The sequence below is a fragment of the Thermobia domestica genome, chromosome 9 (genome assembly GCF_964235325.1).
Source record: "Thermobia domestica chromosome 9, izTheDome1.hap1.1, whole genome shotgun sequence".
Classification (NCBI taxonomy): Eukaryota; Metazoa; Arthropoda; class Insecta; order Zygentoma; family Lepismatidae; genus Thermobia; species Thermobia domestica.
This window is the reverse complement of record NC_137462.1, coordinates 257,423,923-257,496,011: the sequence shown is the minus strand read 5'-3', so window position 1 is coordinate 257,496,011 and position 72,089 is coordinate 257,423,923.

Sequence of the window (72,089 nt, the reverse complement as noted above, 5' to 3'; positions counted from 1 at the left end):
CATGCTGCGGATTAGTCACGAACGTACAGGACATTTCGGCGTGGCGGAACATGAAAGAACACGTGCAGAGATTCATACAAGATTGCGTAGAGTGTATGAGAAACAAAGTAGATAGACACCCTCCTGCACAACCTCTTAAGGTATTTCAAGCTTCTAGACCTCGGCAAGTACTATGTATTGATTACTTTGGCGCATGGCCAGCTTCAATTCATGGCTATAGATACGTATTGACAGCTACGGATGCTTTCAGTAACTACATTGTAGTATATCCCAGCAACAAGGCCTCAACCAGCCATGTGATCATGGGCGACCCGACGTGGTAGTGTGCGATAATTCCACCATATTTAGAAGTGGACGCCTCTCCGACTTCCTGGCAGCACAACACATTCAGTTGAGTTTCACTACTGCGTATCATCCTTCCAGCAATAGAGCAGAGAGGAACCATTCAGAGCTTATCAGACTATTGAGGCATATTTGCCACGAGAACCATGAGAAGTGGTATTCGCATTTGCAGGAATGTATCATGCTCATGAACAATTCTTTTTCCAGCTCCTTAGCAGTGACACCAGCTGGATTAATGTTGAATCATTCTCCACACTACTATGTGCAAACGTATTTAGGACTAACCCAGACAAATCTCGATCCGGAAGACATAAAAGCGGAATGGGACAGACGACTACTGCAAGCCTATACGAATAAGTTAACCAAACGACAAAGAAGAAATGAAGCCCATAACGAGAGACAAGCCTCCCGAAAGGAGATCAAGGCACGAGATTGGGTGTTCTTACGAACTCATTATCTCAGCAATTTTGCACAAAGAAAAATAATCAAGTTCTTCCAAGTATACCAAGGTCCCTTCTGGTGCGAGAAGGTGATCGACGACGAAGTGTTGATCTTGAAGGACCCGTTGACAGGAAAAAATCTTCGACCCCAATCCGTCGACAATTGTAGGAAATGGAATCCTACACCTAAAACTGAGCAACAGTGGATAGAGATCCTAAACAAGAATTCGAGAAGTAACTTAGACACGACAGGTGAAAACCGATCGACTTATTAGTAGTGTTGCTAAACTGCGGAACTAGCTCACACAAACATGAACATACAGGTGATACCATCATGGGTTCTGGAGCTTAGTGCTCAGTAGGACTGACCTAATTAAGCTCGCCCACGCTGGGAAGCCATATTGTGACCAACCTTGGTCCCACTGCTCATCCCACAAAGAGATCTCCGAGTTAGCAACACTGTAAACAGTGAATAGTCTGTGTATGGTGGAAAGAGAAAAAAACGTACTGCTTGCAGAAACTTTATGTGCGAAGATGAAATAATTGGTCATCTGTACCAATCCGTCTTAGCCAGTGCTTATACAAGCGTGATATATTATTCTTTCAGTGACAAAGGTTATTAACATGTATTTTTACCATATTACTATACATTAGCAGTTTTAATTCTTGATGTATTCACGAAAACATATGATGCCGTGAGTTGGTTCTCAGTGTAGCGCTGTATTTATCTGCTATTTATCTGCTGTATTTATCGTCGGGTGTAATAAGTGATAATCCAAGACGCAAATGTGAATATATTGTGCCTAATAGTTTATATTACACAAGTGATCTTATATATTACTTGGAATTGCAGTAGTACAAGCGGATGGCTTACAGTATGTGTGATTGGCGAAAGGTTCCATTGTCATAGACCAAGATACAAGTCATCCTGTAATCTAATTGTTCTTATGTTATATTGCATAGTCTAAATATATTTAAATACGTTCCAGTATATATCCTATGTTCCTTTATTAGCACTTATAATCTGTGTGCATGATTACGCTTATATGCGCGTTATCGCTACCAGAGCTCGTTTACTAAGTTTCTGTTGTGTACGATTACTAATCCTCACACACCACGTATACTGTTAAACGATCCACCTCTACAAGGTGAAATAATTACCGTCACAACATTCTCGTACGTTTAAACGTAAAACAAATAGAAGGAACACTAAAGATATATTTTCATAATGGCTTTATTTAATTCAAATAGCCATGAGTGTTGCACTTCGAAACTTCACTTATTTTCTGTTCCAATGATACAAACATCTATAGAAGCAACTTTTCATGTGGAATATCGTCCTATCTCTACAATTGTTTCACAAAGACCTATTGAATTTGTTACTCCTGTTGAAACAGGTGAATTTATTAATCCTGCTTATCTTTATCTTTATGTACGATTTAAAATTACAAAATCAAAAGGTAATACTTTAGATGAAAACGATGTAGTTGCATCAGTAAATAATTTTCTACATTCATTATTTAGTCAAGTTGATATTTCATTAAATGATAAATTAATTAGTTCATCATCTGGATCTTATCCTTATTGCCTATATATTGAAACCTTGTTAAATTATCCAAACGATGCTTCGCAAATACATCTTACATCCTTTTTATGGTAAAAAGATACCGCAAAAGAATTTAATATATTAGATAAAACATATACAGAATTTAATAAACGTGCTGCTTTTGTTAACAATAGTGCACCATTTGAAATGTATGGACGCATTCATTTTGATATTGCAAGTTTGGGTCGAGTGCTTCCAAACAAAGTTGGCCTTCGTATTAAATTGCATCATACAAACGATATGTTTTGTTTAATGCACGTTCCAAATAAATCTTATAAAGTAGTGTATGAAGAAGTTACGATATGTGTACAACGTGCTGACACATCTGCGCATGTTGGTATGGAAATAAATTCTGGTATGGTGCATGAAACGGCCAAATTATCTCTTACTAGAGCTTAAACTCAATTATATACAATACCTCAACAAGTAAATTCATACAAGCTTGATAATCTGTTCCTTGGAAATGTACCTAAAGCGATCGTTATCGGATTTGTCTCTAACGCAGCCTTTAATGGGAAATCAGAATCTAATTCTTTTGAATTCCAAAACTTTAACGTTAACAAGTTGCAACTACAAGTTGGTTCAAAATCAATTTCCTCTTAATTCCCTAAACCCTGATTTTTTAAATAATATATACGTTCTAAGTTAACAAACTCTGTCCTCTGTACAGGAATATTTTACAAAGATGATGGCCATACCGTTACCTATGATGAAACCAACATTGATACACTCTTTATGCATTTATTTTATCACCTACTGCTACATTGGATGACACTACATGGGATTTGTACTCGATGCTCCCGTTAATTTAAAACAATCATCTAATGAATCAATATCAAAACCAATCACTTGTATTGTATATGCTCAATTTGATTCTCTCATACAAATAGATAAAGGTAGAAATGTATATAGTGATAAATTAATTTAAATTTTAATCAGTTGAGTAGCATGAGGGTTGTTGTTCACTTCTCCGCTTATCGTGGGGAGGAAGACGATGAACTTATTGTTAAAGAGTTAGCAATAGCTAATCCAGATATACCATTCATACAAAGCTGGATATTTAAATCTCCGTGCGCTACTACTGAACTGTGTGAAACAACAATACATGCAAATAAATACTTGTGTGATAATATTTATGGAATCCAATGGCACGAAGGAGATGTCGAATACTCGCAACTTAAAGAAACTCTTCGCAAATATTGTACAATTATTTCATGTGTTAACACTTTCGATAAAGTTCGCCAGGACTTTCTGCAGGAAATTCTTCAACGCGACAATATCAATCTCGAGGATTTGGACTGTCCATGTTTTGGTTTAGTTCTAAATGACAGAAGTCATTATATAAAAAATGTGGACAGTATTTAAATGATGTTACACATTAGCTTTAATTTTACACAAAAATTGGTTCAGTGCCACCACAAGTCCACCTTCGTGGCCTTGCACACCGTCATCGAACACACACACTCTCTCTCCTTTCTTTTCAGTGTTACCAGATCTTATGTTCTAAAAATAGCTAACTTACACTAAAATTACTAAAATATATAAAACCCAACAGTCCACGGTACTCATCTCTAGGATTTCATGTGTCAAAGTGTGCACACTATAATCATCGCTTTACACATTACAAGTGTAGTGTGCATTAAGCCCTATACAGTGAATAGTGTTGTAAAAAACAGTTTTTTCTGTGAACTTTTTTCAATAAAAAAATTTTTTCATGTTTTTTCCCAAATGTCTGTTTTTTTTTCGGGCAACCATTATTTAATGATTTATGTTGCAGATGACTGAAATAATCAGCAGAACTTGAGTCGACGCTCTCGTAAGTTACAAATCGTTTGTTTCTTTTTATCTCTAAGAGTGAAAGTGTATGATTATGCATTGCGGACCTAGGTCATTTTTGGCGTTTTCCTACATTTTCAGTTAATGGCTTATTGTTCTAAAACCATTTATCTGATTAATATGGTTGCCTTATTTTTTTTTTTTTTTTTTTTAGAAAATGGATGTGGCTATTTTTTGGTGTATGTTGCATTGCAGTGTCGCCAATGGGTGGAAATTATTGAGGGGTGAAAATTGTCAAAAAATCCCTAATCGAATTTCAAAATTTTCTCTATCTAGAACCATTGCTGACACATGGGTTCAAGTCAACTAAAACATTCTTTGATGTGCTGACAAAGTACAGTGAAATCCTTAAATCACTGTGTTCCATTAAAGAGGAAAAGAACAATTCTCTGTCATCATACACATGAAATTTATACACTTTTTACGCCTGAGAAGCAAAAATCAACAGATATGCCGTGGCTACAACTTCTATTATTATCCTATTGAAACTTTTTATGGTGCGTTCTATAGGCCAAAGAGAAAGCTTTCAGGTAGTCGTACGTTTGTAGCCAGCAAGACGTTAAAATAGAGAGTAAAAGGGAAATTTTCCGAATTTTTCACTTGAAATCGGGAATTAATTGTTTTTGCTGGATATACTGCTACGAAACAAACGGAAACTATCTGAAATTAATCCTTGGTTTACCAAGAGTAGATTTTGCAAGTATCATGGTGATATCTAACAACGTAAGCATGAAATTTAAACAAAATCTCATTCTACCTCAGAAATTCTGCATTTTCTTAGCATTTACAGAACATTGCTTATTATAAACTTCAACTATACTTTCCTTAATTATTCTACTGAAACTTTTTATGGTGCGCTGTGTAGGGAAACGAAGAGGTTTTAGCCACTGGTACGGTTGTTCGAATGTAGCCAACAAGAGGGAAATAATAGAAACCAATTGGAATTGTTCCAAAATTTCCCATGAAATCTGGAATTAAAATTTTCTGTTGCTGGCAACACTGCTATCAAATACACACAAACTATCTTAAAATAAGCTTTGTTATCCCTCTAATATATCCTACAAGTATTTTGACGGTATCTAATAAAGTAAGCATGTCAATAAAAGATATCTCATTCTACTTTAAAAGATCACAGTTATCTTTCCAATTACAGACCATGGTCTACTGTAAACCTCAACTGTACTTCCCCTAATTATCCTATTGAAACATTCTATAGATCATTGTGTAAAGACAAAAATTTCTGATACTGGTACATTTATTCCGATGTAGCCAAAAAGAGAGAAATAATAGAAAGAAAAGAGATAATTTTCCCAATTTCCGTCTAAAGTCTAGAATTAAAATTTTCTGTAGCTTAAATTAAACATTGGTAAGCCACTAATATATTCTACAAGTACTATGGCTATATTTAAGGAACAAATATTCCAATTACCAAAAATATATCACAGTAAACAGTATGAAAAAACTGGAAAAAGAATCAAGGGTTAGTACCTAAATACGAATTTTTCGTGCGCCAACAATTACTCCATTGTAACGATCCGTACCCGAATTGGTTCAGTCAGAACAAATATTCGATTGGCGTAAGTTGACTTGCACTCGGACGTATAGGTACGGATTCATAAAAAAATTCGAATTGTTTGCCCAAATTTAGGGAAATTTTGATTTCCCCAATTGGTGGCACGTCCAATTGATGTCAACAATTAGACGTCCATGCGGCGTATCTACCTGCAAGGCTTAAGGAAGTTTCTGTACAACGAGGAAAGCTACAGGGGAAAAACGAGTAAATTCGAAATTCAAAAATTCTCGAATTTTTGACTAGGGTGAAATTTGAGAAGGAAATTCGACACCAGAAGAAAAAGAAATTAATAAGATAAACTATGGTCCAACCATATTTTGCAAAAATATATCCCGATATCTTATTTAGTGTCCACACAGGAGCGGATTAAAAAGTGACACACCCGTGTGTGCCACTTTGGCCACCTGGGTCCGAAAGGATTAAGAGTGTTTATTTGAGTACATTTTTTGACTACTAACCCGTGTTGTTGTTGTAGTTATAGTCTCAACTAATAATAATATCATTGTTGTAAACAATAACTTTATAAGGAAAATTTTATCTCCTTTTTACATCTTAGTTCAAACACTGTTGGTGAGAAATGTAGGGTATTTCATAATGAATATTGGGGTTTTAAGTCTTCGTAGTACTTATTACATTTTACGTACAATTATAAACAATCCATCAAGTAAAAGAGCATCTCATACAGCCTTTGCTACAAGTGTTCGATATGAGATTCATTCGTCACACGACACACATCTAGTCGATAGGCGAGAAGGACCCATAAACGTTCCGCCATATGGCACAAAACACACTCAATTTAGGGGAGTCTCGTTTCAACTGTACCATCTCCTGAGGATTTGCTGACCGCCAGATGCAAACATTATGAGTACTCACATTAGCCCCCTGGGTCCGAAGGGATTACGAGTGTACATTTGAATAAATTTTTTGATTACTAACACGTGTTGTTGTTGTAGTTATAGTCTCAACTAATAATAATATCGTTTTTGTAAACAATAAGTTTATAAGGAAAATTTTCTCTTCTTTTTACATCTTTGATCCAACACTGCTGGTGAGAAATGCACGGTCTTTCAAAATGAATATCATGGTTTAAGTCTTCGTAGTACTTATTTCATTTTACATACAATTATAAACAATCCATTAAGTAAAAGAGCATTTCAAACAGTCTTTGCTACAAGTGTTCGATATGAGATTCATTCGTCACACGGCAAACATCTAGTCGATGGGCGAGAAAGTCCCATAAACTTTCCGCCATATGGCACAAAGCACATTCAATTTAAGGGAGTCTCGTTTCAACTGTACCATCTCCTGAGGATTTGCTGACCGCCAGATTCAAACATTATGAGTGTTCACATTAGCTCTTAGGTGAAATGTCGATTTATCACTGAAGACGACACGAACCAGAGAATCTTCATTCGAATGCAGCAATATTTCACTTGCGAAGTTGGCACGTAAACCGTAATCTGTAGGCTTTAGATCATGTAGCAAAAGCAAACGATAAGGACGTAGTAGCAAGCGTCTCCTTAATATTCTTCAGACAGATGGTTGCACTGTATCTACAGATTCAGTCTTTATTAAAACACAAAAAGCTTTCTGCTCTCTAGTCTCCATCTTTGCTACTTGCTTTTTCTAATGTCAGACAATTGTGCATGCATGTGTACAAAACTGTTTGAGTTTCTCTTTCATTTCATGTAACATTTATAATTGTAAGTTAATTGTAATAGATACTACAAAGTTTTCAGATCTTAGTGTTAATTTTGAAACACCCTGCATTACTTCAAATTTTTATCCTATATTCATGTCTTGTATATACATATCATCAGGGCCGACCCTAGGCAATTTGTCGCCCCGTGCAATGGTATAATTTTCCGCCTATCCCCTTCTCCAGAAACAACAAATCTTAAAAGTCATTATTTTAAGTATCCAACTCCAGCATGAACAACGAAGGTAAAGGTAAGTGCATTCGGCCTCAGAAAGGCTTAGATACTTACTAAAAATACAATTCCATTGTGTTTGTTTTTTCTTTAAATATTAATTTGTTATGTTAATAAAATATAAAGGGATCACACCTACAGAGAAAAGATGGCAATATTTTTTACAGATTTCGATATCGAGCTTCAATCTTAATGTATCAGGTTGCAATTCCAGAGAAACTAGCCCTTTATCTTTATTTCTTAATTTTTCTTCTACATCTGTTAATATTTTAAAAAGACTTGTTTCTATCTTCTATGATAAGGAACTTGATTCTGACAAAAACAAGACTAGTTTTCATATCAAAACTGTGATACCTAAGTAAATGGAACAGATATTCGATACTATTCGAGAATTGAGTTTTTGCATTTGACAACAATCAAGAAATTAGTGTTATTCCCGGCGGGAGCTCATGTGGTTCGGATTCCACGTTAATCAGTAGGTCCACGTCTCATATAGCTGCTGAAAGGGACGTTAAACTCAAAATCAACTCAGCTCAAGAAATTTGTGCTGGGATTAATTTGACATTTGGTTTAGAATTGTCCATGTGACCTTAAACTAATGGACCTAAACATGATTTATGAATATGGTATTCAAAGAGAAGGTCAGCTTTGTAAATTTAACTACCATCATTATGAAGTTTGTTTCCAACAAAAATATTAAATTTAAATAACATACTTATAACAAATTTTGTCGGACCCTCCAAACTTGATGCTCCATGTAAATGCACGTGTTGCACATATGGCAGAGCCGGCACTACATATCATATATCTAGTCGACAAATTATTTATATATGATATTTAGAAAAATACAATTGGGCAAATTAGTATTAGTTTTTACCTTTATACAAGTTATTTGCATTTTATATTATTGTACGTGAGATTATTTTCGTACTTATAGAAGGAATGCTTTCACGAAAAAACAAAATATCATTTCTACTTTTATTTCTTAGTTGATATTGATGAAACACTGGTGAAACTCGAATTGTTAGTAGGTATGCTATTCATATAAATTGTAGAATATTTGTAGTATATCAGTATCTAGTGTTTAATTTATGTTGCATTTTACGGTGATTACACCTACATAAAAAATATTTCATTCTTGAATAGACGTAAGATGCATTACAAATGAGTATTTGAAAAAAAACGAAATTTAGAAATAAAAAGAGAAGCAATATTTTTCTAAAAAAACTACATTTCTGAAAAAAATACGAACGTTTTTTTTCTATTTACAACACAAACAGTGAATATGTAAAAATGTATTAGTATGATTTGTTTGTATACAATACCCGTGATAAACATGTTCCTACATCATATTCTCTAGGATGTCATTGGGTTGGACTATAAATAAACAAAAATCATGAAGGATTTTATTTCGATAATTTAGAAATGGCAGTGCCAAAAGGAAATTCATTCATTCTTATGTAAAAATACTAAAGTTTATTATGTAAATAGTCAAACATACCAACACGATGAATCGGTGTTATGTGGATGTTTTGTATTATTTATCATGTATCATATGGTACGCAATAATTCATTTGAAAAAACTTTAGGTTTATTTCAATGATAAAATTGTATATAACCATGTAAATAAATTTCTAGAAAGAAAACAAATATTTATCTGAAATAATAAGTTTATTATTTGTATATATTTTGTAGATAAATATATAAATCAAAAAAAATTTTAAATAAAAATTTTAAATTTTACTTCATATGTTTCATTTCGCAAAGATAAAAATGAAAAAAAATAAAATTACATCATTGAAAATGTGTAAGTTAATGGTGTTGATCGTTCAAACTTCCACCAATAATTAAGTTGTGGTGATTTCGATATTCAGAACCTAATTTTTTCTCAAGTTGTATACTTTGATCATGAAAAGAATAATGTTCATTCATAACTTTTGCACATAATTCATTTAATGGTGCATATTGTTTTGATTCAAGATCAATAACATCATCTAACAAAAATAGTTTTTCAATCCAAATGACTTTCTCCGCACCTTTACAATAAAAGGTGTCTTGCAAACATACTTGATATACAACGTTACATATATGTGTTACAGCATATTCGTTTTTATTATTCCAAGTTAGTCCATGTAAGTTTGATGTTAACCAATCAATTTGTTTTTCACATCCTAAAGATAATTGATTGTATTCAATCGGAGATTTCACTAAATAATGGGAATTTAGTGTATCATCACATGCAATTAAACAAAATTCACGAATAATAAATTCATTATTTGAAATTTTAAAACCTTCTATGTCGATAATGTATTTATAAACAATGGTGAAATTTCATCTTTACGATTCAACAAAAACGGAATTATTTGTTGGACAAATTCTATTTTGTTTAAACATTCTCGCATTTTTCGTATAAAGTTTATACTTGAGATTTCACTATGATATTCTTCAAACACTTCAAACAAATTAATAAGAGCTATTTCGTTGGATAAATGCTGTACAGCAAAAGTTCCAGTATCATGAACAAGGAAACACTTGTGTTGAAGATTCAACGAGCATTGTTCACAAGAAATAATATCTAAACGTAAGTATACATTTGTAGTTTTTAAAACACACAGTGCACTAATATTCTCATCACTACAAGATGCACGAGTATAATCACCACCACCACTGATATGTGGATACATCATTTTTTAAACACGCTTATTTCAGTTTGCACACAATGTTTCACTGTTTACATGCACACAATGTTTCTATTTACAGTCAGTTTGCAAACCATTTTTTTGTCTTTACTTTCAAAACTTTTATCTATGTAACTCAATAAATCAGTGTCCTTTTCTTCGGTTAAATCAAAAAAGGCTTCATAAAAGAGCTCTTGCGTAATTATACTAATAATATGCGTTCTTTCATATACATAAAATAAGTCCTCCACTTCGACGTCAAGCAAAGATTTCAATGCGCGATCTTCTAATTCCTCTGCACTCATAAACAAGCAATTATGTCAAATTTGATTAGCCAATGTTTCTGCACACTTGCCGCAAATTAATATTTTGCCACTCTCCCAATTTAGAATTGCATCAATTACACATTCACGATTCACTTTTTGACTAGAACATGAACAGTTTAAACTCCAGAATCTCTAACTTGATCGCCTTGATAACGATGGTGATGCAGGCGGCATTGGCGAGACCGTTGGAGATGGTGTTGAGAATAAATTTCATCATCCGAAGATGATATGTATACTACTTTGATAGAGTCCGGGGAATCCGGCCTGTTGTCGGTCTTTATCTTCTTCGTTCTCGCAGGTGGCGATAATAACGTCTCCTGGTCATCAAGTTCGCTAAAAACTAACTTTCGTACGGGACCATAGCGAAATACATAAAACACTGTTCTCAAACTCTGTTTTTAAGCGTTTACGTCACAACAAAATGACGTCCTAAAAACAACTAGTTCATATCCTCCCTATCACGTGATCATTAAAAAAATCTTTGAATTTTTCCGTTGCGTACGTGATAATCAAGACAACCGACATTTCTGTCAATAATAAAAGAAAATAACGCACAACTGGGTTCTACCTCTCCCTCAAACAAACATAAGCTTTTCCTAGAAATTCCAAACGTACACTTATATACTCAAGGTTAAGCGACATTCCTGTCAACAATAAAAACTTTAAACGCACACTTGGTTTCTACCTCTCCCCAAAACAAACTTATGCATACGTGACCAATCAAAGTCAAGCGAGATTCATGTCAAGAATACAAAATAATATAAACAACCAAACAAATGCGAGTCAAAGTTAATGACATTCCAATCAACAGTAGAGCTATTGTGAACAATTCAATACACAGGTGCAAAGACTGCTACGATGTGGTTGGAAATCCCCTACTGAGGAGTGGACACTTACATTTTCTATGGGGGCGACCTAATTTTTTTTTTTTGGGAAAAACTAAGTACACAACCAACGCCTATTTTTGTGTTCAACATAAATCCAAGTTTGCAAGTATGACTATTACACACACACACACACACACACACACACACATATATATATATATATATATATATATATATATATATATATATATATATCAGGGCATTGTCATGGCTCAATATTTGTATTTTACATTTATTATTGCAACCGCAACAATACTGAAAACGTAACTGAAAACGTAACTCTATACAAAAACAGTTAATGGTTGTGAACTCGGAAAGCCTGGTGCTTCTCCTTGTCAAGGTCAAATACTGAGAGAAGAAAGCACGTGTAGAATGTGAAAAGGGTGCAACAGTGACTGATACTTGTAAGAAACAAGTAAGGCCGCGGTGGCTCAGTGGTAGAGCGTTCACCTCTGGTGCTTGGGGTCCCGGGTTCGATCCCAGCCCCCGCCAAATGAACTTTGTGGTGGACAAACACCGTGTGCCTGGGTTTTCTTGAGGTTCTCCCATTTCCTCCCACGCTCTACATTTCACCATTTCATTCATCACTCATCACCACCGTCTCTTTAGCCTAACCGGCATAACCATGGGACGTAAAACTCAAAGATTTTTGTAAGAAACATATTCATTTGTAGTTCGTGCACATTCCGGCTGTGGCGCTACTGTGGCACAACGTATATTGTAACTGTATAACTCTTGTCCGCCGCTTCTAGATCTATTGGCGTAAGTGACGACCGAAACTATGTTGTCAGCTCTGACTGCGATAAGGAAATGCTGTGCTGGTTTTGCATTTTTTTTTATCCTTTGAGATTTGTGAGACGCCAAACATGTTTTTTCTTGTTGCTTGCGCTGAGCGGATTCCTGCGGAAGTATTTAAGAAGTTGACTACATATTTTTGTTTACGATATAAATATGATAAGTACTTTGAATTAGTAGTGAGGGAATATTTATTCTGCAGACAAATTCAATATTAGCCCATTTTAACTATATGTCACCCTATCATCTCTAATAACTTCTAATCTACCCCTAATAATTTCTAGCGCACTATCTAACGCAAATAACTTCTATTACATCTCAAATAACTTCTATCTTACTCATAATAACTTCTAATGCATTCTATCACTAAATCCAGTTACAAAAAATCATTAAATCTGATTATAACCGGTTTTGACTTTAAAAATCATTAAATCTGGTTACAAAAAATCACTCAATCTTGTTACAAAAACAAAAAATCACTATATCTGGTTCAAAAATCTGGTTATAACCGGTTTTGACTTCAAAAATCACTAAATCTGGTTACAAATAGTCACAAATCAATTTACAGAAATAAAAAAAATCACTAAATCTAGCTACAAAAGTCACTAAATTTAGTAAAATAAAATTACAAGACACTTTTATGATTTTACCATAAAAGTTAACTAAACTCTACATAATTACATAATAGTTACAAATTAGTATATTGATAGCTACAAATTAGGATATTGATAGTTACAATTGAGGATATTGATAGTGAAATCTTCTGCTAACTTCATTCTCAATAGGAAACAATGACTTCTTAAACTCCGTCCACTGATCATAATTCAAGCTGAATAGGCAACCGTTAATATCAAAAACTACTTGAACTTCGGTTTGCACATTTTTCACAAATACATTGAAATTATTAGTAAGTATAAATTTCTTTTGAGGATCCATTCTATTCACTCCATTTTTTTACTTCTGACGACATATTTTTGATCATTTTTATTATTTTTTGGATTTACATACAGAACTCAACAGTTGGATAATTATCTTTTAAACCAATGTATTTGATTTTCATTCCATCTTTAACGATCTCATCAATCATTTTATCTGTTAAGTGTTTTGTAAATCTAGGTGGTAGAAAGACCTTAAACTCCTCAAGCTCAACTAAAATGCTCTTTCCATACTTAGTTTTAATTTTTTCCATTTTTACAATCTTATATTCTGTATTTAATTCTAATTCTCTTAATCCAATAACCTGTTTTTGTTCAAGACTTCCAAGTTTATTTAAAAGTTCAATATGACTCGCCATCGTATTTATTATATTAAACTTTTTAAAAATCAGTTTCTAATAGTCACGAATTTCATTAAGTATGTCATTGATTCTGTTAACAATATGTCTTACATTTTAATCTGTTAATTCACCATTCATGAGCTTAATTACATTAAGCTCATCTTTAAACAACCCAATTCGATTTACCATATTTTTATAATATTCTTTCTTTGAAGCTATATTAAACCGTGTTGATAGACCAGTGATAACAGCAGAAGCCGAAGCAAATGCAGTTGTAATAATTGAATACACTGTAACACGAATAAACACATTGATGAACCCTGTAGAAGCTGATAATAGAATTGATAACGTAATAAGAGTAGTATAAACACATTTTATTCTCTTGAACTTCCTTTTGTTTTTCGTTAATAACTTCTCAAGATTTAATATAGTATCTTCAATTAACGCAATTAAATTCTCACGTGGAATGTTATCTGGAATAGTCATTTTATTAAATAAGTTTTTTTATGATATTGTCATAAAAAACACTTACAAACTAAAAAAATCTAATAATCATATAATTGATTTATATCTTCTCAATTATTTTTTCTTTCTCAACATCATACTCTAAATTTTTCTTACCAATCATAACAACATAGCAAATTGTTTTATCTGGTACATCGCTTTCAAAATTAACAGTCAGTTTCAAATTAGTTCTATCACTTACAGTTACTGATTTATGCTTGCTTGTGTTAATTACGAACATCGGACTATTTTCTAAAAATTCTTTAGGATAATAAAACATCTCAGTATTTCCAATTGTAGCTCGCTTATATACCGTATACATTTCATAAACCTTCAAATACTTTTGTTTTGCAAAATCTAAGTTTAAAGATTCCAATGGAAAAGATTCATTTCTAGAATTACGAAAATGGATATTCTGAACTTTACAATGATCAAAATAGCTTGAATCTTTTTCTTGATTATCATTTCTATCAGTTTGGAAAAAGGCAATCACGAAATTAGGTATATCAAATTCACTTGAGTTAAATTGTGTGGTTAAATCGAATTCTAAATATTTGCCACTAACTGATTTCTGTAAACATTGATATGTGTTGAATGAAATAGGAATCTTAACTTCTTTTAACATATTAGATCTTAACAAGGTGGTATAGTTAGGTTCATAACTAACAATAGGCATTCTTAACTCCATATTTGTAATCTTAACTTTACCTGGATGCGGTTGATTGTCTTCATATGTTCCATCCTGCTTTTTTGTTTTCCAAATAGCAAATGCATCAGAACCACTTCTTTTAAATGTATATTTCCAACCTCCTTTCCACATAATATCTTTAAAATGTGAACAAAATCCTGGCAAAAGTCTGAGCAAAAATATTATTTCTTTATCTGTTCTTGCCCACGTAATTCCTTCCCATCCACATTCATCATAGTGATTTGCCTCTGGTTTTGAAATCGTACATGTGTTTACAGCTGTTGAAGTTAAACCAGGATAATCTATAATATCTAATATCTGTCCATGCTTACTAATTTGAATTTGAGAAAACAAATGTGGGAAGAAATTATTAATATTTTGACCAGTAGTATATTCTCCATCAGCATCTCTACCTCTAATTTCAAAAGTTACATAAATATCAGCATAATAAGGATGTATGAAGCCATCACTTACGTCAATATCAAATTCAATAGACCTGTTTGGCTTATTTAAATTCTCGATTGTTTTTTGATTAGGTTTAAAGGATTGTAATTCATATGATTCTATCTTATCCATATTTATTATAAAAATATTTGTAATCGTTTTATGAATTAAGTCCATAAAATAAACCCATAAACACTTAAATATAACTTCTCCAAATATCCTTATTCCTATTCACCTGACTAATGATTTCTGAAAAACTATACCCATCTGTAAACATTTTTAACACTGTAATGCATAAATGTCCACAGATTACCTCGTTAAAACGTTGTATACGACTGCTACTGTACTCTATATTATGACCAAGATATTTTACGATTGTTTTTGGTAGATTACCTCCAAATGAATCAAACATGTACTTTCTATTTCCTTTTTTCCAATAACAAATCCAATGTGTTCCTATATTTTTAGACGTATCAAAATTAAAAATACCACACTCACTCTTCCTTGGTTGTTTAGGCAATTCATCACTCATAAATACACCTCTAAAATTTCTTCTCTTAAGTTTTTTAACAAGTTGTATTAGGTCTAAATTACTTAAAGGTTTAATTTCTTCTTTTTCTTTACTGTTTTGGAGTTTACGTTTTTTGAAAGCTTACCACCTTGTTTTTCTTCCATTGCTAAGTTATGTCGCTTTTGTTCCTCTAATTCCATTTTATTCTTTTTTGCATCATCTACAGTTTTAGCAATAGCAGCCACACCTCCAGCAACAGAACCTAGAGCACCTATTAAAGCTAAAATCGTTAGAATAGTAAATATAAAACCACCATAATGAACTTTATTATCATTTGCCTTCATTTCTTTGTTTATTTTCTTAAGTTGTGGTATAGAAAGAGATAGAGACATACATTGTCCTTTACTTAGTTTTACTTCGTTTTGTTTGAGTTATTTGTTAGCTAAAATGTGATCTATATTTAATTGTTTAAGTTCCTGATTAGGAATCGTAAATGTAAAACCTTTTAACTGCATATTTATTATATAATTAAAAGTTTTTTATGAAAAATTTCCATAAAAATATACATAAACCTAAAACTTAAAAGTACTTATAAACCTAAACCAAATCTTACTTTTGTTACTTATAAACCTAAACCAAATCTTACTTTTGTATTCATCACTAAAGCAGTTCCAAGAGCAGGTAGTTTTTCAGTTTTTAAATTAGCATCTTTAGCAAAAACTCTTTCCCAAGCTTTATTTTCTAATTCCTTATCTGCAATATGTCTTGATTCTGTATCTTTATTATCCCTATAGTATATATCATGTTCTTTACAAGCCTCATCTAACGGGTTAATACCTTTATCACCTCTTTCTAATCTTTCTTGTAACTTAGTAAAAGGTCCGCAAAATTCATAACCTGGTATATGTAACTCTGGAATTCCTTTCATGTTTAAAATCCTATTCATTAGTCCTTTCCCAAGCTTTTCATCATTCCAGAATCGTGGTGGTAATGTATTTAAGATCTTAATCAAATAACCTATACCCTTTGGATCATTAGGTATAAATTGTGAAAGTTTAGAATTAATCATATCCTATAGTACCTACTTTCTCATTATAAGTGTTATCATTTCCAGATTTTTCTTCCCCATCAATAACAATCAAGCGATCAATCAGTTTTCTCACATCATCCATCCATATGTATTCTTTTGATAATTCGTTATATACCTTTATTCCTTCTCCAGATTTTGGTGTCTTTTTTGAAGGTGTTGTTGGTTTTATATATTCATCCCAAATAGGTTTGATAATTTCTTTATATTTTTTACCTTTACTAGATTTTTGTTTTCTTGTATTTGGATCATTATTATGAAATGCAACACTAGAATCAATTACTATTTGTTTATATTTTTCTAGATCATCATCATTATAATTTGTTGGATTATGTTTTGTCAATAATTCCCATAAACCTTCTGTTCCTGTATAATGTCGATTATTAATAACTAAATCATCACCATGAATTTTAACTTCCGCATTTCCTATCATATGTATAATTTTCCCATCTTCATCATATGGTTGTATTCCAAAACTTTTATCATCTCTAGTTGCATACTATCTTGAGGCAATCTTACCAAAATGAGTTGTTGCTAAAGATTCTATTCCTTCTACTTTATATTTAATTTGTTTTTTCAAGTGTTTTATTTCTTCTGTTATAGGCGTATCACTTTCATTTATAGAACTATCATACATAGGCGGTGTTTGTAATAAGCTTGAATCCACTCTAGCACTTTTATGTACAACTGGAACTAACTCTTGAATTAGATTTTTATTTTCTTCTGCTAGGTTTGATATATCTTGCCCTAAATCTTTAATTCCATCAATAACAGGCTGATTTTGTTCTTTAAATTTCTCATACTTATTTCGATTACTTTGTTTAGTTTCCTAAAATCTTTTAATAAGTTCTTCTTTTAACTTAATATACTTCAAGCTTTATTAACATCCATTTATTATATAAAGAAAAATAAAAACATAACATAACATAACATAACATAACATAACATATACGTTTAGTTTACACTTTTAGAAATTCTTTAATTTTATTTCTATATTTACCATTATTCACCTTCCTAGTCATATCTATTGTTAAGAAACCATGTTCTTCACTCCAATACTTATTACATAATGATTGTAATTTTTCAAACGACATATCAGATGCAACAAATTCATCATATATATGTTTTAAATTTACATTGTCCTGTCTAAATATACAAAGAAAGTTTAACTTGTCCCTAATTAATTGTTTTGGCACTTTAGAATATGTTTGTCCAAGATAGAAACAGTTCAAACCCTTATGACGACCTCGAGTAAAATATTCTCTAACGTGATTTTGTTCTTCTAATATGAAATCATCAAATACTACCACAGAATAGTCCTCACATTCATCTAATGGAATAATCTCTTCATTGTTTCCTTTTATTATTGCTACTGTATCTTTAATATTACGTTCTATATCTCGAAAAAGTTGTATTAAGTGTTGGTATTTAGGTTGATTTAAACTTTTAGAATAGATATAAACATTTGCATATTTTAACCATTTAGGTGCCAACAAAAAATTATCAATCATTAACGTTGTTTTACCACATCCACTAGACCCAACTATTAAACATCTTATATCATCAGGTAACTACTCACCATTCCTCTTCGCTGTTTCTTCTGCTAACCTTACTTTAATATCCCAATTATCCATTTTAATTATTTATTATATAATAAATGAAGATATTTAATTTAAATGGTTATTCATCTGTATTAAACATGTATTTGCACTACCCATTTGAAAACGATTTAGAAGTAGCAGGATTTTACACAACATACTTAACTCCAAACATTACAGAAAAGAACAACAAATTAACATTTTGCAGTGAAGAACCTGAAGTTACAAGACAAGCCATAGTTCAACCTGGTCAATATAGTTTAAAAGAATTAGAAGAATATATTAAATCAAACCTTCCATTCTACACTGATGAATTCAAAGATACTTTTGAAATTACAGAAGACAGGAAAAGAAATAGAGTTAAAATATTTAGTGAGGTTTGTGATATAACCTTAGATACCATTAATACTGTATTAGGTTTTGTGAGAAAAAGTTAACTAATAATATAGAACATGTTGGAGATAAGCCACCAAAGTTTCACCCATTTGATACTATAAATATTCATTGTGATTTAGCAGAAGGTATGATTTTAAAACACAATGACATAACACACAACGAAACAGACTTAATTGCAACATTTACAACAAATGCAGAGTTTAGAGAACCAATTATATATGAACCTAATGAAAAGATATTTTTCCCAATACATCACAACAAATTGAATATTTTCAAAGTTTCAATTAAAGATGAGAATTGTGATTTGATTGATTTTGGTGGAGCTCGTATAACTGTTTTACTTGCTGTTAAATAATTCAAATTATGTAATAAATATGGACATCCTTGGTAATACTAAAAGGAGGACTACAAACCTCAATCATGTAAGTGAACTTTTTACATCAAATAATATAACATGGGTTGATTTCAAAAACAAAAGAGTTGTTAATGTAGGTGATGCAATTCGCCAACATGATGTAGTAACTTTACAACAGCTAAATTTAATAATTAGTAATGTTAATAGTCAATTGGAAGGTGATAGAAACAAATTTGAAGATGTATTAAAAACATTACAAGACACATATATAAAGAAAGAAGATTTTCAAAAGGTTAGGATGGATACTACTAAATTGATTATGCAGAAGGAAACCATACCTCTACTATATCGATTAAGAGCTAAAAATGTTAAGGAACCAATCTTTAGAATATTTAATCTCTCTAATGGTTACAAATTTCTCTATAATGGGAAAATAATGCACATGGAATTAAGTTTGGATAAATACTTTCTAGAGATATATTTGGGTGATACTTTGATTGAAAATTTACCTTTTAACTTTAACAAGAACGATATAATTACAATTAAATCAAATAAAAATTCAGCTATGGAAGAAGGACAATTATTGTTTGTTGTAATGTACATAGAAAGAGAGCTTTCATAAAACCATTTGCTATATTCAATCTATATAACAACATTCTAACTCAATCTATATAACAACATTTTAATTCAATCTATATAACAACATTCTAAATTGAATTATACAGATGAATTATAAATTGTTATATAGATTGAATTATTGTTCGAATTATAGACTAAGTTATAGAATGTTATATTGATTAAATTATATAGATGAACAGTGTTTGAATTGTAGAAGTTATTATATAGATTGTATTATACAGATGAATTTTAAATTGTTATATAGATTGAATTATTGTTTGAATTATAGTATTAATCAACAACAGCATTAATTATAGTATTAATCAACAACAGCATTAATTATAGTATTACTCATCAAATATCGACACCCGTTAATTATAGTATTAATCATCAAATATCGACAACAGCATCAAACAAACAATGCTTGAATTATAGTTTGAGTTAGGCCGATCTTTAGAATGATGTTGTTAGTTGAATTATAGTTTGAATTAGGCTTATATTTAGAATGATGTTGTTAGTTGATATAGTGTTTGAATTATAGATTGAGGTTAAACATTTTCCATATAATAAATAGTATGATGTATTGTGTTAAGTGTAAGAAATCAACGGATACAAAAATAGATAACATTAGAATAAAACAAACAGAGAATGGAAGATATATCAAGAAAGGAATATGTGTTGTATGTGGTACTAATAAATCCCAATTCATTAAAAAGCTCGATTGACTATATGAAGGTAAAGGTATTAGAGAAGACATTATAGAAGAAATTCATAAACCATCTAGAAAGAATTATCCTAGATTAAGTGTTATTGTTAAAGGTATAGATGATTTATGGCAAGCAGATCTTGTGGAAGTGGATAGTGGTGTGTTAAAAGGTGTTTCAAAATTAAATAAAGGTTTTAAGTATTTGCTAACGATTATAGATGTTTTCTCAATATATGCGTTTGCTGTTCCTGTTAAAGATAAGAGTGGGAAGAATGTTACAGAAGCATTTGAATCAGTGTTAAAAGTAAGAAAACCCAACAATTGACAAACTGATCAAGGTAAAGAGTTTTGCAATAAAGAATTTGAAGATTTGATGAGAAAAAACAATATTAATCATTACTCAACATATAGCGGTAAAAAAGCTTCTGTTGTTGAAAGATTTAACAAAACACTTAAACAAAATATGTGGAAGAAATTTACTGTTCAAGGTAATTATAAGTGGTTAAAAATATTGCAAGGTTTGGTTGATGAATATAATAACAAAGTACATAGAACAATTGGTATGAAACCTGTAGAAGTGAATAAGAAAAATGAGTATGTGATATTGAAAAAAGTGTATAAGAAAGAATATAAGTCTGTTAAGTTAAAGTATAAGATTGGTGATTATGTTCATATAAGTAAAATTAAAGGATTATTTGAAAAAGGTTATACACCAAATTGGTCAGCAGAAGTGTTTGTTATTAATGAGGTTATACCATCTAATCCACCAACATATAAAATTAAGGATTTAAACAATGAAGAAGTTAGAGGAAGATTTTATGAACCAGAATTATTGAAAACTAAATATAAGGATGAGTATTTGGTTGAAAAAGAATTGAGGAAGAAAGGTAATAAAGTGTTTGTTAAATGGTTAGGGTTTGATGATTCACATAATAGTTGGATAGATAAAAATAATGTAGTGTTGTAAATGTTATATTTTTTGGTTATTTCATAAAAGGTATAAAGTGTTTATTAAATGGTTAGGGTTTAATAATTTGCATAATAATTAAATAAATAAAAGTAATATAATATTATAAATGTTATTTCATAAAAGGTAATAAAGTGTTTGTTAAATAATTAGGGTTTATTAAATGGTTAGGGTTTAATAATTTGCATAATAATTAAATAAATAATAAAAGTAATTATAATATTATAAATGTCATCTTTTATGGTTATTTCATTAAAGGTAAATAGGATAAGAAGGTGAATGATAAGTATGATGATGAGTGAGTTTATGAAAATGATTCAGTTTTTATCATATTAATAATGACTTTGATGGGGTGATCCCATAAAAGCCCTATACTAACACAACACACTAATATATGTAGACAATGGCAGGAGTGTACAAGTATTAGCAGTTGTGTTAGGAAAAATAAGTATGCTAATGTAGGTATATATAACATGAAAAATATTATAAAAATGAACTAAAAAATTCGATAAATATATAAATAAACGATACAAGTATTTTTTCATATAAGATGAGTATAAATAATGTTAATTTTACTGGTGAGGAGATGAAGGAGATGTCGATTACAAAACTAAAACTAATATGTAAAGTCAAGAAAATCCGTAACTATAGTTCTTTAAATAAGAGTGAATTAATCAAAAAAATCGAACAATATCAAAATGAAGCAGATGAATTGAAAGTTATATACACAATGAAAGTTGATGAACTAAAAAACATTGTAAAAGGAAAGGAATAAAAGGTTATTCTAAATTAAGAAAGGCTGAAATTATTGACCGTATTAAAAATATGAAGATGAACAAAACAGATCACAAATTAAAAACATATTTCCATTTAAACAAGATGCTTTTGAAGAATCGAAACCACAACGAATACCAATTAAAGTAGAAACAAAGGAAACAGCAATACAAAGATGAACCTAAAAAGTATTTAGCTTATCTAGATGCAAATAATTTATATGGGTGGGCTATGAGTCAATACATGCCTTACAAAGACCTTAAATGGGTTCAACCTTACATGAACATAATGAATATTCCAGATGATTCAGAAACTGGCTACATATTAGAAGTTGATTTAGAATATCCAGAATACTTACATGATAAACATACAGATCTACCATTAGCTCCAGAAAATATGTGTCCACCAGGATCGAAACATTAAAAATTATTAACAACGCTTTACAATAAAGAAAGATATGTTATTCACTACAGAAACTTAAAATTGTATATGTCGCTTGGGATGATATTAAAGAAAATTCATAGAGTATTAGAGTTCAAGCAATCAAACTGGTTAAAGGAATATATTGATCTAAATACAAATATGAGAACAAAAGCTAAGAATGATTTCGAGAAAAATTTTTACAAGTTAATGAACAATAGTGTATTTGGTAAAACAATGGAAAACATTAGAAAGAGGCCATCTATTACCTTAGAATGTGATCCAGCCAGGGTGGAGAAGTTAATAGTGAAACTGAACTTCGATTTTAGAACAATATTTACTGAAGATTTGTGTGCGATACATATGAAAAAACAAAAATTGACCTTCAACAAACCAATATATGTTTGTATGAGTGTGCTAGATTTGTCAAAACTATTAATGTATGACTTCCATTACAACATTATGAAACCTAAATATGATATCTATATAGACTTATGTTACAAGGATACTGATAGTTTTATATATGAAATTAATACAGATGACTTCTACAAAGACTTAAAGGAAATGGTTGATTTATTTGACACAAGTGATTATGGAAAGGATAATCAATATGGAATACCACTAGTAAACAAAAAAGTATTAGAAAAGATGAAGGATGAAAACAAAGGTAAAATAATGACAGAGTTGATTGGGTTAAGATCAATGATGTGTATACCTTTAAAGTTGAAAATAAAGAGGAGAAAAAAGCAAAAGGAATAACAAAATGTGTAGTACCAAAAGAGTTACAATTTGATGATTATAAGCAAACCCTATTCAATGATTTGAAAATATACAAAAATATAAATCTAATTCGAAGTTGTATGCATGATGTGTATACCATAGCTGTAAATAAGTTAGCATTAGATTCAAATGATGATATAAGATATATACTAGAGGGTGGTGGAAGTACATTAGCTTGGGGGCACTATAAGAGATAGTTAAAATGTATGTGTAGTTTAGTTTTAAGTCATATTTAATTAACTTTTATGTATAGTTTAGTTTTAGGTAAAATTTAATTAACCTTTATGTGTGGTGTAATTGTTAGGTGTTAGTGAGTAACTATGTATTGTTTAGTTTTAAGGAAAATTTATATTTTTAAGTCATAAAAGTCGTTTTTATAATTTTATCCTTATACATAGGCAACCAGTAACGTGTTAGAAAAAAAATTATAAGAAAATAGAAACTATTTACCGCTTGAATTTTGAAAATCGGTTAATATTTGATGAAGTTACAGCAAACTCGAAATTTCGGGAATTTTTTATGGGTTTATTTTTGAGTTTTCGGGAAAATGTTATTCTTTAAAAAAGTCTTAGAATTTTATTTAACTTATGGTAGTATTTTCTATTTTTCGATTTGTTGAAATTTTGTAGAGATATTGAAAAAGGGAAACATATCCTGTGGGTTATGCAACCATCTATTCATTTTGAAACATTAGTTATGTTATTAGTATTCATTTGCCGTTTGAATTTTGAAAATCGGTTAATTAGGGGCCGAGGTATTAAATATTAACTTTACTTGGGGTGGGACTATCAGTGTTGCCAACTCATTTTTAACAAGTATTATATTTATTAGTAATGGGGTGAATTCATCCCTATATGTTTTAAAGCGATATCTTGAAAAATTAAAATCCTGGAACGTTCCGAAAAAATATATTGAGTTGGATACACTGACTTTTTTCTTTTTTTGAACATTAATGTATTAGCTATATTTGCTAGCTAGGTGGGCATTTTAAGAAGTTACTAACCTACTCAATAGATTGTGTTGAATATCATGTAGTTTATCACTGAGTGTTGATGGGAAGGAAAGAGAGAAAGAGGCTCGAGAGATATTTTGTTGTGGATTCAGTGACGTAGTCTAACAGCTATTATACAACGTCATCGGTACAGCGCCACCTGCCAAAGTGGAAAGAGTGCTTGAATATGTACGTATGACGTAGTCTAACAGCTATTATACAACGTCATCGGTATACTGCTCCATCTCCTGTACGCATATTTGCGGATCCCAAACGTTTCAGCATATCCTCTGATCTGATTGGTCGATACAGATGCGATATCACAAGACATGATCTACATATAGCACAAAGTAAACGAGAATTGTTGTCGTCTCTGGTAGCCGAGTGGTCTAGCGTAACATGCTAGTAACGGAAATGTTTTTGGGGAGGGTTCGAATCCTGCCTACGGACAGTTTTTTTACTACTTTTCAAAATGTTTATAACACTTCTTTCGTTAAAATAAGATTAAAAGTAATATTCAAAAAGTGATTTAACGATCATTGTTTTAAAATTTTCATTAAACTTCTTTCATTAAAATAAGTTTGCCCTTGTACTATATAGATCCACAGCAAATGTAGTAGTAGTAGTAGTACGTTTGCCCTTGTACTACGAGTATATAGATCCACAGCTAAGGTAGTAGTTGTAGTAATAGTAGGAACGGGTTAGAAGCCCCGCAGGGGTTGTTTGGATTATGTTCTCGACATCAAATTGGCAAGAATGCTGAAACGTTTGGGATCGGCAAAAATGCCTCCTGTACTGGACGGTCCTGTGCTGGTACTGGAATCGTTCAAAATGAATCAGTGACAGATCACCTGTTCCGAAGCTATATGTATTCCTTCTTATTGAGTTTTTAAAGCTAATTATTAACGGATTTTCATGATTCAAGTGTCAAATAAAAGCTTATAAACTGGAGATTAAGATGCAGTAAATATATTTTGTGTAAGATTCCATTGTAATATTTTAGATATAAGTTTTTATGATTTTTCAAGTCAAAACCGGTTATAACCAGATTTTTGTAACTAGATTTAGTGATTTTTTGAAGTCAAAACCGGTTATAACCAGATTTTGTAACTAGATTTAGTGATTTTTTGTAACCAGATTTAATGATTTTTTGTAACTGGATTTAGTGATAGAATGCATTAGAAGTTATTATGAGTAAGATAGAAGTTATTTGAGATGTAATAGAAGTTATTTGGGATAGATAGTGCGCTAGAAATTATTAGGGGTAGATTAGAAGTTATTAGAGATGATAGGGTGACATATAGTTAAAATGGGCTAATATTGAGTTTGTCCGCAGAATCCCCATTCGCTCACTACTTGTATTATAATAAAGTTTTAAATTGGTTAACTGTTGAAAGGAATACGAAAATAAAGCTGTACTTGAAAATGTATATTAGTCGAGGACGTACCTACTGACAGTGCTGCTGACAGATTTTCGGGTGGAAGAAATTCATTACACTAGAGGCAAAAAACAGACATCCAATTAGTCACCCCCCCCACCATTTCAAAGTCAATCGGTACTGATATCAATCGTTGTACAGAAATGTGCAGGCCGAATTTTCGTTTGTACACAATTAGAGACGTCGCCAGAACGAAAAAAAGTGGGGGGGGGCTGTGTAAATGGTAGCCCCCCACCATGTCCAATTCAATTACAAATTGTCGCAATCGTTTGTACAGTCCGCGGCAAAAAATTTGTTACAAAAATTCTAAGTCCAAATGAATAACAAACTCTTGCCCAGTTTTCTTATGCATTCCCGCAATACATGTATCAATCGATTAGTTGCTTCTAGTATTTATTCCAACTCCTGCCCGTCTTCCACCTCACCTTCTCTAAAACAGTGTGTGTGACATAGTACACTCTTTTCATTCAGCTGAAAGAGAAACAGGAATCAAGTTTACAACGTTATAGCAATGGAACAGTCTTTTCCATTCGTTGATTCTGAAATATTTTTAAGAGCCTAAATTAAAGGAAAGTCACACAATCTTCCCAGTGCTTCATAAATATCTTTAGTTTCATTCTTTTCTTTCTTTAAAGAGTGCAAGCTAGTAAGATGCTCCCTAAGAAATCTATGGAAATTGCCAAGAGCTCTAAAATATCTACGGACAGAAACGAGTTTTATTCAATGATTCATTGATTTTCTTTTCAGTAACTGCAAGCAGATGTTACGGGGGCGTCATTTGGGCAGGACAGGAGGGTGTAATTCCCCCTCCCCCTCTCTTGAGCATCATAAATAAGTATTTTTTGATAAAATGTATAGTAATACACTAATAAAAAGTGAAAAATCTTATGTCGTCGGAGAATCTCTTCCCCCCACCCGGAATAAAGTCTAAAAGACGCTGGTTTTAACAACAAACCTATAGAGCTACGATAGCACATTGCTAAACAGCTTACATTTGGTTACAAAAGTCGATGTTTTGTTCTCAAGCCATATGACTTCCTGGGTGACATTGAGAGAGAGAGAGATAGAGAGAGGGATTCAAGTATGGAGACAGAGAGGGATGATTTGTATACACAGATTTAGAATTAGGGAAAAAAATGATCGGACAGCTTTCGTATTATGACGGAAATTCTGATTTTGTGAAAGATAAGAAGGGAAGTTTTCGAACTGCGAGGATCACATTAGGCAGTTGTCGTATTAATGTGGAGAACTCTTTTTAGAGCATCAGATGATTACGAAAGGAGAGAAAGATTTTCAGAACTGAGGAATTAAGATTTTAAAAAATCTGATATCGGCGACGGGTTGTGAACCACCAACCTTGTGGTTATCGGACCTGTCTTTATCCATTCGGCTACGGAGAATTCTATTACTGGTTCACATACGTTTCCCTTAGCTGCGTTGAAAGTTATTTTAAGGGGATATTCCAAAAGTTGACTCGTTGGATGCGCCGTTCAGATAGCACGTAAACCTCTTGTAACTTAGTTACAATGTGCAAAATGAACTTCCCATTCTCCAGGACACTTTTAAAGCTTTACAATTTGTTACTATTGTTTTAATTAAGTTACATTTGATAGAACCATCTGTTCAAGTAATGTCAAGCAATGTGCGTCATTGTCTGTTAGCTGAATGGTTAATGTAAGTTACTCCTACGTGGATGGTCAGAGCTTCCAATCAAGACCATTCTTATTGATTATTTTATTTGAGCTACGCTCATACTGTACATTCCACAAGTTCAATTTTGAAGTAATGTAGTCACAGCTAGTTTAATTCGAAATAATTTTCCAATATGATATTTGTTACTAAATTTACATGGCACTCCTCACTGTTTGTAGCCCTGCATAAATGCAAAATTGTTTTAAAAGTATATCTTACTTTCAAGTTTTATTATTTTTTTAATTGTCCTTCAACTTTATTTTATAATTGTTTTCTATTTCTTAATTGTAACATAGTTTCTATTTATATTGTATTCTATGTTACACGTTTATTATTTACATTTCATATCTTACCTTTGAAGAGGAGCTTTTGACAATTCAGAGCAGCAGGGACATACACAGAATGCAGGCCTTGGCAATCCAGAGCTTTTGCCCCCACGAAATCACTACTTTTTTGTTTGTATATATATCTAATTTTATAGATGGTGATAGCAGGGGCGGATCCAGGGGAGTGTGTTTGGGGTGATCGCATCCCCCAGAATAGGGAACTTTTTATACTTTTTATTTTAAAAGTAAAACATATCCTAAGTATTTTTCATCTTTGTATTATAAACGTAGATTAAAACCTAAAGTAGATAAGCCTTACTTTATTAAGAAAGTTAATTCTACAGAAGAGCTCTTTCTCATTTTCTATTTTTTCTTTTCTTTCTTTTCTTTTCTTTCTTTTCTTTTCTTTCGTTCTTTCTTTTTTCTTTTCTTTTTTGCAATCCGCTCTTACCTTGATTTGACTTCGAACGACCGCCCCTCCCAAACAATCATCCTGGATCCGCCCCTGGATGATAGACATTTTAGTAAAATATGCTCTCAATCGCTGAAATAAAATCCTGTCAAGCTTTCGATCGCTGAAATAAATTTCTGTCTACGGCCCGGCAAAACAGTGACGATTTTAGGGAGTAATCAGTTAGTAATGCCTCCCTGGAGCAACGACACTTCCCCAGAAGTTATATCTCCGATAATTCAGAATGTGATTTGTGCATTATCACTTTTCACTCTCAGTGTCTTGAAACGCACCAAAAAGGAACTGTTCTGAAGTATTTACTGGTTCTCCCTATGACCCCATTTCAATATGGCCAACCTTGGACATATACACATCTGAAATATCACCTTTTATATCAGTAATCCCGAAAACTATAAATTCGACACAAATATAGAATATTTTCGATTCTTTATTCCTGTCACCCTCCCATTGTCAAATCGAAGCCAACCAAGGCTTATTTTGGACTTACGCAGCATCCACAGTGTCACTTTTCATCTTTGCATATGAATTCGACACTAATTTCGTTCGTATTTGACTACTTTTATATGTCACCTTCACCTCTTGGTAGAGAATTTTTCAGTATCTCGCCCCCACAACTATGGAGAAATTTCAACCAACTAAGTATAATTATAAATTATCATCTGAAACACAAAAGTACGGGTGATCTTTTTCGCAGAGGAATTCGTTAACTACTGTTTCAATATCAATGTATTGGCTTTTTTTGCTCTGCATGCTGGAGATTGCTAAAGATCTAAACTTCATTCTGTGCTACGAATATAGTGGTTTAATTCACTGAATACTCGCTTAGATGATGCTCTTGTCACATGAAAAGTGAGATACAGTTATAAAAGAAAAACGAAAGAAATATTTAAGTTTTACGTCCCACGATATGCCGACTACGCTAATGGAGACAGTGATGGAGAGAAACGAATGAAATCGTTTAATGAAGAAAGTGGGAGGAAATTGGATAAACCCGAGAAAACTCATGCACACGGTGTTTGTCCATAATAAGGTTCATTCAGCGCGAGCTGAGATCTAACCAACAACTCCATGCACTATAGGTAAAGTTATAAAAGAATAGGCGTCTAAACAAATATGGAACACTACTATCAATGAGAGTTCTATAAGATTAGATTTTTATTTATTTCATTCTAAGTTGAAATTTCAATCAATCTTGATCTTTATTACTGTTCAAAATCCGGACCAACCAGTATTCCCTACTAGGGTAAAGATTAATTGATCACCAACAGAAATCCAAAATCCTCTGTATAACCCCACGTTCCATTATTCCATATACACAATTAAGAGTCCAGCGTAACCTACCAGTTGATAAGTTTTCTTCTTATTCTTATTATTTTTAACACCTCAAAAATATAGGCTCATAATTGAACCACTGATTGGAAAAAGGGAATAAGTACATGAAAATATTTTTTCCACTTTTAAGCTTTTCTCACCAATTGGTGTGCTACAATACAAGATTCTTCTTCTTGTCTTAGAGCTTGTCAGTTCTTTTGCCACAATTAATCAGGTATACACGTTTTGGAACAAATACAAATACGCCTCTGGAAGGTTTTTTAGCGTTTCTGAAAACTTAGGCCTGATGTATTTATTCCCTTTTGCTGGAAATAGTTGCGGCAAATAGTTGCTGCAAGGACGTGATAAATCTTTTCGGTAGACTTCACAGTCTATAGCTCCTTCACAGCTTCTTTTTCATCTAAGGCTAAGTAGTTACATTTTAGACATTGAGGAAAAGGTGTGAAATTAATTAAAACCCTTCAAAGTGGAGTTACGAATCTTGAATGGGCCACATTTTGTTGTTGGCCTCGCTCAACGCACTCCCGTCACTGTTCAGGGTGCACGATGGAGTTTCTCCCTTTTAGGAAAACTTTCTAAGACAGTACTAGTTTTATTTATTTATTTTTTTTACAGCTGTTTCAAATGAGTTGTATTTGCTAGAACTGTCGGTTAAAGGAAACAAAAGATCCTATACTCAAACACAAATTATCTCTTTAGAAGCTCTAATGGTAAACGAAACGAATCGTCGTAAACATGTTACGTTCTTCACAATACTCAACTTTGATATAAACTCTTGCAGCCTTCATTTAACTCATTTCTTGACGTGTTTTCTTATAAAACTCATGAATCGTGGCGAACAAAATTGCTTTACCAGATAATGGTGACTACTTTGAAACCAAATGGCAAGTATGAGAATTAACGTATCATATCTGTAGTTTGGTGTGGAGAAGAATCCAAATAGCGAACGAAAGGCTTAAGAACAACCACGTTATTAATGTAAACTATGCCAAAGATTATTGACTTATATGATTTTAAAAAATCGAAAGAAATTTTGAAAGAACGAGCAATACTAACTTAGAATTTTGTAACTGGAGTAGAACTTAGTAACTGGAGGCAAGGAAATTAAACATACTAAAACATACAATTTAGCGCATATAGAGCGTGGATCTGTGCTCAAGGCACTGGCTAATAATCTGGAAGTTCTCAAGTCGGAACCATGTGTGAATATTTTGTTTGAATTTAGAATGTTTGGTGATAATTAGTCGGCGATGACACACGTTTAATTGTCTTAAGGTATTTGAATATTTTGATCTTTCAATATTTGAATGATCAAATCTTCAATACTACTACTACTACTACTACTACTACTACTACTACTAATAATAATAATAATAGTTATTACTATTATTATTATTATTATTATTATTATTATTATTATTATTATTATTATTATTATTATTATTATTACCAAAGTAATTCAACAACACGTTAATATCTTTAATTATTTCTCGTTAACTACTCGAACTTAAGACGTCCTCGAATCTAAGTCGCACCCCGATTTCGCTGGGCTAAATTAAAGAAAAATAGTAACATGTTATGGTTTTACTATTACTAAAGCACTCTTTGATATTGGTCATTTTCGATGATTTTTTGTATCCCTCTCCCCTCTCCATGTTGGGGGCACGTTATGACAAAAATTATCCCAGGCCCGAATGTCATGTACGTTGAAAATTTGATCGAAATCTGTTGGATGGTTCAAGAGTTGTTCTATTTATTTTTATATATTAATGTCCCCTTCTCTTATCCTCTCCTATGTTCTACCGTCAAAGGGAAAAGTAAAATTAGATCGAAATCGGTCAGGTGGTTCAAGAGTTGTTAAGTTTTATTCATTTTTATAGATATCTCCTTTCCCCTCCTCCTACCCTACGTTCTACCATCAAATGGATATTATAAAAAACACTCCAGGTCCGAACCTCATCCATGTTGATAATTTGATTAAGATCAGTTCGGTGGTTTAAGCGTGATGAAGTCACCAAGACAGCATTTTTATTTTTATTTTTTTACATAGTCCCCCCTTCCCCTCCCCTACATTGTGCCATCAAGGCAAAACACGAAAACAACCCAGGTCCGAACCTTATCTTTATTGAACGTTTGATTGGGATCAGTCGGATTGTTCAAGAGTTATTAAGTTTTATTCATTTTCATATATTTACCCTCCCCTCCTCTTCCGCAAGTTCTAATATCAAACTGAAATAACAAAAAGCTTACCAGGTTCAATTTCATCTATGTTCAAAATGTGATTGAGAACTATCGGGTAGTTCAAGAGTTATTCACCACCGAACATTGTCACTTTTATTTTTATATTTATAGCTGTTATGTATCTTCCCCCTCCTCTCCATCCTCTACGTTATTCCGTCAAAGTGAAATGGTAAAATCCATCCCTCGCGTTAATCAAGACGGGGACATATAGCCTCATTGCTGACGTCCCCATTAATCCCCTTACTCATACCCTTTAGTGTGTTTAACTTAGTTTGTTTTTGTCTTCAGTTGCAAATTTCTAAGTTATTTTTCTTTGTTTCAAAATTCTCGCATTTCTTGTATGGTAATACAAGTTAATAATCTTTGACTTGTTTTATATTAATAATCTGAGTTGTTCTTAAACCTTTGGTTTCCAATTTTGTTTTGTCTCTACACCAAACTACAGGTATGACAAATTTAATTCTCATACTTTACATTTGATTTCAAAGCGGTCGCCATGAACTGCTTAAAAGCACTTTTTCCGTCACGAAACGCCCAGCACAGGGCGTACGATATCGTCTACAGCAATGAGAGGAAACTCCGCCTTGTTACATGACGTCACATGAAGCACGTTCCGTTCAAACACCTAAGCAAAGCTATCATTTTGCTTCTGGTGTGAAAATGGCTCACTACGAAGCTTCTGTTAAAAGCAGCGTGATTGCTTTAATTGAGCATGCGGGCATGTACTATAGCGAGGCAGGCGCGAGATATGGCGTTAACCGTGCTACAGCACGGAGGTGGTGGAAGAGATATGAGGAAACAGGAGATGTAAGACGTAAAAGAGGAAGTGGGCGACAAAGAGTTTCCTCTGCCGAAGAAGACCAGAGTGTAATTGCCCAATGCCGTGAGCACCCTTTCATGTCTGCCCGACAGTTACGAGAGGAAACCAATATCCCAGGCGATGTTAAGGAGCGACTAACAGATGACCACATGGTTGACCGTCGGGCGTTTGCACAGTTAAATATTGCACGTGTGTGGGACGAGGTCGTTTTTACAGACGAAAAAATATTTTCCAGTGCAAACTTCGGGCCGAAGCGTGTTTACAGCCGCCCTGGAAAAAGGTATGCCTCTTAATACGTTTCCCGTTCATGTCGAATGGGACATGTAACTGTCCACTGTTGGGCATAGATATACAAGGCTGCAAATTTCGGAGGAATCTACAGGATTCCTGGTCGCCTAAACGCCCACAAGTATGTGGAACATCTGGATGAAACGCTTCCGGAAACAAAAGCTCATGTAGGTGAGGGAATATTATATTTGCAACAGGACAATAGCTCGATACATAATTCAAATGTGGTTCATACATGGTTGCAGAGGGAACCTAATGTCGAAATAGTTGACTGGGTTCCTCATGGAGCAGATCTCAACCCTATTGAAAATATGTGGGCCCCTGTTGCAAGAACATTGCGGGAAACTTGGTCGAACAATCCTCCACTAACATTTAATGATTTTGGGAGCGTGTTGAAGATGCGTGGTCGATCTGTTGCACCCAACGCTATATCTCTCGCCTGGTGGATTCAATGCCACGGCGTATGGCAGCTGTAATCGAGTCCCAAGGGGACTATACACACTATTAATAAATGCTCGCCCACAACACCATCAGCCCTCTCGAGGGCTACCTAATTCGACCCACTTATTAACAAAATTTTATGAAATACATTACTCGACACCAGTGAATGTAAGTGTCTCAGTATGTTCTGCATTATTAAAGAGGCTAACGTGCGAGACTTGGTGGCCGAGTGGTATTATGCTTGCTATGTAAACCAAACCCGCCTGTAACAGTGGTTCGAATCTAGTGAAGAAGACCCCTACTTTTTATCACCAGGGATATTTGCAATACGCCTTCTGCTATGTCCGCCTTCGTACGGTCTACTATACGACACATAATGTGGACCGCCATAAGTTTTTACTTAGTAAACAATTTATAAATATATGAACAAATACCTAGGTATATTAGAGTAACAATGGAATATAGTCCTTTCGTCCGACTGACGTCGCTCTGCAAATGTTCGTTGTATTAGACCGGAAGATGAATTAAATAAAGACTGGAAAATTTGATATAAAAATTGTCATGTAATAAGTTAAAGACAAAATATGTAATTATAATCTCATATTTGAAACTAATGTCGGCTACAATTAATTCTCTACCTGCTTTCATAAATAATCCAAAACAAACTTCGAGGTTTGGAAAGCACAAACTAAGTGTAGCTAAGAGAAAAAAGTAACAGGAAGAGCAGAGATTCGAACCCACGACCACCAGCGTAAGAATTCATTTTGCTAACCCATCATCCATCAAACCATGACGTGAACATGACTTTTGTAAGTTATAAATTCGTATCCAAGAAACACCATTAAGCGTATCTGCAACTACTGCTTTGCTCTTTTTTTCTTCAAAAGCGTAACATGTTTAGGACGATTCGTTTCGCTTTCCATTATAGTTTCGAATGAGATTATTTGTGTTTGAGTGTAGGATCTTTAGTTTCCTTTAACCGACACTTCTAGCAAATTCAACTTAATTCACACAGCAGTTAAACAAAAAAACTCGTACTGCCTTAGAAAGTATTCCTAAAAGCAGAAGCTGCATCATGCATCCTGAACAGTGACGTAACTAACGTCAGTGCGTTGAGGGAGCCCAGAGTAAAACGGGGCTCATTGAAAATTCGTAATTCCACTATTTTTCCTCGATGTCTAAAATGAGACTACTTTAGCCTTACATGAAACAGAAGCTGTGGAGGGGACTGTGAAGTCTACTGAAAAGATTTATCACCTCCTTGCAGCAACAACTTTAAGTTTTCGAATAGTAATGAAGAACAAGATTGATTGAAATTTTAACTTAAAATGAAATAACTAAAAATCTAATCTTATATAACTCTCATTGATAGTAGTGTTCCGTATTTGTTTAGACGGTTATTCTTTTATAACTTTACCTATTGTGCATGGGATCCTTGTGAATGAACTTTATTATGGACAAACACCGTGTGCATGAGTGTCCTCGGGTTTCTCCCGTTTCCTCCCACTTTTTTCATTAAACAATTTCATTTATTTCTCACCATTACTCTCTCCATTAGCATAGTCTGCATAATCGTGGGACATAAAATTAGATATTTCATTTTATTTTTCTTTTATAACTGTATATTACTTTTTCTATGACGAGAGCAACATCTAAGCGAGTATTCAGTAAATTAAACCACTAAAACCTATATTCATTGCACAATAGTGCAGATGAAGTTTAGCCCTTTGGCAATCTTCAGCATGCAGAGCAAAAAAAGCCAATACATTGATATTGAAACAGTAGTTAACGAATTCCTTTGCGAAAAAGATCATCCGTACTGTTGTGTTTCAGATGATAATTTATAATTATAGTTAGTTGGTTGAAATTTCTCCATAGTTGTGGGGGCGAGATACTGAAAAAATCCCTACCAAGAGGTGAAGGTGACATGTAAAAGTAGTCAAATACGAACGAAATTAGTGTCGAATTCATATGCAAAGATGAAAAGTGACGCTGTGGATGCTGCGTAAGTCCAAAATAAGCCTTGGTTGGCTTCGAGTTGACAATGGGAGTGTGACAGGAATAAAGAATCGAAAATATTCTATATTTCTGTCGAATTTATAGTTTTCGGGATTACTGATATAAAAGGTGATATTTCAGATGTGTATATGTCCAAGGTTGGCCATATTGAAATGGGGTCATAGGGAGAACCAGTAAATACTTCAGAACAGTTCCTTTTTGGTGCGTTTCAAGACACTGAGAGTGAAAAGTGATAATGCACAAATCACATTCTGAATTATCGGAGATATAACTTCTGGGGAAGTGTCGTTGCTCCAGGGAGGCATTACTAACTGATTACTCCCTAAAATCGTAACTGTTTTGCCGGGCCGTAGACAGAAATTTATTTCAGCGATCGAAAGCTTGACAGGATTTTATTTCAGCGATTGAGAGCATATTTTACTAAAATGTCTATCATCCAGGGGCGGATCCAGGATGATTGTTTGGGAGGGGCGGTCGTTCGAAGTCAAATCAAGGTAAGAGCGGATTGCAAAAAAAGAAATGAAAAAAGAAACAACGAAAGAAACGAAAAGAAAGAAAAGAAAAGAAAGAAAAGAAAAAATAGAAAATGAGAAAGAGCTCTTCTGTAGAATTAACTTTCTTAATAAAGTAAGGCTTATCTACTTTAGGTTTTAATCTACGTTTATAATACAAAGATGAAAAATACTTAGGACATGTTTTATTTTTAAAATAAAAAGTATAAAAAGTTCCCTATTCTGGGGGATGCGATCACCCCAAACACACTCCCCTGGATCCGCTCCTGCTATCACCATCTATAAAATTAGATATATATACAAACAAAAAAGTAGTGATTTCGTGGGGGCAAAAGCTCTGGATTGCCAAGGCCTGCATCCTGTGTATGTCCCTGCTGCTCTGAATTGTCAAAAGCTCCTCTTCAAACGTAAGACATAAAATGTAAATAATAAACGTGTAACATAGAATACAATATAGATAGAAACTATGTTACAATTAAGAAATAGAAAACAATTATAAAATAAAGTTGAAGGAAATTAAAAAAAAACAATAAAACTTGAAAGTAAAATATACTTTTAAAACAATTTTGCATTTATGCAGGGCTACAAACAGTGAGGAGTGCCATGTAAATTTAGTAACAAATATCATATTGGAAAATTATTTCGAATTAAACTAGCTGTGACTACATTACTTCAAAATTGAACTTGTGGAATATACAGTATGAGCGAAGCTCAAATAAAATAATCAATAAGAATGGTCTTGATTGGAAGCTCTGACCATCCACGTAGAAGTAACTTACATTAACCATTCAGCTAACAGACAATGACGCACAGGGCTTGACACTACTTTATCAGATGGTTCTATCAAATGTAACTTAATTAAAACAATAGTAACAAATTTTAAAGCTTTAAAAAGTGTTCTGAAGTTCATTTTGCACAGTGTACCTATGTTACAATAGGTTTACGTCCTATCTGAACGGCGCATCCACCGAGTCAACATTTGGAATATCCCCTTAAGGTAGCTTTCAACGCAGCTAAGGGAAACGTATGTGAACCAGTAATAGAATTCTCCGTAGCAGAATGGATAAAGTCATGGTTCGATAACGACAAGGTTCGTGGTTCTCAACCCGTCGCCGATATCAGATTTTTTAAAATCTTAATTCCTCAGTTCTGAAAATCTTTCTCTCCTTTCGTAATCATCTGATGCTCTAAAAAGAGTTCTCCACATTAATTCGACAACTGCTTAATGTGATCCTCGCAGTTCGAAAACTTCCTTTCTTATCTTTCACAAAATCAGAATTTTCGTCATAATACGAAAGCTGTCCGATCATTTTTTCTCTAATTCTAAATCTGTGTATACAAATCATCCCTCTCTGTCTCCATACTTGAATCCCTCTCTCTCTATCTCTCTCTCTCTTAATGTCACCCAGGAAGTCATATGGCTTGAGATCAAACCTTCGACTCATGAAACCAAATGTAAAGTCTTTAGCAATGTGCTATCGTAGCTCTATAGGTTTGTTGTTAAAACCAGTGTCTTTTAGACTTTATTCGGGGGGAGGGGGAAGGAAGAGATTCTCCGGCGACATAAGATTTTCACTTTTTATTAGTGTATTACTATACGTTTGATCAAAAAATACGTATTTATGAAGCTCAAGAGAGCGGGAATTACACCCTCCTCTCCTGCCCAAATGACGCCCCCGTAACATTTGATTGCACGTACTGAAAAGAAATTCAATGAATCATTGAATAAAACTCGTTTCTGTCCGTAGATATTTTAGAGCTCTCGGAAATTTCCATAGATTTCTTAGGGAGCATCTTACTAGCTTGCACTCTTTAAAGAAAGAAAAGAATGAAACTAAAGATATTTATGAAGCACTGGGAAGATTGTGTGACTTTCCTTTAATTTAGGCTCTTAAAAATATTTCAGAACCACGAATGGAAAACACTGTTTTAAAGCTATAACGTTGTAAACTTGATTACTGTTTCTCTTTCAGCTGAATGGAAAGAGTGTACTATGTCACACACACTGCTTTTGACAAGGAGAGGTGGAGGACGGGGAGGAGTTGGAATAAATACTAGAAGCAACTAATCGATTGATACATGTATTGCGGGAATGCATAAGAAAACTGGGCAAGAGTTTGTTGTTCATTTGGACTTAGAATTTTTGTAACAAATTTTATGCCGCGGACTGTACAAACGATTGCGACAATTTGTGATTGAATTGGACATGGCGGGGGGGCTACCATTTAGACAGCCCCCCACTTTTTTCGTTCTGGCGACGTCTCTAATTGTGCACAAATGAAAATTTGGCCTGCACATTTATGTACAACGATTGATATCATTACCGATTGACTTTGAAATGGTGGGGGGGTGACTAATTGGATGTCTGTTTTTTGCCTCTAGTGTAATGAAATTCTTCCACCAGAAAATCTGTCAGCAGCACTGTCAGTAGGTACGTCCTAGACTAATATACATTTTCAAGTACAGCTTTATTTTCGTCTTTTTTCAGCAGTTAACCAATTTAAAACTGTATTATAATTCAAGGTACTTATCATATTTATATCGTAAACAAGAATATGTAGTCAACTTCTTAAATACTTCCGCAGGAATCCGTTCAGCGCAAGCAACAAGAAAAAACATGTTTGGCGTCTCACAAATCTCAAAGGATAAAAAAAATGCAAAACCAGCACAGCATTTCCTTATCGCAGTCAGAGCTGACAACATAGTTTCGGTCGTCACTTACGCCAATAGATCTAGAAGCGGCGGACAAGAGTTATACAGTTACAATATACATTGTGCCACAGTAGCGCTACAGCCGGAATGTGCACGAACTACAAATGAATATGTTTCTTACAAAAATCTTTGAGTTTTACGTCCCATGGTTATGCCGGTTAGGCTAAAGAGACGGTGATGATGAGTGATGAATGAAATGGTGAAATATAGAGCGTGGGAGGAAATGGGAGAACCTCAAGAAAACCCAGGCACACGGTGTTTGTCCAACACAAAGTTCATTTGGCGGTTCAGTCCGAAATGTAGTCTCAAAAATTCGAACTTTCCAAGGCTGCAGATGAACGCAGTCTTCTCTATATCGCATGGTCAAATGAGCATTTGATAATACCCACTTAGTAAATATATGCTGTTTATAAGTTGAATGCCATTGAAGAAGGTTACCACCACATCTGTGCACGGAACCGGGAAACAGTTCAGCTTCAATTCCTTACTGAAACCACAATAGTCGAAACAGATCCTTGGAGAGCCATCCCTACTAGGAACTCTAAGGATTGGACCTGAATATTTAGTACTATTGAGAACAATAATGTAGCATATTTTCGTCTCTGTGACGGGGGTAAGAGAAAGGAATATCTATACTAATCTCTAAGGGACACATACATTTATAGGTCGCAGCTGTGAGGCAAGGCTTATCACAAGCTATTACGTCCGTAAATTCCATTACGAAATCGGATAATTCGTCTCTTTCTTCCGTATGTAAGTTTGTTCTAACGTTGGAAGGCTGATATAGCCCTCCGTTTAATTATGGTACCTTTTGACGTACATCAGTAACTTCCTTCTGGTCTTTATCTTCTTTGTTAGTAAGACGTGTCATCTAGTTAACACCCTGACATTCCTTCTCCGAACAGTCAGCTAACAGTTCTGGGGAATAAGTCTTCCCAAGTAGAGGCCTTTAATTGAGGTTCAAGCTCGATTCGAACCGCAAAAACCGGACAATGAAATTTGTCCATTTTCAGTAAAAACTGGGCATCCCGTGATCATGCATAGGGAACTCCATTACACGGCATAAGTTTCCAAATATGTACAACTTCAGTTGGTGTGATTATTTCTATGTCACACGAAGCCTTAAGCGGCACACAGCCATTAGCTGGAAGGTGTGTTTCGTAGATACTTTCAGAGTAGAGATGAGATTGTTTTCACCTGAACCAAGAGGATTACAAATAATGTGTTTCTAAATATGATCTCGAACAGGATTCTCCATCAATATTATCCCTTTGCGATCTCAAAAGTTCCTTTTTCTATCTGTTCGAACTGTTTCCTATTCAAAATAAATCCTCCAGCCTCGTACGGCTGCTATATGGGCAGTGGAGGCACATCTGAGTAAGAGTTTTCAATTATAATTTTCGGAGCAAGAGAAGATTGTAAATTCGTTTTACTAACAGGGTTAATAAAAGAATTCTCAGTGTTATAAGTCAACAAAGTCTCACTAGCGTCTTGTTGAGGGTAAGAGTTCGATTGATCATTTCTCTTTCCCCAAGTTAGACTGACCTATTTGTTCCTGCTCACGAGCACTCGAAAATATCTTGTTTCTCTTGGTTGGATTAGTCCCTAATTGTTGCGTTTTTTAAATATACCATTTGTCATATTCGCATGTTCCTTGGAGGACGGCGTTTTCTCCTTGGAACGCACAAATATTCGTGAGGAAATTTCCACAGGGGGATCTCCTATTTCTTGGTTTTTGACTTTTCTAGTTGGTTCGGGGATTTACTTGTGACCAGCTTCATAGACGATGCCTTACTTCTCGTGGTAAGGTTCTCTTTCATGAAATTTATATTATTCCTGCGAGAAGGGGTTGGTGTTTAGGACTGTTATCCTGTTTTAACCTAGAGTGCTTGAGTGTATCTCTCCGACCTAAGTATAGATCGAGGGTATCGTTTGATATGTTTCTAGTTCAAATTGTGAACTGTCTGCTTACGGTACCTGTCAGTACTTTTTGGGATTTCGAACCATAAATATTATACGTGATTCTCATCCTTCTTTACGAGGGCTAATTATTTGGTATGAATGGTCGTGGCGTACTTGTGTAAAATATAACTCCTAAGATAACATCATAGGAGCACAATTGTTGGTTAATTATAACCACATCAAGAAATATTCGCTTGGTTGGAGAAATAACAAGCTATTCTCACCACAGGTATGTAAGAGGTGGGGTGTGAACGTACACCGCGCAGCCTCACATACCCTTTAATCTATCAGCAACAGGGAACCATGGGATAAGAAAGTTTTCGAAACCGGAGACGATGTTTTAAAACATTACCACTTCCAGGTTCTTTTTTTTTCTAGTTCTCAATGAATCGAAATGAGGATTATGGGAAAATATTGTTCAATCTCCAGGGAATGGTAGAGGATAGTTAGCGATAAAATACGCTGTAAAACTAAGTAAAAGTAAAATGTCAGAGGGAATGTGCGCAAAACGCTGTGGAAAAGGTGACCGTTATTATAAAGAAAAGCAACGTTTGCATACCTTGTTGCTAGCCGATATTTTTGGCCACTATTTTCAATAATCAAAATTTAAAAATTATTGAAAAATTATAAAAGAAATTTAAGTGGTGAGATAATAAAACACCATTTTTTAAATAGTTAGAGTTCGGAGCCCCGTTCAAGTTCGTTACGCGCCAAGCATTTCGGAGACAAATGCCATTGCTCAAGTTGAAGCTGGCCTATCAGTATAGTGCCATTTGAATGACTATACCGTCGAATAGGGATGGTAAATACGTTTTATCACCTATTGATCCAGTGCGCCAAACGGTAGACAATTTTCAAGTTATAGAACACTTACCCTTTACCTCCTCCACAATAAGTGTACTTACCTTGTAAAGTACAACGTTTTATCTCACTACTGTGTTAGCCAGTCAAGATGATGCCCTAATACCAAAAATAAAGCTGAAAAATGGTTATTTTAAACCTTTTGCAAGATCTGTTCAATTTTGAACTTTGAGTGGTCGTAATTCGACTACGTTTCCGATGAAATATTTATCCGTTTCTTTAATTGTTGCATATGTAAATTGAATCGATACTTGAACTCGAGCATCAATATGAAGTCAGAGTGACACCTCGCGACATGCCCTAGTAACCCGTGACTAGAATATACATGTTTCCTGAACATTGCAAATTGTTTTTTATGTTAGGGCATTATATTGCTGGTATGCATTTATGATTGACATAATATGTCCAAGATTTATATTATATATTCATGCTTTAGGAAATTGATACCACTTCTATCTACAGGGCATTACTAGTAACATAAACAGCTTCTTTCCCCCAGTGCCTAACTTTTTTTTTTTGCTTCAAATAAATTTGCTCCTAGTATTTTATTTATGAGCGCTAGTTCTGAACGTTGGACTCACACTTATTTTATTATTCAAGCGTAGTAAAGCCTTCTGTATACCACATTTCGTATATCAAATATGGTAGAGAACTGGTAAGTATAGGGCTCAGAGTGGGCCAAATGCATGTCATAATGTATGTCATGGATACGTGGTGCTCTTTTCATAAAGTAGCTCGAGTGCTCTTGGCTGATGTTAAACTAAAATCTGCCACAGTTTTCGTCATTAGTGAATGCATGGAGAAATGAAGATCGGATGGTCTCCTAAATTTATCATTTCTCTTGTTCTTAAATTTGTATTTGCCCTGCCTAAAATAAATTAAATGTTTTTTTACGACGAAGATCAGTCAGTAGTTAGGTTAAGTTAGATAAAATCGATGTGATATTTGAAGTGCTAAAGCAACAACATGATATACTTGAACATTTATAACTAATTGCAATAATTGTACACTTATAGAAATATTGCACGTAAATTAATTGGTTTAAATGTATAGGCAATCCATTGTAATTTTGTCCTTACCAATGTGATTCATATCCACGATAGTCCTCATGATTATCCATATTTTGACAAAGTTTAGTGTGAACTGACACTAGGCTTCATTACGCCAGTACAGCAACCACTGAATTGTGTTTGCCAACGAGAAAAATTCCCTGTTCAGTCTTGGAGCAAAGCAGAAGCCTGTGAGTAGTACAGGAAGTTTGGATGAGTGAAATCCTCCCACTGGCGGAATTCCTGCAACATTCCTTGGAAAAACTACAATTTGAAAAAAATTCTTTCGACATCCAAAAGTAGGATGTATTTTGCACGAGGGTGAATACGATGGAGTTTATTAGCACACCACTAAACATTAGAGATTATAGGCCTGTCCCAGGGTGACAGTTGAGTAAGTAGTAGCACAAGTAAGTAGAGTAAGTAGGGTGGCAGAAACACAAAATTTAAACATACACGAAAAATCAAGCCCCGTATACTTTGCCGCAGAAAAATGTGAATATCCTGTATGGACAACTGGTCGTGATGTAGCCAACGAGGAGTTGTGTGGCAAATTATGCAGTGTGCAGCGCGTTGCTAAGATCGATACACTATGCCATGGAAATAAATGAATATGATATTAATTTAACAAATCCTTAACGCAAACTAAACTTCATATTAACTTGAACAGTAAAATATAGGTATATGATATGGCCGCACACTCAGAAAACGCAAATATAGATTTACAAATGGTGACAACTTTTTGTAAGTCAATGTAGTAATACAGATGATGTAAATATATGCCACTAATATATGTAAGAATGAACGTAAAATCTCGTAATCATCAAATGTAAGTTAGGGCTTAAGGACCGGCATAAATGCCCAAACAATTGACTTCTCAATAATTCAAAAACTAAAAATGTAGAAACAATCATATCGACCAACTTAGATGTAAGGAAATCTCAAACTATTGAGCGTAAACTGAAAAAAACTAAATCGTGAAACTAACAACGAAAAGTAAAAAAGCTTGATAGAAATAGAAATTTAACTAAAATCGGAAGAGCGAGAAAGGAAGTTATGACTGTTACGCGTTAAAGTTACACTGCCATAAAAGAGAACACTCTGATTGTAATCTCGCATATTCTGCAATTGGATTGTCGATGTCACAAAAATGCACAGGAGATAAAAATGTTCGTCCTGATATTAAAAATAAGGTTTTTACATTATATAAAAGAATATAGTCTGTTAAAGAAGGATTTTTTAGAAAAAAAAACGGATAAGAGGAGAGGCCCCGGGTTCATGCAACGACCAAGCTCAGGAGACGCTTCCGGTCCTCGAAATAAATTGAATGTTAAACGGAAGTTTTGCTGTCACAAAAAAAAACTGTAAGTTAATATTGTAGAGAAATTTCACATGGAATTTTTGAAAGAGTATTTCTAGAGATATACTAACACGGACTGCCAAACAAGTTGTTGTTAAAATATTATTGCCACATTTGATAGAGCGCCATGAGAAATGAACATGAGCAAAATTTAAGGTGTTATTGACCAGAAGGAATGCAGCTACTGTGATTCTAAATTTGAATATCCAAATAATTATATCATGGAATTTTGTAATTTAAAGTATTTATCTTAAAAACTATTAAAGCAATCAAAATGAAAGTTGCACAATATGATGAGAACAAAATGCCCTATCGAAAGCGATAAAAAGTTTGGCCATAGGTGAAGGCGTGTTGCCAATTCAACATAAAAATATTTCGTGTGAAATAGCACAATATACAAGTGTGAACAGATTTAAATCGCGCTATTATCACTAAACAAAATATTGAAGTGTAGTGCTACATTGTCGCACACTATTGGATCTAACGGTGCTGAAAATGTACAATGGAAAAGTCTGATATGCGGCAACAGATTGTAATAAAGGAAGCTTGGCTCTATACTATGAATTTAGTTCAAGTTCATAACACAGACAGTGTAACATAGCAAAATGGCAGCTCTGTCATAAAATACTGATGCTATTGAAATGAATATCATTTGAAAAAAGAAATAGAGCGATGGCATTTATGTGCCCTGCGTCAGCTCCGAAGCTATTTGGGATTGCAAAGTGATCCGAATCACTATGAAAGAAAACGATAACAATGAAATGTAAGTTGAAAACTACAAGAAAAACATGCCGAGAAGGGATTGGAACTCGTGATGCCTAAGATGTCGGTTGTTTAGGCTTCTAGACCACACCACTATCCGGTGTCACTAAAAACGACATAAGGTGGTAGTAAAATAATTATATTTCTAATGTGAATATGATAATATTACAGTATAGAAATAGCCTATAGTCAGATATAGGCAGTACAGAAAAAAAGAATATGTCACTTAAGAGCAAAAAGTACTCTTCCAAATATTGATAAATTAATCTGAAGAACCAGTTTACAGAATTAGAAAAGATATGTTACTTTTCTCACGTGTATCATTTTGTTTTCCCGAGTTGTTTGCTTATTCATCGGGGCTACACATTGAAAAATTATCATTTTTTCTAATGCATTCCTTTATTACCCATTGTTCACACATATCACACTTATCCCTTCTACATTTTCAGCACATGTAGCTCCAATAGTGTGCAACACTGTACCTCTGAACTTCACTGTTATTATTAGTGATAATTGTGCATTTTAAAACTGTGTACACTTGTATATCGTCCCTTTCCGTCATTAATGCAGTAAACGACAATTTGAAGATTTTACAGGAGAGCTTGTCGTATTTGACGGAGCTTGTTTAATTATATTAGCTGTATTTTTCTTACGAAAATAGTTCAGAAAACAAAAAAGTTATACAAGAAAAACTAAAATTTTGATTGCTTTTCTAGTATAACTTTTTTGTTTTCTGAACTATTTTCGTAAGAAAAATACAGCTAATATAATTAAACAAACTCCGTCAAATAGAACAGTGACGTATATAATAGCTTCAATATATTCACTTATTTTGGCACTTAATTCATTTTTGTTTACAAACTTTTTAACAAATCAATGCTTCAAACGACATTCATTCAAATGTATTAATGCATTAAGGCACATGGTGTCATGATGAGATTGCGTTAAGCGACATTTAGGGGGGAGAATAAATGGTAATAAATTGCTGATTCGTTAATTGAAGAATGTATACTGATCGGTAAAATACTGAACGCTTCTTGAAATAATGTTGCTTAAAATCAATTAGCCAAGAAAAATGCTTTGGATTACCTCTCCTTTATATGTAAAAATTAATCTAATATTCTGAAAGCTTAAGTTAATAATAATTGACACCATTATTTAGTTTTCTCATTTATTTTTAGCGTTGTTTTTTAATTTCTTAAAGCTTAGAATATTGCAAAGTATTACTGATTTGTTAAGCTTACTGATCAATGAAAATTTGCATCATACCTTTACTAAATAAATGCAAATTGTCGAAACTTCAGAAAACTGTAACTTTATCAGACAACATGTTTCAAACTTGGATTGCTTCTTCAGTGTCCTCTTCATCTGTCTCAGGGAGAGTATCTTATGCTTGTCCCGTGTGTGGCAACTGCTGGTAGAACCCGCGTAGATACTTTGGTAGAATATTCTGATTACAAAATTTGACAAGATCCTGGCCTTACTGATAGGGATGGCTGCCTCATAAAGGCTGCTTGGCTGCTTTTGTCTTGGTGGGCGAAGTTTCAGTGTAAGATACACTGCGTCCTTAGTCATTGAATACTTAACTTTGGCAAAACTTGGTTCCCCTGACTCATGTTTCTTAGCACTGAAGATTTGCTCTGCCAAAGTTGATCAATTTCTAAAAGAATCATGCTTCAATAATTCAACATTATATGAATGTGGCTTTGTTCTCGCCATTCTCATGACGGTAATCCACTCGGAAGGACTTTCAATGTTTTGATTATGAGATGCTTTTTCAACTTGACTATGCACACTGTCCACAGTCATATATGTGTGACCCGGTACCAAATAATTGATCCGGATTCGTTGCAAGTTTTTGGATTTTTCAAGTTCATATTTCAACATGGCATTAATATTTCTATTTTTGTTTTGACCGGCACAGTTATCCAATACAGGATTAAAGTTGAAACATTACCTAGTTCGTCCACTACATCTATATATCTCGAAAGAATGGAAGCGATTTCATTCGATCCTCGTTTACCTTCGCTCTCACTCCATACATCATTGTATGCATTTCTGCTTTTTGATTCATATATCGAGAGATTGTATACGGAATACTTTTGTGTGTAGTGTAAAAGCATGGAATCGCCATGAGGTACGCTCAAAACTTTCTGCAAACCGAAACTTGCGACAAGTGTTCCTTCCTAGCTACCACTCAAACTCTGCTGCCTTTTGAAACGAGCCTTAGTTGCTTCTTTACCATCAATATGTCGGGTGTAATCAGCCTTCTCTTCTTGGGTCATGTCTGTCTTGTTGGTAAATGCGATACATTTCTGGCACTTGTCCTATTTTTGGGTCTATGAAACCCAAGGTTGAATTTTGAGTTAAATATACCCCGAAAAACTCTTTCACTCACAGGAATATTTCTTTCTTCGTTCATTGCACGTGAGTAAGTTTTATAGATATAAATGACGTTTTTGAGATCCTCGGGAAGATATAGTCGTGTTGTTTTATTTCTACAGTAGTGGTAAGGCACTGCCGAAAGTCTTTGAATGAATTCAACAACGAGCTTCACATCTCGCTCGGATGTCGCATTGGGGCGAACTGAGTGGCGTCCTCGAGCATCAGGTTTTGCTGAGCCTTCAGTGGATTGTATAACAGTGCAATTCGCAAACCTTTGTGAGATATCTAATGTTGAGAGCAAGAATTGAAAACAAATTCTTCTATAACCTTCACCTTCGTTAACAAAATACTGAAAAGATTATGCCCGTGGGCTCTTCCCTGAATCCTCCTTCTTTTCACTGGAACTTGTTTGGTTGCTCCTAAGATCCAGTTCCTTTGATCATTCGGTTTTAAAGACCAAAAGTGTCTAAATAAGTATTGGCGCCTCTCTTCCGGAATATCAGAACATTTATTTGGGCAAGACTAGCTTTGTTTGGTTGTATTTGTTTCTTCTCCTCTCTTTCTTGCCTGTTTTATTGTAGGCTTGGCCACTTTGCTTTAATCGTTTTTTCTCTTTTTGAGGAGTTTTCTTTTTAATTTTCAATCACCTTTCCTCTACGATGTTCTTTTCTGGTGTAAAAGTAATCTTTCTATTTACAATCTTCATCCGTTTCCTAGCACCGCTTTCCTCCTTGTAACCATCACCTGAATTCAACTTTGCAGCTGAATTTTCTGAAACTCTTTTACTCTTAACATATAATATATCTTCATCTGATGAGGTTGATGTTGTGCCCGACCAATCCGTTGAGTTTTCGGAAGGGCAAGCCAGGTTAAGTATGATATCATCGTCAGAGAAATAGTTTAAATAGTTCAGTCCCAAATTTGTTCTTTTTTTCCAGTTTCGTTTCTCAGCGAAATAATGTTAATCTCTTTTTCGATTCATTTCTAAAGTTCCCTCTTCATTCGGGTTTAAGTCTCTTCCTCTATTACTGTCTCCTGATGCTTGTTTGGGTTTTTCCTCCTTTCTTCGGTCTTCTCCTTATCTTCGTTTAGGATCCCTTCCACTGCTACTGTCTCCTGATGCTTCTTTGGCTTCTCCTTCCCTTCTTCAGTCTTTTTATCATTGTGGTTTAAAGTGTTTTCCACTGCTAGAGTCTACTGAAGCTTGTTTGGATTTTTCTTCCCTTCTTCAGTCTTCTCATCCTGCTTTAGTATCTCTTTCACTGCTACTGTCCCCTAAAGCCTGTTTGGGTTTTCCTACTCTTCTTCAGTCTTTTCCTGATTGTGGTTTAAAATCTCTTCCACTGCTACTGTCTCCTTATGCTTGCTTGGGTTTTTCTTCCCTTCTTCAATCTTCTTCTCATCGGGGTTTAGATCATCTACTCCTTCTAAATTCTGATGCTTGTTTGTTTTTTCTTCCCTCATTCTCCCTTCTTTTTTCCGGGTTTAGGGTATTTTCTACTGCCGCTCTCTTCTGAAGCTGGTTTGGGTTTTCTTCTCTTCTTCAGCCTTCTTCTCATCCGGGTTTAGGGCATCTTCTACTGCTACTCAATTCTCATGCTTGTTTGGGTTTTTCTTCCCTTCTTCATTTTTCTCCTCATCCGGGTTTAGGATATTTTCCACTGCTACTCTCTTCTGAAGCTGGTTTGGGTTTTCCTTCCCTTCTTCAGCCTTCTTCTCATCCAACTTTAGTATCTCCCACTGCTACTTTCTCCTGATGCTTGTTTGGGTTTTCCTTCCCTTCTTCAGCCTTGTTCTCATCCGTGTTTAGGATATCTTCCACTGCTACTCACTTCTGATGCTTTTTTGGGTTTCCCTTCTTTTCTTCAGCCTTCTTCTCATCCTGGTTTAGGGCCTCTTCCACTGCTGTGAGTAAGGCCCCAATTTTCATGATCTCACTCTTCGAACAGTTAACTATATTGGAATATGTCTCGTTTGGTACTCTCGGCTTCATGACTTGCTCTTCAACTTGCTGTTTGGTTAAATTTAAAATCTTCCTCCCACGGGAAAACTGAAAGCAAAAAAATAAAAAAAAATAACCCGAACTAAAAATGTTATAAAAGTAATATTTTTGTAGTGCAAAGTAGTAGTTTTAAAAGCTTAGACTAATAGTACCTCCTGCCTGCTAAATAAAGCTGACTTTTGAAGTTGGCAGAAATAACATCCATTAAATAAATTAGGTATTTTTGATTTCCATTGACTTGAAAGTTCAGCTATAAGTAGTAGACACATGGTAGTGTAAGTCGAAGCTTTTTTTTTTATCACGCTCTTTTAAATCGGTTTAATTTTTATATAATTAACATTGACAATTTGTTACCTGGCCGGTGGGATAGGGGCAACTTGCCTGTCTGTCTGCCAAACAGCATTGGATAGGTCGAACGTGAGCACGAACCTTGTTCTAGCCGGTCATCCAAACTGAGGATTTCCGTGATATTCCTCAGTTTTAACAGGCGAATGTCGGGACGGCACCTTCTGTAAGGCCAGAGCCACTGGCTTTCCACATCGTAGCCCTCCATTCTTCTCCGGTCTGATCCTTAGTTTCCTAAAGGCCACAACTAATTCACATTGCTGATTAGTTACTAAAAGAAATCTTTCTTAACAAGTAGATTTTATATGCAGAGAACGACCATTACAATAGGTATAACCGCCATCAAATATCGATAACACATAACGTCCACGTCATGAGGAGGTAACATAGGAGACGCGCACGGCTATCGAACATAATAGCACGCAGCTGATGCCCGTTATGGGCAAACAAAATAACTGCTACCAGTACACCTGAGACAGTAGCATTTGTGGGATGTTCAAGCGCTACAATGTTAATGTTTTACCAACAGTGCTCATGACGGTCAGTCATCCGCCAAGCGATCACACTTGGATCAGGTACGTGCGGTGGGCAGAAAATGAACAACGAATAGCACTATCGTATCTCACCACAGGCGTATGACAATGGAGGAATTGACGCACCAGTAAAATGTGGGCCAATATTCACCCATGCCCATGTGACACACCTTACATCCGTTAGGGTATCATAGCCGTAGACCAACACTATTACAACACAGAAATAACGTAAGGCTGACTCGGACAAAAGCAAAGGGATCATTGGACTATGGATCAATGAAAGAAGGTTATCTGCAGTGGTAAGTCCCGCTTTTCACTGAACCATGTCGATAAGATTGCTGGAAACAGCATGAGTATACGTCTTTGGGTTGCAGCATGGTAATTCAATACGACGGTGACGGTGCTGTTTATTGTCTGGGTCTGGGAAGTGATGCACAGGTACTTCTTACTCGATTGCACTTTTTATGGCGCAAGATATTGCAACCCATACTTCCAAGTCTAAGAGAACAGCGCCATATTTTACTTAACCCATACTTCTGCACCGGAAAATGAAATCTTAAAATGGATTGTACGACGTTACACACTGTTATTACAAGTAAAACAGCAGTAAGTAGCTATAACAATATTACCGTTTACTTCAGAAGTGAGGCTGAGAGCCTCTTACGTATATTTTTAAGATAACAAAATTGCTGAAAGGAAAAGTATTTGTTCTTAGCAGGTAAAGAGAACTGCAACAAATACTGGAAATCATTGATATCATTACATCAAAATTGTTTCAAGCGACTCAGAACCAACTACAAGCTGGCGCTTACTACACTTTTGCCGTGAAATATTGTAATAATCATGTTCATACCACATTTATTTGTTCCAAGTACAAAAATAATTTGGTGTTTGAAACAATCTAGACTAGAAGTCAGTTTCTTTGTTTCATCAGAAACATTTATACAGTAAATACAAACGACTGAGTGTTACATACGACATTTTTGCCTCCAGCAAGTCTAATTACACCCGTGTAAGCGACATAGCTATCTCGGTAATGGTTAAAGATAGAAACATGGCGATTAGACCATTCGATGCGCCTTAAAATTATGAGCCAAAAACTATAAAAAAGTCGATTTCCAAAAAAATGTCGCTTACTGCGTTAATGCCGGAAAGGGACGATATGGTGATATTTATAATAAAATATTTTCATACTGAGTTGGCAACACTATTTCACTTATGGCAACACCTTTTGTCGTTCTTGATAGAGTATTTTGTTATTATTATATTGTGCAACTTTCGTTTTGATTGCTGTAACGGTTTTCAAGATATTTACTTTAAACGTGCATAATTCCATGCATAGACGTGCATAATTTTTTGGCTATTCAAATTTTGAAGCCCCGTAGCTCCTATCCTTCTGGTCTATAGGACCTTAATTTTGCTCATGTTCATTTCCCATGAAGCTCTATCAGATGTGCTATGAGGAAATCAGATTTTAGGGAGAACTTCTGGGACCCTCCCGTGTAAAATGTAGTCCTTTTGTATCGTACAGCTTAAGTAGTAAATGTTGTTCCTAATGCCATAAACACATGCTTGCAAAACGGAGGACAATGATAATAGTACTAAAGGATACTTCATGACTGTAGTTAAAAAATCGAAAATACATTTTATAAAGAGAAAACCTTTGCTAACTGACAGACTCATGTATTAGTCAGATGCCAAATAAATAGTTCAGTTAGAAATAATTAAGTAAAAGTCTAATAGTCGCCGCAAGAAACAAACCACATCATAGGAAGTATTTTCGAAGGATATCATCAGCCTGATAAATAATTCAGTTGCTTGATGTTTTTTGGGAACTGCATATTGTTGTAATCAAGAATGTCTCTAATGCTACTATATCTGAAAGCTAGCGTTCATATCCCAATCTCCATTGAAAAATGATTTAAAGAAATATTGTAAAATAATCTTACATTTCTAGAACTAGGATATAAGGGACAACATTAGTACACTACATGTTACTGACAGTCATATTTGCAGAGTTCATAATTTACTGCGGGAGTTGTTTTTCACCTTCGGTCGAGTTTTACATTTTGGCATTCCATTTTTACTGCCAGTAATAAGAAGTAATGACAAAAGAGTGATAGCACTTAGTTAAATAATTAACACTTGGTTCTCACGGTACTACATATTTTAAGACAGAGTGTACTAATTCCATGCTTCATCTAGTTCTTATGTGAATATTAATTTAGCGATTGGTCACAGCGACACAAGGTTACAAGACGACCCTAATGGAAGTCGTTATTCTGGTCAGCAAGAGTAATTAACATGTCTTAGCTGTTAAAGTAATAGTAGTTAAAGTAATAGGAGTTAAAGTAATAGGGAGCTGTTGGTTTCTACAATTTCATTATTATAAGTAGGTGACGCACCGGAGGTGTGATCTTTCCTTTTGTGAACTTGCTATAATAAGTATGTAGTCATGTCTCTTATTATATACTTGCATAATTTACAAGATGTCTGGTGATAACACATTACCGGACCCATCTCGCATGACGAACACATTTTTTATCTGATTTTTCTGAATGCTTTTGACGTCAATGAATAGACATATTAAGATTTCAAACGGTTGCCGAATTTCCAATATATGTTTAATTTTGTGTCGTACAATAAGTATGATGGACATTTTTAATCGGGAATAATTCTATGCGTCTTTACTGTTTTAATTTCGTTTACACTAAGAACGATTTAAATAAAACATTCTGGTGTGCCTTCAATTACTTCGTAGTTTCTTCAAAAGCGTATTTTGAAATTACTATCAGCGTTTTTATATCGTGCCATTTGATTAATGTATCTATGCGACTTTGATCTTAAAATGACACCCAACAGAGAAAAGTGAAAATCAAGGAAAGGTAGTTTACCTGATTAAGTATAGAATAACAATATTCCAAGTAAGGGTTGGATGTTCTTCCTGCTGATGTTAATAAATTGTAAATTCTTTTCTTCCTTCCCATATGTCAATTGAAGAAATGTAAGGCGCCTTATGTTCATATTAAGTTTGTCCATGAACTACACATAGTTATTCGAGATGCGGACCAACTCCAATTTCAACGTGTGCGATGGTTTGTGGTAAACTTATTGGAATAATCAATTAGCAGCATATCTGAGGACTGCCTCATTAGAGGATAGTTAATTGATTATACAACCATGACCGTTTTATTACACAAGCAACTAAAAATTATCATTTAGCTCTTTTAAGCCAAGCTAATGCTAGATCCGACGTAGTTCTTATAACGACTTTCCATACTATCGACTTTAAAACAGATTCAATGAACAGGCCAGCGTGGAGAACCGCACCAGCTAGTAATATTTGGTATGTATACTGCTTGTGATCTGATTTCTTGTAATAGTTAGCCACTCCAATGTCAACATGTATTGTTGCAATTAAGATGTGAAGTTTAAGGAAATTTCTTCCAGCCTACGCTATATTGAGTTTTCATGCTACTTTTACTGCTTATATTTTGCGTGATTGTTCCTCCTGTTACCCAGGACCGTCGGATTTTCCGTAAGGAAAGGGTTGAGTTACTAAGGAATTAAATTACTCATAAAAAATGATAACTCCATGCTATCGAATAAAATTAGCATGATTGCAACTTAACCCGTCCTAAAAATTAATCAATATATTCGTCAGGAATTTATAGTTCATTTTCTGATTATATCTCCCAATTGTTCGAGCTATCAACGCAGTCGGGGAGTGAAGGTGGGAATAAGGGACTATGATCAACAGGAGGATAGGTCTGAACATAAGTCTCTTGTCAAAACGACGTTTACATCTAATAATATCAATTGAGGCTAATTTTGGCGGGATTAGAACTTGATTTTGAGTGGCAGTCCTGTGATGGAGAATAAACGTTTCCGCCGGTTCTGTATTTATCATCTATTAAATTTTCACCAGTGTACGGAACAAAGTAAAGACACCCAGGAAAAATATCACTATCGTATTACTATAAAATATAAGTTAACCTCCCAACGGGATTAGTCACATTTAAATTTGAATGTAGGACTGGTCCAAGATTTCACTTCTAAAGGCGTGTAAAATCGCCAAAAGTATATATACTCCCAATGTACATTTACCCTTATTAGATTTTGCCTTTTCAAGGTAGACTCACTTTATACGGTAACAAAATACCATACTAAAGTAACCAATTGATTTTTTTGCTTTACATACATTGTTAGCAGCTTTATATCATTTATTATGTGTATACGTGTGTGTTTGTCACTGAAAGGAACATCATCTTAGTGATCCAAGCCGATTTTGATGAAATTTATCAGGGAAATACTACACAGGAAATAAACGAATACGTGTTTTTTATTTTCTGCGGAAAACGGATGGAGGGGCAAAAGCCCCCACCCAAAATTTTGAAAGTGGGCTCCGAAGGGCAAGAAGAAGTTGACCGAAGCAAATGAAATTGTACACACATACACTGGACATAAAATAAAGGAATACGTGTTTCGTGTTTTTCGGGAAAAATCAGTCGGGTGGGCACAGACCCCTCCAAACGTATAAACACGAAATCTAAAAAGGAATAGCAAATGTAATGCAAAAGTACCTCAAGCACATGCAGAATTGCAAAAAAACTCTGGTTAGGGCCAATGCACACATAACACAAAAACATAAGCGAATACGAGTGATTATTTTGTACCGTAAATGCGGGCTACTTGGACCCTTAAGGGGCTACTTGGACCCATACCAAAAACTCGTTTAAAGTCCCATATGCAATGCAATAATGAGTGAGTTCAGAGTTAGATCCGTTAGATGGGATAATAATGCAGACGTACACACATTGAAACTAGTTCTGTGGTAGGCTACGATTGAGCAGCATTGGTGAGAAAGGTCGTTGACGAAAAGAGTGTATTTATTGAGCGCCAAACTTTTATGTGTGGACACTATTTGCAAGGAAGTGAAACCAATGCTAAGTAAACACATAAGTAGTTACATATAGGTTAATGAAACTGACATGGTAAACTTTCTCATATACAATAAGATGTATGCGTAATTGCATTATACAGTATATGAAGTGTGTACATATGACTTGGAAAACGGATATTTTGTCCCACATCTTTTGTTATCTTTATCCCACCCCATCCTTTGTTATCTTTATCAATGAAAAATAAAGGTCTCTTGTCACGTGTCACACAAGTAAGGACTTTTCATTGTTTCCTTAAGGATACCGGTACAAAATGGTTCATCAATATAAAAGATTGCCTGCAGGTCGAAAATATGCTGATTTTTTATAACAGCTTGAAGAATGTTTACCAGCAATTCAGTCGGGGAAAATGTCGCGAAAAGAAACAAAAGCTCACTTCAAGATAAGTCGTTCCACCATAGAAAGAAGATTAAAGAATAGGTCAAGGCAGAATCCCGTCCATCTGAAAGTGTTCACTGAAGAAGAAGAATTAGCCTTCGCTAGTCATCTTGATAAAGTTTGCGATTTCGGATTCCTCGTTAATTTACTTGATTTCAGATTTATTGTGAAGTCCTATTTAGCCATGCATGGGAGAACTGTCATTGCTTTCTAAGACAATCTTCCCAGTCAAGATTGGGTGAAGTTATTTTAGAAACTGCACCTCCAGTCAACGACTAGTTTCGCTGCTAATATAGATAGGGCTCGTGCAGCTGTAGAAGAAAAAAACGTAATCAGCTATTATAGTCATTATATTTGATAGTAACTCTTAATATGTTCTGTTTGTGGTTTGCAATAAATAAAAAGTGTTGTTCTTGGAACACCTACGTCCTACTTAGTCTCAGACCAGATTTCAGTGGTTTTCTGTAGGAAAATATGGGGGTGGGTTCAAGTAGCCCGAACACGAGTCTTACTTGGACCCATTTTTTACAATAATCGCCTGTGTTTTGTTTTCAATATATGTAACTAAAACTGTCCTGGATATGTACAATAAAGCCTGTAGTTCCACTTAATATGGGTTATGACAATAACTTTCGAGTTTTCGTGGATGAAAATAGGCCGAAAGAACGAATTTGTTGCAAAATTGGGTCCAAGTAGCCCGCGTTTACGGTACAGAAAAAAAAACTGTTTGGTAGCCGAAAAGGGCTGCCAAATAATTTGGCAGTCAGCATCAGAAACGAGATGATTGGAGAAAGTAAGCGAATGAAGTACATATAGACATTTGAGCTGCAAAAGGATAAAGAATGCAGGATACACACGTATGTCCAGCACGTTGTAATTATTGAACTCTATGAGAAATGTACTGGCCATAAGATTTAGGCATTCGTGAACCTACTTTAACTGCCGCTGTTGTAAGGCCCACAATGACAATCGAGTTCAACTTCTAGCGATTAGTAAGACGACCTGTTTATCCAGTTTCCTTATATCCATACATATAATATGTATGTTTTGTGATCACATCAACCGAGATACCATACTCTTTCAAGGCAGGTATTCTCTGTTACACGTAAGGGTGGATTCCGGCATGTAATCTACTAGTGAGGAGTATTTGCCATGAGGTGGGCTTTGACGTTGAGAGAAGTTGGATATGTTGAAGGTAAACAAATTATGAAGCATGAAGTGTAGGTCCTAATTTATTTTTGTGTGGACCACACAATCTTTCCCCACAGTCTGTACATTTGGTATGTATAGTAACGCGTGTTGCAAACAACTTGCATGTTGTCCATACATAGAAGTGTACGTCTAGTAGTACTGACAGGTAGTGTGTTCACTGAATAAAGGTTTCACAGTAATGATAGTCCACAAAAAATGTCGCAAACACAGTGATCGCTTACACCATCCACAACGAATCACACCAACTTGTCCACAAATATCACACATGGGTACGCCATTCGTGTCGAAAGAATACTTTGCAGGTATCTGAAACTTTGCTGGTCGTTCTGTTGTGTAACTGATCACATGCCAAGTGTATTTAAGCACTTCTCGATATCGTGGTGAGGGGAATTGATTATGTGTCAATTATTGCAATTTTATTATTTTGTCCCTTATATGCAAGTTTATGTCGGACCGTTCCAAGATCACTGCGTCAGAAAAGCGTCGCACAAAGGTCTTCCACAGTCGAAAAAAATATACATCCAGGGGTTGTAGTTTCCATTTTAGGCCCTGTAGTATTGTGCGCAACGTCGTATGCTTTTCACTCCGTTCTATTTCGCGTAATGTGTTTTCAAAATGGCCACGCCATGCATCTAATAGGAGAACAATATTTTGTTGCGTTGTTGGAAAATACACTTCAGTGAGCAATGTTCGAACACGCTCTTTTGTAAGTTTACAGGACTTCGAGGCAGCTAGGTAACGAGGTTACGTGGGTGAAACATAGTGTCCTGCCCCCTTGGACCGAACTGACCTTTTCTCTCCTTCAACTGAACAAATAATAATGATAGCAAGATCCCATCCGCAGATATTATTGGCTGGATTGTATAGCTATGTGTTGTCGCACTCACAGCTTGAACAAGGTACGACCGGCATGCATTTGGAATCCGCTTTGTTCCGAATTATAAACGTTATTTAGGCCGTATTCCATAATTAGTTGTTTCACATTGTTCACAAAGTCACTTACAATATTCGCGGAATCCTCGTCGTCTACTGCATGTGCAGTAGATATAAATTTTGTCACTTTACGCGACACAATGCTGTGTCTTCCTTTAAAGTGTCATTTATGCGATGCTGAAAATGAAGGTAGACCTAATCAGTTACTAGCCTGCAACGCCCACCTCCGGATGTCCACATCGTGTATTGGAAAGTGAGCGTTTAGAGCACCTTTAAACGTACATAGAACGAACTGTGACACTTCAGCTAGTTTGTCCTTCCGTGTCCCTCCAGCAGCAACTTGTTTTTCCCATCGCACAAGCTGCTCCCTAGAGGAAACTTTTCTGTATTTCGATCGGACAGATCCCACGGAAAGAGACCTCTTATTACCACTTTCCCAGTAAGTGACGGCATTCCGTTTATATTTAAGGGTCACATCACCAACAGTTGCGGTGTCGGGTACAGCACATTCTTCCGCGTCATCCTCCGGTGCATAATCTACGTCGTCCTGTTCTCTTCCTTTATCGTCATTTGCAAGAGCTAATGTCGTAACTATTTTCATCTGCAACGTAGTTCCTGCTTCCATCCAGTCCTCCAACAAATTCTGTAGTACATTTGCTACATGCCTTTCCTCCGCTGTTATTGGTGTCTCCGGTAGATGTATTACATCGAAATCAAGATGCAACAACGCTACATTTACTGCAGCCATACTGTCGTCTTGGTAGGCTCCTTCTTCTTCTCCTCTCTCTCTCTCTCTCTCTGTATGCGTGTGTGTGTGTGTGGTCTCCGTGCCATATATATCATCAGGCGTCGATTATGAGTTCTATGCAATCAGTATACATAATGACCCTTTTCCCGAACATGTTTGTACTATTGAGCGAGTAAATACCCATTTGTGTACTTATCATGTTCCTTATCGCATCAGGTGCCACTCACTAGTGTAAGTGTAAGCAAGATAACGTCGTAAGATCACCAAAAAAGTTGAGTATGTTTGCACAACTTCTTGACTATTCTTTGTCGTATGCTGTTTGCATATACTGGTCTTTCGTATTGAATTAGCGTTCGTTGCACTTAATAGCAACTGCACACGTAATACATCCATTGTAAATAACACAAGTAGGTATAGTACATACAATTACATAATAGTTTTATTTACAGAATATTACATAAAAGTACTCAAGATAATGGGAAGGAGCGCTGAAAAACTTTAAGAGCGACCTGTCCTCAATTCACGTTCCAAAAAGCTTCACCATACTTCATATTAAACATCACAAATAATTTACTACTGCCACCACCATCATTAATAATAATAATAATAATAATAATAATAATAATAATAATAATAATAATAATAATAATAATAATAATAATAATAATAATAATAATGATAATAATAAGCATAATATTCGCTAGGCTTCCCTGTGGTCGCTATTCTTCGGTTCCCTTGTGCTATCATTTTACGACTACATTATCTGTACAAAATTTCATTTGCTTCGGTCCATTTTCTCCGGTTGCCCTTCGTAGACCCACTTTCAAAATTTTGGGTGGGGGCTTTTGCCCCCTCAAACCGTTTCTCCGCAGAAAATAAACAACACGTATTCGTTTATTTCCTGTGTAGTATCTCTCTGCCAAATTTCATCAAAATCGACTTGGATCACTAAGATGATGTTCCTTGTGAGACAGAGAGCTTGTAAATAATTTGCACTAGTTTTAGTGTGATCGAAATTTTAAGGACTCATTGGTATTAGTTCCGGATATTTCAACGTAGTTATCATGGGAGAATTGGTCTCCATTATAATTTGCTGAGGCCAGCGAGAGTCGGCTGTAAAATTATCATTAGATCAGTTTATTATCTCCGAATTTTAGGCAGGATTCTGAAAGCATTCACATTGTATTCACTAAAAAGCCTAAGTTTGGTTTGTGCATCAACTTCGAGTACATTGGATGACGTGTTAGTTTTAACTATGTAACAAGGAGAATTACTCTGATGAAGGTGTAATGGATGATTAGAAAAACTCAACGTGAGAGTTGACGTTTTAGGACATAAACCTCAGGACATAAAGCAACATGTAACGGAAGAGGCTCCTTGTGTAGATTCTGCGGTAGACGTTTTAAAGATAAAATCGTTGAGAACTCTCTACTCTGGCCATCCGGGAGGTTGTGAAACAGTCAACCTCCTTTCGCTAACCATAAGGCAGTTCTAACCATAATGTAATTTTTACATTATGGATTTGGATTTGGGAATCTCCTTATCACGATTCTCACATTTGGTACACCAAAAGCACGTATTGCGATCAAACTTATTCTAGTATTAGAATGTAGATACTAAACCCTTGCCGTTTGTTTAATAAGTTTGTTTGCATAAATAAGTCATCAAATTCGGGGAACCTAACTAGACTTTCCGAAAATCGCTCTATTCAAGAAAGGCTAATAGCGGGCGCTAACATTATTATTTGTAATTTATTCCTGAATGGTTTCGAAATAAATATACTGAAGATATTTGAGGTCTTTTCTAAATCTTTCCATTAAAGTCAAATAACCATTCATTATGGAACCGCATATTTTAGAAGCTAATCTGCTTGAAAAAGAACTAGAAATATAAGTACAATATTTTTTGCTAATGACAGCTAAGTCTAGTCATCTGCCTTCTATTGTTGGGAAATGATCACGAAAAAACAAAGAAATTGTATTTCCTTCAGTAATACTTGGTTTCGCCGCAACTCAATTTAATCTTAATCCACACTTTTTAATACTGGGTGCCAAAAAACTGTCAAGATATAATAAGACGCACTGCGTGAAAATTATGCATTTGAATCCATGATCTCCGTGGTCAACTGACTTTTCCCCTTTATTGTAAAAGTTCTTATAGTTCCTGCGTTACACTAATTTTCAACTGGTCAGAGTAGGCTGTTTTCTGAGATCTGTAACTATATGGTCAGAGAAGTAATTCGAAATATTGATAAACGTAATCTGTGTCAATGTGTAAGTTACTGATAAGTTTAAAGCGTTTTCACAATCTTTTCTCATGATTTTCCTTCACTTAAAGAGTCTGACTTACGTTTTCGTAAATAATCCATAGTATCATATAAATTACCATCACCTAATGACAAGTGTTCCTAGATTCAACTTTATTTAACTCAGTAACTCAGTTTCATTTATTCGTCTCCGTATTTATGTAAGGTCCTTCGTTATTTTGTTGATAGAGAAATAGATGAAAGCATGTTTCAGCTCCGCACTGTCGCCATATTTCTAAGTCGCGCTCAACACATGTCCTGTATCCAATTCTAGTCAGAGCAGCAATTTGTATTTTAAACTTTAATTTGTTATAATCTATAGCATCATATTACGTCGATTAGCTTTAAATTTTAAGGCACACTCCAACGCAGAACCTTCGAGACAAGCTCGAAAATATCCCGTTTTGGGATTGGATTTTCTAAATGTTCTAGTCTTCTGAACAAATTACCAGTTCACATGAGTTTAACGTTTTCCACTTACACGTTTCCTTGGGATTCGTATAAAATTGATTAAAATGCAAAATTCTCCGCGGCCCAATGTGTATTGTACTAATTTTAGCGGCCAATACGGGTAATTTGCATATTTATGATCCTTCATATATCCGGAATTTAGTCAAACACTACTCTAAATTCGCTCACAAAATTGAGTTTAGTTTCTTTGGATATAGTTGAACATGAATGTTGATATATGCAGAAAAAAATGGATTAAGTACTGCTTCTCTCACACGTGTTACTCATCTCGGCCGCCATCTTGGATCCGCCATATTGGGTTCAACTTTTAATTTTTCAGATGGGAATAGGTGAATGTGATACATCAAATGAATATAAAATTTTCTCAGAAATTCATTCGTGTAGTTAATTTTGGAGTAACTTGTAAAGTTTTCAAGTTATTGCATGTTAAATGTCAGGCAATTCACGAATCTTAAACCAAATAGAAAATTGTGCATTTCCCCATGTATATATGTAATCTTTTAAACGATTTATTGTTGACGAAAGAATCTCTGAACTTAAATACATACATACACACATACATAAATACGTAAATTGTAGGTCATCACCAAAATCTGGTCGTATCTGCATTTACATTAAGCATTTTGACTGTAATTCAATACTTCCTTGTTATGGTATAACATGAAAGAAATAAGAGTCACTCACAGAAATGTAATAAGTTTATAACACCAATGTTATAAATAGTTTGATTATACGATTAGTCAGTGACGTATTTACGATTTTGTTTCGGGGACTTTGCTAGCTTTATTTCTAGAAATATGAAAATTCTGCAAGATATTTCATTTACTTTAGATAGTAAATAAAATATAGAGGCGGTTTAAGCCCGAAGTCCGCTTCGAAATACGCCACTGCCTACAGTTTTTTTTTTTTTTTTTTTTTTGCAGTTAGAAATTATTTTGATTTGTCAGCATCGTTACCATAACTGATATTACCCTAAAATGTCTACTCGTGAAATACGTGGAAGGATTTAATATGGAATATCTTCCAAACGGCACAAGCTACATTCGGGTGGATAAAAAAGTATTGACATTAGATGGTAACGATAGATGTTTCCCTATCAGCTTCAGCAGGAGGATAACTAGGAGGGCCCGTGTCACGAAATCAGCAGTCGTTTGGATTTTCTAAACATTGCTGAGTCTGCTAATTAGAATCCAAGTTTGATTTTTCATGTTTATTTGAACAGCCTGTGGATAGACAGAGAAAGAGTTATGAAGTAACTTGTTTCCTTTTCTTTCGTATGTTTTCCATTCTCTTGTACAAGGTGAATTGCTAGTACTGTGCTGGGTAGTTTTATCTGTTTGTGTTAACCTACCAATAAACATTACAATTTCAGCTGACGGTCCTTGGCATTTCCATAGGAAAAGTTAAAGAGGATTGTTAGTTAGCAACGTGCGAGTAAAACGAAAATCAAGATAACTGATTACGAAAATTTCAACATAGATTAGAGTAGATTAAGTAATAATTTTGACGCATATTGCGGCTTCATGGTGTCTTAGAATAAGTAGTAGTCAGAATAGTAGTAGGAAAGCAAGCAAGTAAAGCGCTACACTGGAACTTCCAATAAGTTGTAACCTTAGGTAGCTTCGTTGGGTGTTGCCGAACTTTAGTATTCTATTTCGCATGAGAGTAACACTTGTTCTTAAATGGCCCAGTCCACGAAATTTAATATGTTATGCAGAACTCCACCAGTGGCGTTTCTCCCCTCACCCTGTTATTTCAATACACAACTTGGAAGTTATAATATAAACTCGCTAAAGCTCGCTGGGGGCTCAGCCCCCAGGCCCCCGGTCACGCCTTTGCCATGAGGTGTCATGTTCTAGAAAACTATTCCTTCAGGAATTCACTTCCCTTTACAAAAGACACCTGTTACCAACACATACTTCAATTCAACCGGTATTATTCCTTCCATGTAACTTTGAAAAGCAAACACACAATTTATTAGAAATAACTCTATCACTACTTCTACTCTGGCAATCATGTGCATGGCTTATTATGTACACTTTGCGCACACCTATACATGTTAGAGACAATAACAGAATTTATTTTCTCAAACATAAACAAAGGACACTGTCTTGCAATAGCCTACCTATTAAACCTTGCATTTTGCGAAAACATTCACTGTTTACAAATTGTGATTTTTTCAACCTTTCAAATATTTATTGGTAGCATTTTTAATATTATGTTTTGCAGTGTAATTTAGTACAATGTATTATAATAGTGTCCTTGTAGTTAATTGTACATATTACCTGCAGGAAAAGTAATTCATATCACTGATATAAAGGTGGGAAAATATTTCAGTCTTCCTGCACATTTATTCTTGTATTTACAATGAAGACTACAATTTACTAGATAATTTACAAATATGAATATTGTTGGAGATGGTTTAAATTTTTTTCATAGCATTTGAGTGAAAACTACTTTTGTACTATAATGTAGTACAGTGGATTATAATGGAAACCTTGGGCATAGTTGTACATATTACCTCAGCAAGGTTTCTTAAAAAGTTTCATATATACTGCACAAATCATTGCAGTCTCTCTGTATATTTATTCATGTATTTTCAATTTGTAGGTGATTTACAAATATGGTTATTGTTCGAGGCTTTTTAAACATTTGTTGGTAACATTTGAGAGAACACTACTTTTGCACTGTAATATAGAAAAGTCCCTTATAATGGAACCCTTCGGCATAGTAGTATATATTAAATGCAGCAAGACTTTTTGAAATAGTTCATATTTACTGGACAATTTCTTTCAGTCTACCTGTATCTCTCGTCTTGTATTTTTATGAAGACTAAATTTGTTCGTAATTTACAAATATAAATTTTGTTAAGGCTTTTTAAACATTAGTTCATAACATTTGATTGAACACCAGTTTTTGCACAGTAACGTAGTACACTGTATTACAATGCTGTTCTTTGGTACAAAAAGTAATTATTGGGAAGCAGGACTTGTTGAAATGATTATTTATACTGGACAATTACATACAGTCTTCCTGTATCTTTACTCTTATATTTTCAATGAAGACGTTTATTTACTAGGTAATTTAGAATATGAATATTATTGGAGGCTTTTAAAAAATATGTTTATAGCAACTTAAACAACACAACTTTCTACACTGTAGTAGAACATTGTACTAGAATCGTGTCTTTCTAATTTCTTATTACAATCAAATAACAAGACATCATTTCCTTAATCATCCTAAGAAACGCATACATAATACGAATACTATTCCGATTTTAGAGGTGTAACTCGCTAAAGCTCGCTGGGGGCTCCGCCCCAGACCCCCGGTCATGCCTTTGCCATGAGGTATCATGTTCTAGAAAACTATTTCTTCAGGAATTCACTTCCCTTGACAGCAGACACCTGTTACCAACACATACTTCAATTCACCGGTATTATTTCTTCCATGTAACTTTGAAAAACAAGCACACAATTTATTAGAAAGAACTCTATTACTACTTCTACTTTGGCAATCATGTACTCCCATGCGCAAAAAAAATTGCGCGTATACTGTAACTCACGTTTATGGGTAAAATTGAGTTATTAGTATGTGGAGATAATAGAGAGCAATGCATCTAAGGAGATATTTCCAAAAAATATAATAAAATAATAAAAATATAAACAAAAAACAAAATTATGCTCGGTTCTGTGTATACTGGCAACGATGATTTCTAGGTATTTTTTCAGTAGTACAGCACGATTGCGGAGGGAATTCAGTAGGGAAGTCGAGGAGATGGATCAAGGAACTGGATACTGAACTAAGATGTTGCATTTATTGGTTAAAACCTAGTGTGTAGACTGCCTGCCAAATATAAATTAGCTTCTGTAACTAAGATGTCGTACGAAAATATAGAATTAAACAGAAAAACTCTTATGTTAAGGTTCGAAGCGATACGCACTATGGTTATGAAGATTATTTCTTAAGAAAAAAGAACAAACACAACGTAGCCTCTGTGGTTAGGTGGATAGAGTGGCGGACTCGTGGATATTTTATTATTTTTACACCACATCGAATCCCATCCCATCCCATCCCATTTTTTTAAACAAAACATTATTAGAAGTGTATAACTTTGATGTTAATAAGAACCGAAACAGTATAATAAGGAAATAACTTATTGATAGTATCCTTTAATCGACGTATTTATTCAGTATTAGAATACGTGTACTATTGCCAACAGTTATTGTTTTCAGTTTATGGTCTTGTATGTTACCTGCCCGTTCTTGAACAGCAGACAACTCACTTCGGATTTGTGTGTGAAGAACAGTAAAAATAACATACGTGACCTTGACAGTCTTCCCAAGTTTACCCCTTGTTATATCGACATGATGTTACATCGAATGATGCTTGTTGTCGTGAAAAAAGGAAGAAAGGAAAAAGCTGATGTCAAATTATCGTTTGTGTGTTTGTGTGTGTGCTTGTGTTTTTTTTCTTTTTAGAGTATTGACTTTCTCCCTCTCTCTCTTTTCTTCATATCCACAATTGCAAGAAATTATGACCGACCTTTGTGGGTTTATTGGGAATAGGACGATTTATTTTGGATTGCTAACAGACGACATTTTTTTTAACCATTTGCTTTAAACTTTGGCTTTGTGGCTCTTAGCACCCACAAAAGGTCATTATAAACTATATAAGCAGTTCCCGTTTTCACTGGCCGCTGAAAAGATATTGGGGAAGAGAAAAGTGCTTGCCGTAAAGATAATGAATAAAAAAAACAAATTAAAACAAATAATTTATAAATCTTTATAATACACTGTAAAGTTACGAGCGATTACGGCTAAGAATTTAACGTGAGATTAAAATTACGAGTATTATGTATTATGATTAAACAAATAATATACAATAAGTAAACTACAAGCAAATTGTATATTTAACAACCTGAGTGCTTAAAAACAATTACTTTATTTTTAATTTTTATTTTTTTAAAATTATTTACTTTGATTAGATGGCCTTTATGATTTAAAGGAATGTTTTTTTTAAATTTTATTTATAATTTTCGCTAGCGGCAACGAATGAGAGTAGGGGATAATTTATATAACACTTGCGTTTTTTTATGCACTGCACAAGGAGGGTGGGGATTAAGTCAGCCGCAACTTTTTTCTTTTGGGCTTTTTTTTTACAGAAATTTGGTTTTCTGTAAAAGTCAAAAACTAATTTGAGTGTTATGCTTATATTTACTAAATTCTAACGACGACAAAAACACGATTTCAAAATGCAATCATAAGTCGGTGTAAGGAATGTTTTCGTTGAACAAAGCTAAATTATACAGATCTATGTATGCGGAACACGAATATTTCCAAAAGATAGCATGAATATGAACGATAATCATACCATATTTCTACATTATATAGTAGCGTGAAAAACTGATATTTAAATGATATAACAAACAGTCATAAGCTTTTTTTCTAGCACGGCAACACATTAAACTTAACTCATTAAATTTTGGGAATTACAAATTATCACCTTACGTGTCGTTGTATTCCTATTCGTTTTCACGTTCGAGCGACGAAAGAAGAAATTGTAGTAATAGTGATAAAAATCGAATTCGAGATTTCAATGAATTCAAGTTTCACGCCCCCACATATCGAAAAAGTAATTTTGATGCCTGTCCATCTGTTCGTCTGTCGGTTCGTCACGCCGCTTTTTCATGTATTCAAATAGAGGCCATACTGTTCGACGTATCTGGACCGAATTCTAGACATGAAGTTTTTATAACACTTTAAAAAAACTAACTAACTATATGGCCTATGGAACCCGGAGGTTCAATGCCGCGTTCACAAAAGCTCTCCACTGACTTCTATTCTTAGCTAACTGCATCCAGTTTCTACTTTGTATTCCAATCTCTGCGAGATCCATCTTAATATTGTCCTCCCATATGCGCCTAGGTCTTCCTAATGGTCGTTTTCCGATTGGTCTTCCAGTCAAGACTTTGAAAGCATTTCTACTTTCTTCCATTCTAGCTACATGACCCGCCCACCTAAACCTCCTAGACTTGACGACCCTAACAATGTTGGGTAGATCATATAAATTGTGTAGTTCCTCGTTATGAAGTTTCCGCCATTCCCCATTCCCGTTCCTCTTGGGTCCGAATATTCGTCTCAGGATCTTGTTCTCAAATACTTTCAGTCTATGTTCTTCCCTCAGAGTAAGTGACCATGTTTCGCAGCCATACAGAACAACAGGTATAATAATCGTTTTGTATATTTTAAGCTTCAAATTCCTCGACAGAATTCGCGACAACAAGAGATTTTGAACCGAATAGTAACACGAATTCCCTGCTTTTAGTCGACATTTAATTTCTTCGTGATAATGATTTCCCTCTTAATATTGATCCTAGATATTTGAAACTATCCACTTTACCAAAAGTATTATTTAATATTTTAACGCATCCATAATTTGCTGTATTCCGGTCCCGACGCACTTCCATGTATTTAGTTTTCTCTGCATTTACTTCTAAACCCATGTCCCTGCAAGAGTTTAATAAGATCTCTGCATTTCTTTCTATTGTTCTCCTATCATCCCCTATTAAATTTACATCATCAGCATATGCCATAACCTGGTCAATACCGTTCAACTGTAGGCCCTGGTTGCTATCTTTGATTTTCCTTATAGCGTATTCCAGAACGAAGTTAAATAATAATGGCGACAACGCATCTCCTTGTTTCAGGCCATTTTCGACGGGAAAGCTCGTGGACAAAAATTTTCCTATCCGGGCTTTACTTTGGGATTCATTTAAACATATCTTAATTAATCTAATTACCTTTCTCGGTATTCCAAGTTCTGTAAGAACGTTGTATAATGTTTCTCTCCTAACCGAGTCGTACGCCTTTCTAAAATCAATAAATAGTCGATGTACCGGGGTATTGTATTCCCACTTTTTTTCGAGTATTTGGCGAATGGTAAATATTTGGTCGATAGTTGATCGATTTCGTCTAAATCTGCACTGATAATCTCCAATAATTTCATCTGCGTATGGGGTCAGCCTTGCTAACAGAATATTTGAAAGGGTTTTATAGGATGTTGATAGAAGAGAAATGCCTCGATAATTATTACAGTTTTGTAGCCTTTCTAGTAAATTGGAACAATGATTGATTCTTTCCACTCTTGTGGCAATTCTTCCTTGTTCCATATAAGGAGAATGAGTTTGTGTATCTTGTTCCACAATTTTTCGCCCCCAGCTAAAATTAACTCAGCCGGAATTTCATCTACACCCGGAGATTTGTGTTCATAACACTATCGTTTCGAATTCTATATCCTCCGACACCTAAAAATAAGGGTAGTTTACTGAAGGATGAAAATTTAAAATCATTAAATTGTCTCAAAAACGGCTGTAAAGATTTTGTTTGTATTTTTACAAATATAGGCCTAGTATGAATCATTGCTCTGAAAAAATACGTAAGGTGTAATTTACTGTATGGGATGCATTTTTTTGAACAATTTTCTCAATCACATTTTATAAATAAATGTATCATTAATAACCTGACAATATGACACAACTCGTTCGTACTGTAAACATTCAGAAGAGGTAGTTTAGCCTACTCTTCGACGATTTTCCCATTAACGCCTGAACCAATTTTGTTCATATTTCATAAATAAATGTTACATAAATAACCTAACGATATGGTATAATTCCATCATCCTAAAAAGCTAGAAGTGGTATATTACTTTTCGGAGCAAGTTTTACCCTACGATTTTGTCGATAATCACTCTGGCAATTTTGTTCGTATTTCATAAATAGCATAACTCGTTTGTCCTGAAAAGATATACAAGGGATATTTTATTCTTGGGGATGACTTTTTTAACGATTTTCTCAGAAAGTACTCAAACGCTTTTGCTCATAGTTCACATACAATTATCTGCTTAATAATTCTAATCTATGGCATAAGTTATTTCTAACAGAAATATGACGAATGGGTACTTTACTTTTGGACGTAAGTTGCTTCGAACAAAGTTTTGTAAAACACATTATTTTATTCGCATTTCCCAAATAAATGTTTCAGTAATAGCTGCAGCCTAACACGAGTCAGTTTAAGAAATTCGAGCGAGAAAATTCAGTGCGTTTCATCCGTACCCATTCTTAAATATATTTTTAAATGTTACACCCAATCACAATTTTCCTAAGAAAATTGAAACTTCTCTTTAAATGTGCCTTGCTGTGGCCAAATGGTTCAAGTGCATTGGTTCTGGATTTGATTCCCGGTGAGAGCTAGTGTATTTTTATCCAACGTTAAGGAATAGGTGCAAAGAGAAAAGTGTTTAAACAAGTCTAACCAAGCTAATGAATAATACAAAGAAATAATACAATATTACGAAATTCTAGAAGAAACGTTGTTAATATTAGATATTTGCGTGTAAAAGTCCAACCCATGACTGTCAACTCCAAAGGTAAGAAAGTGAAACATCCAATACCAGGTTAATCAGTGGTCTCTAGGTAAAGCTATCCTACTAGGAAGTGATTGAGATACAAAAAAATATTGTAATCGCTGGGAGACATGTTAGGAGAATACATTGGGTGAGAGAGTTTAATACTGGAACTCATGAATAGTCTCTGCACCTTCGTTTAGTATTGAAGTGCGTAGGTCTATATAGGTTTGCATTGAAATGAGCATTAATGCACAACATCTGTTGAACATTACGGGGAGCTTGCGGACAGGTTTGCAGTACATTTTACGGTGTTCGATATTGTAACGATCCTAGCAAACTCCTCAGCCTTTCCGCACTGTACTCTATAAGTTAAATTCGTGCTTAATTAAAACTATGTGTTTAAATTTAACACTGTTAACCGTTAATACCTGTGCACAACGGGCAACAATCCGCCAGTAATTCTTTATTTTTGCCCTTTGTTTTAGCGCCATAAATGTCTTTGTTCATAAATTTCTTTGTCTATGGTTTTGCACATACGTAGCGTGGACATTAAATTTTGACTTCTACGCCATATGCATCTAATTACAAACACACCTATAGAACGAACACAACAAACTTGGAATATATAGTTTATGTATGGAAAATCATACACGAGGCGCTGCACGGGAGAGCAGTGTGCATACATATGGCAGTCAACTTACTAAGAAATTTATAATAATAATAATAATAATAAAAACAGAAAACGAAACAGTTATTTACATAATGTATTTATTTAAGCATGGGAGTGCAATAGACTTAAGTTATTTCTCTCTCTCTCTCTTTGAAGGCAACAACCTTTAGGGTGCCAAGACGTAGAAAAGGACTTGTGGCACTCATGACTATAGAGTGGTGTGTGTTTGGCACATCGGGTTCCTTCGTTGTTAGCCCCAGCTTTCTAGACCGGATGCAGTTATTCCCGGTAGAAAATACAAGAAAATATACCTTTCTATTACTATTAAAGTAAATAATTACACTCATTCCCTCAACGTGATACTTGTTTAACTGTATACAGACAGCTGATCCATGGGAGAATCGTGGATAATAATAAATAAAATAAACTCGACAAATATTCTTGTAATTTGCTGGACACGCCAGTGTGCCTGTTATCCGGTTGCGACACACTGGAATATAGGGTATGGCTTTCTAATTTTTCCCCAACTATTTTAACTGCTTCAATTGAAATTAATCTATAATAATAAGAGTGAATTTAGTCTTCTTACCCTTCGATTTAGAAATAAGGTCCGCTAGAATTGTATATTTAAAAAAATAAAATACAGTACTCAGAATTTTATAGAGTAGTTTGTTTTATTCGAAATGACATACTTCCTGCAACTGTTTGGGTTGGAATTATTTGAGATCAAATCTTTAAGTTTTACGACCCATGGTTATACCGACTAGGCTAAAGGACACGGTGAAGATGAGAAATGAATGAAATGGTGGAATGAAGAAAGTGGGAGAAAACAGGAGAACCCCGAGAAAACCCATGCACATGGTGTTTGTCCACCACAAAATTCACTTGGTGCGAGCTGGGGTCGAACCAAGGATCCCATGCACCAAAGGTGAACGCTTTATCACTGAGCCACCGCGGCCCCTCTGAAATTATTTATAGGAGAGAGTGACTACTTTATGAAAACTTGATATCGAACACATTTGTTTAAAAATACCAGCTTTTTGTGAAATATTGCTTAATATTCAGGAAAACCTAAGTCAATAAAATAATAATAATAATAATAATAATAATAATAATAATAAATTAAAAACTCTCTGGACCTAGTGCATTGGCACAATTCCACGAATTAAAAAGAGTTTGTTTACTTCTCATGTAAGTGTAGAAGAACTTAATCCCTGTTGCTTTCAATATACGAAGAAAGTGTCCAACTGTCAAATGATAAGCCCTATGCAACGTAATGTAATATAGAATCATCATTTCAGGTTGTCTAAAGAACACTTTCGTTTTAGCAAGAAAGGAAGAAAATAGAAAATACTCAGTTTTAACCTAGTATAAAGTTTGCAGATTTAAGAGAAAATGTACAGAGTTGTTGGATATTAAATGTAGTTCGGATTAATGGAGTAAGACACCGTAGTTCATTGTATGAAATATACTGGGAGTGACCAAGCCATTGCCTATGGAAATATCGAAAGAGATACGTTAATGGTGTTAGTTGCCAACTGTTGTAGAAATGAAAAATTTAAGGAAATCTCTAAAACTCTAAAATCACAGATCCAAATTGACTAACTGCTAAGTAAAACTGCTAAATCTGACTAAAGCAAAAAAAAAAAAGTCTTAATGATCTGTGTTACAGTTTCAGACACATCATTCTCATATCAAAACTACGATAGAAGTAAATTATGAATACAGGTGAATTTGCAGTTCTGGAATACCAACAAATGATTTTGCTAGATGTAAATTTTGGGAAAACATTTTTATAAGGTTTTAGATTTATTTATTGGTTTGTTTGTTTATTAGCTTCTCCATGCCGTAAACGTCGCCAACACCTAGTGGCCCACTTGCTGGTAAATGGCGATCGTCAATATAGCGACGCGTCGAAGGATTGCC